The sequence below is a fragment of the Molothrus aeneus genome, chromosome 3 (genome assembly GCF_037042795.1).
Source record: "Molothrus aeneus isolate 106 chromosome 3, BPBGC_Maene_1.0, whole genome shotgun sequence".
Lineage (NCBI taxonomy): Eukaryota > Metazoa > Chordata > Aves > Passeriformes > Icteridae > Molothrus > Molothrus aeneus.
In genome coordinates this window covers 20,916,496-20,977,049 of record NC_089648.1, presented here as the reverse complement: position 1 = coordinate 20,977,049, position 60,554 = coordinate 20,916,496, and the positions used below count along the sequence as shown (strand labels likewise).

At 39.6% G+C, this 60,554-nt stretch overlaps 1 long non-coding RNA gene across 1 annotated transcript; it reads right to left on the bottom strand.

The window, feature by feature from the left end:
• Window positions 1-11,866: 11,866 nt before the first annotated feature.
• LOC136555240 (uncharacterized) lies at window positions 11,867-54,059 on the bottom strand. Its single transcript, XR_010783444.1, has 3 exons — window positions 53,961-54,059; window positions 49,911-49,979; window positions 11,867-12,269 (listed from the first exon to the last, which is right to left on the bottom strand). It is a non-coding gene; the product is annotated as an uncharacterized lncRNA (long non-coding RNA).
• Window positions 54,060-60,554: the final 6,495 nt, after the last annotated feature.

The following is a 60,554-nucleotide window of genomic DNA, read 5'->3' as shown; positions in this document are numbered from 1 at the left end:
AAGCCCTCCTACTCCACACCTCCTTTGGAAAGTCTAGAATTTCTTTTCAATTTGCTTGCTGCTTCCAGATTGTGACTGTGGTCACAAGGGTTTTCAGGATGAAGAAGAGATGAGAATGTTGACTCCATGATCAGAAGGCTTGATTTATTATTTTATGATATACGTTACATTAGGACTATACTAAAAAGCAATAGAAAGGAAAAGGTTTCTTCAGCAGCTAGCTAAGCTAAGAATAGAAAAGAATGAATAACAAAGATCTGTGTCTCAGACAGAGCAAGAGCCAGCTCTGCCATGAGTGGTCAAGAAATCCAAACACCCACAGGAGACCAATCATGGGTCTACCTGTTGCATTCCACAGCAGCAGATAACCATTGTTTACTTTGGTTACTGAAACTGCAGCTTCTCACAAGGAAAAATCCTAAGAAAGGATTTTTCATGAAAGATGTCTGCGACACCAGATAGCATTGCAAATATCATTATTTTTGCTGTGTGCTTCCAACATCCATCTTGCTAACTTAAGCCTAAGGTCTTATGAATTGCTGCACCACGAATTGCCTTCCTTTAGTATTTAATAATAGTTTACTCTTTAGAATGTTAAGAATTATCAGATGGGCTCCCTTACCTAGATGATGCATGGTGTTTCCCAGCTGGCACTTCAATAGTCTCTCACTTTGACCCTAACAGATTTGTGACAGGATAAATTCTATCATCCCTACTTTAAGGACTTCTCTTATTAACAACTGAAGCATTAGGACTGCAAGAATAAGCATAAAAAACTCAGTAAAGTGTTTATGAAATGCAAATCCAAGTATTCTCCTTATTTTTTTTGCAGTTGGAGAGAGTGCAGTGGAGAGAATTCCTCCTAAGAATGTGTTATTAGTTATTGCATCCTAATCTAACCAAGACCACCTTCTGGAATGCAGGGGCTCTGAATCCTGCAGGTTGAGCAGCCAAGATTTTTCCAGGAATTTAGTATAAGACATAAAGTTATTTCTTTTCTATCCATAATATGTATATGGACACCACTTTTTTGTAGCCTTTTGCCAAAATATGAGTCTTAAATCAGGTTTTGTATTAGTTTTCCTCTACAGAAAAGGCCTTGTGATCCTTTGAAAACTGCAGCTTAGGCTACTAACTTTATGGTCTGCTGGTACCACTGACTGTGGGTTCATCACAACATCAGTGTAGGAATAAATGTAGGATCACAGTTCAGACTGCACTTGTCAGACCTGCCAGACTTCCATGTTTCAGTAAAAATTAAAAGAGGATGCCTATCTGTTTAAGGATTGTGCTCTGGAATGGAGGAAGCATCAAAACAGTTTGTAAATCACCTCCTTTTACTGTTGCTCTAAAACCACTATGAGGCAATACATTCAACTAATGATAGTTTGGGAAGGTATTAAATTGCTGTCGTTTTCCTTTGTGAGACTCCCAAGAACTTATAGAACAAGACAAAATGGTTTAGATGACTTTCACATATGTATTCTGTCCCTTACAGATGAATATATTTATCTGAAATGGGCTCAACGTAATTTGCATTTGCTCAAGAGAAAATGGAAGGGATGTGGAAAGATCCCCTTAGGAAGCCTAATGATAATTTTTCAGCTAATCTGGTTGAACTGAAAGGAAAAAAGTGAAAAACCCACCTGCCTACTACAGTGAGTGAAAAAACTGCCATTCAGAAGGATTCAGCTGCACATCAGGAAGATGTGCTAAGCAGCTCTGATTAGTATTTGCCTATTTTCAGATGAACACTGGATATCTTGAAATCCCAAAACTGACATAAGTGATGACAATCACACACTTTGTTATCCATCATCCATTTATTCCTTTGCCTAATGTTTTCCTCTCTGTACAGGAAAAAAAAATACAAACCATGCAATTTATATGACAAATCTGTGCCCCATAAGTAATATTCATAAAAGTACACGTGAATCTATAACCTGAGACTATTTACATGGTATATAGAATGGCAGTTTTCAAACAAACTAGTGCTTGTCTGTGAATGCTTTGAAACAAACAAAAAAAACCCAAAACACTAAACTTTTAGATTTGTAGCACTTCACTCAGAGCTCTGTCTGTGAGTGCCAGTTCAGACAATTTAATGTACAGTGTGTCTGTCTGCTTTGGTAGAAAACTCAGTGCTATATCAAGAGGTGATTTTTTCCCCCTCTGTAGTCAGTCAGAGTGTCAAAGACACCTGGGTGTATGATAGGTGGGCATCACTGCTAGAAGTACTCTAATAGGCATGATTTTGACCTTGGCATGTCTAAAATAACCCTAACCCAGAAAACAGAATAAGTGGGAAATAAGAATTTGTCTTAGTGTGCTACTGGGACAATTGATATTGGCAAGGTAGATGTGGCAGAACAGGTCTGACAGCAGTGCTTCCAATTTTTGCTTCTGTCAAATATGGCCAATGATAACAATGTAAACTTGCACCTTTATCCATCTGTTGGGCTTTACATAACACCTTTTGGTTTAGCTTTTTTCTTTCTGTTCAGTAGAAAGTGTGAGTCCTGATTTACTTGTTTACAAAACTTACACTTAAATCTTGGCTTGGGTAATCTGTTGATGAGAAATCCAAACTAAGAGAAACAGAGATGAATGTTCTGTGAAAAATAGAGCTTGTGCACCTGGATGAACTGCAGAGCCACAGGAAGTACTCTTGAATAAACAATTTCTTTTATGTTTCCTGTAAGTTATTTGTAGCTCTTGCCATCAGAAAGTTTGTACTGTTGATGAATGTTCAGCTTACCATGTTCTGCAGTACTTCTTGACATGAGTTTTTATCATTCTGACATGAGATATTATCTCCTGAGAAGTGAAAAGTTTAGAAGAAACTGGGTGCAGGCCATCTTGGAGATAAGCCACCCAAGAGAAATCAAAATTTGACCTAATTTTCCCTCTACTTAAAGAAACTTGTCTGAAAAAGGAAAAGAAATCACTGTCCCAGGGTCTATATTTTACCTTCCAGATTTTGCTGAAATATTCCCATACTGTGCAAAGGCAGCAGATAAAGCCTTGAAAAAGACTTGAATCTAAACCCTTGCATTGTGAAAATTTTAATCCACTTCTCCTGGGGCTTTAAAGATTACAACAACTCAGATAGAGGCATACAAAGTGTCAAACACATGAAATGAATCAAGCCAGGCCTAAGCTAGTAGGAATGTCTGAAGGTAGAGCTGAAACTTAGATCTTTCACCCTTCTTTTGTAGACAACAAAAGCTGTGAATGGAAAAAAAATCCTTAAAGGTAGCACTTGTTTCAGGCAGCTTGGGCAGACAGAATTAGATGGTGACTGAAAACTTCCTCATGCCTTGTTCTGTGCTACTTTGCAGGGATTCTAAAATCATTTGTGTTGGACACACAGGACTAGTTACCAAGCAATTCACTGCCTGGAGGGTAACTTTATAGATTAAACTGATAGCTGGTTCAAAATAGCCATGGCAGATCAAGAGTATCCTAGGAAGGTTATTTGCCTTGTTGGGGGCTCTGGCTCCATAGCCTTTATTTTACACTGCAGATAAAAGTCCAGGTAAACTCAAAATTATTAATTACATGTATCCCTTTATGCATTTCTATGTTTGAGCAAAACTCCTAAAAACTTTACTAACAAGAATAAATATTGTTCCACAAAAAAGCAAAGTGTTCATTCTGAACTGTGCAGCACATCTAAGTGTACTTAAGGCAAAAGTGGTAATCAAAGGGATTACATGTTTAACTTGAGATCACATTCCTAGGTAACGTCTTGCAAGTGTATCAGGCATTTCAAGATTTTTCTTTATTTATTGTTTCACCATGCTCTGTACTTTAAAATAGATGCAAGATTTTTTAAGAATAGGGCAGTAGGACTTTCAAGTCATTTCTGAAGTATTTCCATGTTACACAAAGACAAAGGTGCAGGTGCACCTGAGATACACAGCAGACAGATCTAGCAATTTAGACAAAGGCAGCAGCAGTCTTGCAGTCTTTTGAAACATGTTGTATTCCATGTATTTCTTAAACTGACCAGGTCACAAATAACACCCTGACAACAACAAAAACGAAAGGCAGAAATGAGCTTGTAGGGATAGCTGAAAAACTCTCAGTATTAATGTGTGCAAAGACCAACCTATCCATTTTAGTGAACTTGAAAGGATTTTAGGAACATGAGCTCAGCAGGGATGTTTGGTAAGTGCTGAGACTCTGTGATTCTACACATTAAATATTATTATTGTCCCTAAATTCCTTCCCATTCTTCTGAGTGGTCTCCTTTGAGCTTAGCATGTTTTGCAGCTGGAAGAAAACAGGCTGCTGAAAGGTTTGTATGTGAAGCAGCAGCCTTCCAGTGCAATATAATGATGTGAGGCAGAGCAAAGGAAAGGGAGTGAAACTCTACTTACAAGAAGCAGCAGGAGATTATAAATAAATCACAGGAGAGTGCTCTTTCAGAAGAGGTGAAACTTGCTGATGCTCTCAGAGATAAGGTTAAACTTGAGAACAGAAAAGTGTGACATCCTCTTGGATACAATTCTGGGGAAATCAGCCTGAATTAAACAGCTCATACTGCTGGCTCCTTGCTTGACAACCTCAGTCTCATTTTCCAAAAATATGATGCCTTTGGCTTTGATACCTTGCAGGTGCCTGGATTCATGGAAAATCACACTGCTGCTGTTCAGTCCATAACTTATCAATTTTTCCCATTTTGTCTTTAAATAATGCCCATTGCAGTTTAAGAAAGAAGGCTGGAGTTTAGCCAGGGAAGAGGTGACCTGGGACACAGAAATGAGGGTGCAGCTCTCACCTTCACTACAGCTTTGCCATCCTTAATGGCTTCCTAGTTGTTAAATAAGCTGCTGTTTTCCTTGAATTCCTTGTGACTTTTATCCCTGCTGTGACTTCCAGCCTCTTGAGGGAGGTAATGTTGGCTGGACATTTGGGCTGCTGGGAACCCAAGATGGCTATAGCATCAAGAATGCTACTTTATGGAACTCTAACTTTACTTTCCTCACTCTAAAGAGGTATCACTTTGTGGTGCTTCATCTTTCAGCTGAAGTGAGTGAGGTTTACCCCATGCTGATCCAAGTAATATGTATTTATGGGAAGCTTTAATACAAAGAAAAATAGTTACAAACCATTCTTTTACAATACTGCAGCTCATTTTATTGCAAGGCCTGTTGGAGGCAGTGTGTGTAAATTCCTCATGGTACTGTGAAAACACAAATATAAGCTAGTCTAAGTCTTTGAAATGTATCTGGTTTATGTTACCCTTAAAAAAACCTCTCCACTAGGCTGTTTGATTTAAGAACAACAGAAATAAATCAGGGTTTTTCCTGGTACTAGCTGGAAAATCATCTCACTGAATGTGTTTTTTTCACAGCTGGGAATCTGCTGGCCACTTGTATTTTTCATTGTGCAGACTGCTGGTAGTCAAATAATAATCACTGGGATACCTACATTAATTATTTACAAAAATACTTTTAAAAATCTACTTTAAATATATATATAAAAGAATTCTGTTTTCAATGAAATTGAACTAAAAGTAGACAGCTAGACCTGAGAGGTCTCCATGAGCTACTGGAAAGCACTTGATTTATAGTCAGAGCTTGGAAAGCCAGATGAATTCTGTAGAATGTTTATATAAAAGCATTACTCTCCATAACTTCCTCTAACTGGACTGTCCTTTCATTTTTATCTTTTTCCATCAACTCATTTAGACTGACTCATTGCACCTAAAAATAGTTTAGATTTACTTTATCTTTTTATACTCAGAATAACACCACAAAATGGATCATGCCAACATGCAGTTATCTGAGGAAACCAAATCTGTTATTTCAGCTCATTCCTTTTGGAGTATGGAAATCACTGAACCACATATTAAGTTGGTATAAATTTAAATAACCATGAAAGTCAAGGGAGGTATGTACAAGGATCTGATCCCCACTTAAAAATGTAACAGAGATTACTGTCTAGGCCCTGGAGAATGTCTCACCTTTAGATATCCTTTTAGAAACAGCATGACTGCAGTGCTTTTAATGGAATCATCCCAGATCTCAGTTAGTGTTACTTCAAATAAATCCAGGCTTCTTGAATTTTTATTCTTTTGCAATTTTTTCCATGTAGCAGGAGGTACAGGTAGCTTTACACCACAGGAGCCAAAGGAGGAACTCTCTGAATAGCAAGTTCTTACCCTGTCTGGGACAAATCACAAAACAGAAAGAAACTCAAATGTAGTTCATTATTCTGTGCCCTGCAATGTGGTTTTTTACCAAAACAAAAACCCAAATCAACCAAAAAAAAAAAAAAAAAAAAAAAAAAAAAAAAAAAAAAAAAAAAAAGAGAGGCAAAAGTGGGACTATACTTGCACACCAGAGAGCTGGTATGAACTTGAACAGTAAGGCTGGTACACAATTGTTTACACATTTTCAGACAGCACAAACCCCAAAAAATATTAAAAAGCACTTAATCCAAGGGAGAACAGCATAGATATAATTTACCTGTTTTTTATCTATCAGAAAACAGGTTTTTGCCTCAAGCTGTAAATCATTAAGGTCTCTAACTTTCAACCAGTGCATCACAGATTGGCTTTCTGGTTGATAAAAATCATCCTAATATGCCCCAGCACTGTTTTCTTTCAAGAGAGCCTACAGAGAGCCAGCTGTCTGAGCTGCTTGTGTTGCTATGTAAGATTTGTGCACAAGTGTTTCTCTGGGAGTTTTGTTTTGGTTCTGTCATTTAATATTCATGACAATCACCATTAACCTGCCAGCTGAACTGCCTTAGCATCCTGCCTCCAGACAAAGCCAAAAGTTTACTCAGCCCACACAGCTGCTGGCAGCCTCCATTTCCACATTACTGGCTATTTTGGCTTGCATTTCTTATATTTAAACTAACAGGATAAATAAAAAAACAAACCAGAAGAACTACTTAGGGAAAAGATAAAGCAAGAGCATGTTCAGTACTCCTAGTTAGTGATGACATGGTTAAGCAATTATTCTGATTATTCCAGCCAATACACCAAGGTTTTGGGAAAGCTGACAATTCAGATGTGTCCATTAATAATAAAATGTGATGGGGTAAAAGGGGAGGGGAGAAATCCTTGCTTTTAAGCAGCATGGAATAAACTGTACCACCTTAAAATTACTCACAGCCCACTGCATATCTGTCAAAACAATATATAAATATTGGGAGTAGTAAATCATTTCAGTGTCACTAAGAAGAAATATATTCATGCTAAAAGCAAATTCTGTAATTATGTTATTATTCTAATGTACATATTTTTGCATAAAGAATGTCAGAATAATCCAATGATGATTAACACTCTAGACAATTCAATTACACAGTTTGGAGAAGTCCAAGGGTTGCTAAGTTTCCCAATCAGGCAGAACAACATAAACAGTAGGACTTCATCCTGCCAGTGTGGGACAAACTGAAAAGCTCTTGGAGAATCAAGAAAACAAAAGAGTGACATGAGGAGGAGGGAGAAATCAGTGATAAAAAGAGAGTAAGAGGAGAGAAGGACCCCCACAATCAAGGGAGAGAGAGGTAATGGAAATTTTGATGTTGACAGCCACAGCAGAGTAAGAGAAGTCCAGAGCCAGCCTCACTGTGTGGCTGGTTCCTGCTAGAACCAGCAGGAATTATTTCAGACCAGTGAAGTGGGGAAAGAAGAAACACATGCTATAGAGTGAGCTGTTGGGAATGAAGTATTATTTTATATTGTACATAGTGATTAGGAGAAATAGATATTGGATTATATTTCTCCCCTTAAGTTCCTGTGATTTTTTTTGTTCAGCTGCAGTTGGATAGACAGAAGGAGGGAGGGAGAGGCTTACTTGCTGCCTGAAGGAGGAAAAATGTTTTTCCTTATTTTACTCTACACCCTGCAAGAGAGAATCAGGGATGGATTTGCTAAAAAACAGCAGTTGAAGGAATTAAAAGTTCACTCTTCAATCAAGAGTACAACATCATCTTTGCTAGGGAAGCATACATTTCTTTTCTAGAGGGAGCCAGTCCCCCAGGGGTGCTAACAGCAACAATGTTCTTCCTGAGTTAGCTTTCAAAAATAAAGGTTTCTATAAAAGGTCCTACGTAAAACTTCTGATACCAGACTTCTGAAACTTGCCACAACTTTATGAATGTTTCTTCCCCACCAACAAAGCATTTAGGAAACATGAGGAATGTGAAATCCAAATATCTAACATGATGAACAGCTGTCCACACATAAAATGAAATTAGCAGAACATGGAACAGTAAAGAAGAATAGAGCAAGGCTCTCTTCATTTGTATCTAATGGGCATCCCAATATTGTGAACTAAATCACAATTCAGCTGCCCTTCCTGGCTGGAACCAGCTCAGCCCTCACAGGGACAGCCCCAGTAGCTGTCACCAGCCTCTTCCCATGCAATAACCAGCACTGCTCAGTCTTGTTTCAGCCTCCTGCTGCCTCTGTAGAACCAGCTCTGCTGCCTTCAGGCTACTTTAAGGCTCTGCCAGCAGAAAGCCCATCAGGACTCAAAGCCTGAAAAAACAGGAAGAGCCAATTTCTAGCACATCTTGTCATAGTGCACATCCTTTCCCAAGCATGATTCTGTGAGCTGTGTAATGATGATGAGGTTTTCCTTTGAGGAGAGGAAAGAGCTCTTATTCCAAGTATGACCATTATGAGGCATATACATATCATCCTGTTCTTGCAGAAAACAATGATTTTATATTTTTAGTAAAAGTTATCAATTAAATGTCTTAACATCAGGAGGTGCAAAAGAAAGAAGCATCTTCTACCACATACCAAATAGCAAATCAATACATGAAAAAAAAAATTATTTCTCAGACTTCTTTCTGGAAGCCACTTTCTCTTCTTCAAACCCAGCCCTAACTATGGCTTTATGACAATGTGGCATAGCTGTTTCATTTCCAAAAAGCCAGTGTGTTCTCATTAGACTGCTTCTGATCTGCCTATGGCCACAAGCTACACTTAACATTGTTTATTTTCTGTAATTTGTGAGATTGTGTTTCACCCTCAAGTACATTTCATATAAGTATTGCTCTACCCACTGTTGATTCAAAGCAGCTAAAGGAAGTAGGAACAGGACAGCTCAGTAATAGGCAACAGGCCTGGAGAGAAAGTTTAGAGAAGACTGCAGTTCAGAGAGGAGCTGTTTCTGTGTAAGTAAAAATCACCTACAGGCAATTTTCCTTGTTTCTGGGAGCCTATTAACTTTGATATTTATGAAACTCATAAGCTGCCCCTTTGGAAGCAATCATAGCAAATGCTCCTCCAGATGGTTATGAAACATTTATTTTTTCTTTAGAAGTAATGAAAAAAAATTAAGAAATGTATTCTTGTAAATATACCATCAAGGCAGCTAAAAGAGCATTGACAGTTTGCTTCACATTTTAGTCCACATTTTTCAGGAAGTTCCTACCAGGAAACTTTATTAAATGCAATAGTAAATTTAATTTAGAAAGAGTGCTGTTTTCACTGCATTTTTTCCCCCAAATGTTTTCCTAGATGGATGCTTTCATAGCAGGACTTTTTGTTTGCTTGCTTTGTTTCTATGCAACTTGAAATCATAAACCAATTTTCAACTAGTGTACATCAACAGAAACACAGAGCTCCAACTGAGCTATGCTGAATTTCACTATTTTGGAATCCAGTTCCCCCTCTTTTTCCCAGACCACAGCAACCTCCTATATATTATCAGCTTTCATGTTTTCTATGCTGCTCAAAAATCTACATATTTTACCTTATTTAAAGCACCAAAAAAGTACCTCTCTGATTATGAACACAAATACACATCCACTTTTCTTCCATAATTCTAGACTTAAATGGACACTTGCTTCTGGTTTAAAAAAAACACTTTGGCACTTCAGAGCTCTGTACTTCACTGTACATCTGTGTACATTATTATCCCTTTCCTTCATTTCTCCTTTTGAAGAATATTAAGACATCCACACTACTGGGAGTTTTGACAAGTATTGCAAGATACAGATGAGGTAACTACTTATGAACCTGAAGCAATTGCTAAATCTAGCTAAAAGCTATAGAAACAAGCCATGTATTTTGATGGTGCATATTCTTGGTTTTGCAGGGGAAAAAAACCAAACATCCCCCCCCCCCAAATTCAAAGTAAATATAATTTTCTAATTTCATGCTAATTTACATAATTAAATAGCTCTCCAGGGGTTTCACTGCCAGTCTAAGATAACAACCATGCATTTTTGCTCTTGCACAGAATAACTACTTCTGATTATTGTTTTTATGCATAGTCAGGATTAGGCAAACATCTCTCTCAATACAACCCTGGAAAAGCTAAAATCCAGAAGGACTAAGGGCTTTTAAATATTCAGTATACAAAATGCAGATTTGTCTGCCCCAGACTTTAGGAACATGGTAATAAGCACCTCCCCTGCTTAATGCTTAGTTTAGACTGTTAAACAACACTTCTGATATTCCTTAAATTTCACTGTCTGAGATAAGAGAGACCAAAATGTCTTTTCCTGCCTGTTTTCCTGAATGGCCTCAGAGAAATCCAGCAGAAATGGGAGTGGAATGAAACCAGTTTGTAGTCCTAGAGAAGAAAATGTGTTTGAAATATAGCTGAAGATGCAGACAAATAGGTATTTGCCTCCCAAGCACCAACCACAAGACAAACAAATAAAAAAACCATCTGAGCCACGTGGATGCAAACACAAAAGTGTGTGTATGTACCTTTAGCAAAACTATGTGGCCCAGTCAGGAATGTTACAAAAGTAGGTAAGAAAACACCCCAAACCAGTGAAACACTTTGTAGAATGATCCTGAATTACCACAAAAAGAGAAATAGAGCAAGGATTTTCTGAGTGCAGCCCCGATTGAAGAGAGAGGCTTGGGCTACTGCCAAAAGAGCTGTTTCCTATTGTCTTTTTTCCTGCGACATTCAGGAAAACAGGACCTCAGCTTAATCCTCCTTTGATTACAAAGAATGTACACAAAGATAGATCACTTTGTGTAAACATTTCTGACATAAATAAACTAGAGGAGATCAAATATTGGCCGACCACTAAAGTCACAAGTTATGTAACTCCTTTCATATATACTGAGAAAAAATACACAGGGGAAAAAAAATCCATCAAAATCCTGAAATATATCAGACTTTTAGCATTCAGAATTTGTAATCTAAGTTGGTTTTTAACTTAAAGAATTGAACATATAATGTGAATATAAGGAAACATACACTTCACAATATACAGGTGAAACTTTCTGAAAATTGTGTGGAGCTTTGAGGAATGCAAAAAATGATCTAGTTATCACATTACCTTGAAACTTTGAGCTCTCTATTACATTCCAACCTAACCCCAAATTCCCATATTAGCCTTGCTAGATCACTGAAACACAAATTCCCTGCACTCACCTTCATGGTCCTTCTGAAAGCACTGTCTGAGGCACCTCCCTGTGTTCCCATCCCTGAGAGCTCTGTGCTGGGCAGCAGAGCAGAACCCTTTGGTTCTCAGCCTGAGCTTCTCAGCCTCCACAGAGCTTCTCAAGAGTTTTGCTGCATTCGTGTATTTTTGATGCCTCAAACAAACAAGGGCTGATAATTTCCATTGCCTTTCCAACACAGCAGCTGAGCAACACAAAGAGCCTGATCCTGCACCCTTGACTCACACAGGTAACCAAAATTCCCTCCTAATGCCCACTTTTTCAGAGCAGGATTTCATTGGAAGTTCTGAAGGTATCTCCCAATTCTGTTTCAGAACAGAGAAAGCAGAGAGTGCAGACTCTTCCAGAAAGGGGAAATCCAGTTCTTGTTTATATGAAGGTGGTCCCAGCTAAACTGATCTGGGCCAGAACCCCCTGGCATGAAAAAAGAACATTTACCTGGAGAATTTCTTCTATCCAGCCTAACAGAGAACTTGCTTACATATGGTAACTGTTGAGAAAGGCATTATAAATTCTAACTTGTTTTTTCAAATAGTCTTCAGTTATTGGCACCAGGTTTAGTAGAGTGGCACAGAGCACAGCTGAGAAGAAGGGGGTGGGGAAAAAGTGCTCTTGTAATGGAAGAAAACCGCATTTCTCATCTGTCACTGTTGCTGGCACCTCACCATCCCTTGTGCAGGAGAGCTGAGCAAGAGGGACGTCCAGACTGCCCTGTTTGTCTCTCCCAGCTGCAGGTTCGTCCCACTGGAAGGTGCTCCTTGTGCAGGAAAGCGGAGCAAGAGGGACATCCAGCGGCTGCTCCATGTGTGCACTTCTGAACAGACCCGGAGACCAACTCCGCCACCTTCTGAGGCAGTCCGTGACCCTGCGTGCACAAGAAAACATCTGTGAACCAACTACCAGACATACAGAAACAGAGGAAAAAAATATTCCAGTGGCTGAAGCGCTACTTTAATCTCTGCTGTGCATTTTTCATGCAACCTACAGACTTTCTCACTGTGTTCCCAAAGTCCCATCCCTGGTTCTCCCTTTTTCTTCATTATTTTGTTTCTGAACTCCAGATGTGAATTGGGATAGGTCTATTAACTTGCATGAAGCTACAATGTTCTGTGCCAACCCAGGATCTCATTCCAGTGCTTTGCCCATTCAGACATGTATTTTTTACTCTATTCAAATATTTTCTTTAACCTTAACTCTATTTTTACTACTTATTTTTATCAGCATAGTAAGTAGAGCTCCCAGTTAATACTGATAAAAATTCCAGAGAATTGGTTGTAAATCCTAGTATTAAGTGGTTTGATCTTCATGTAAGAGCAAGGAGAAACAAATTATTAACTTTACTAGTAGAAATACAGTATTTGTCATTAAAAATTCCATGTCTTCCCTGCCATATCTAAACTATTTCTTGTCCATAAAAATATAGCTTATTTGGAAATCTAAACCACCACAAAAGGGCTTATAAACTCAAAAATCTGAAGACAAGATGAAGAAAAAAAAGGGAAACAGTTACATTTTTTTAGTAAATTTTAGCAATATTAATTTAGAAGTAATTTATTTGGAAAAATCAACTTTGTCACTGCTACATGTTAAGTCATTATTTTTTTAAAAAGCTTGACCCTTACAAACTTGAAAGATGTATATGAAAAAAGTAGGAAATGGATTAGGTCTTCCATATTTAGAGAAGAATTAAAGGCAGGCAATTGCTGACTTCAATGACAATAATGTAGGATGTGGAGTTAGGAATACAGTTAAGGGATGTGTTTAAAGAGCTTTTAAAGAGAAAAGTGCATCAGTCAATGGGGTAAAACCAGATAATATGACAGAATGAACCAAAATTATCAGGATATGCTGCTTATGAAAAAAACTGACATACCAAATAATTATTAGTAATTAATAGCAGAGAGAAGTCAATGCTGAAACCAGGACTGGTGATCTCTTTCTGTCTCCTTTTCTCTCTTTAATTAATCTCTTCCTTCCTGTCTTCCCTTTCACCCCAGCCCTTTATCCCAAACCCACACCATGTGCTTATACAGTAGGTCAGGGACCAACAGACCAATTTCCCTGCCAAGTCTGCAATTCACTAATAAAGCTTTCTGGTTGTTTGCAGACCCTCTCACTTTTGTCATTCCTTTTGCCCATGAGCATTTATGAATCTTGGGTGCTTCCTTACTCTTAAGGGTGGGGCACCACACTTAAGTGTATTGAAGAAGAGTGTATTGAAGTCTGTGGTATATTCAGGGTCCCCTGGATGGAGGGAGGAATAATGAATCTGACTCCATGTTCTTAGAAGGCTAATTTCTTATTTTATGCTACTATATTATATTAAAGAATGCTATACTATGCTATACTAAAGAATAGAGAAAGGTTACAGACAGAAGGGTAAAAGATAGTAAAGAAAAACTCATGACTCTCTCCAGAGCCTTGACACAGCCTGACAGTGATTGGTCATTAAGTAAAAACAATTCACATGTTGGATAAACAATCTCCAACCACATTCCAAAGCAGCAAAACAGAGGAGAAGCAAATGAGATAATATTATTTTCCTTTTTCTCTGAGGCTTCTCAGCTTCCCAGGAGAGAAATCCCGGGCAAGGGCATTTTTCAGAAAATATGAGGTGACAGAAGTCCAAGCAACTCTTCAGTGGCCCAAACCCTGGATGTCCCAGGCCAAGCGAGCCAGCCCTGCAGGCAGCAGCTCTCTGCTGGGGCACAGGCACAGAAGGATGTGCTTTGTCTGGGCAGTCACAGCCATGGCATTCATGCCATTTCCTCCACAGCAAATCCATCATGGATGATTTTATAGCAACACTTTGCAACACACTGAGCTCCAGCCCATTTACATCAATCTGCCACCCCTTCAATCAGCTTTGATCAGTGCTAAATTTGCTGCCCAGTTGTTACACTCAAATGAACCAAAGTTGTCTATCTGCTGAGTGCTGAACTGCCTCTGAAAAGAGAGACAAAGCCAGAGACACCTCATCTGTCTTTACTCATGAAAATCATTAAGTCGTCCCTAATTGCTGTACTCTGGAGATATAAAGTCCCTCAGATTACTGCTCTGTTGCAGAAAAAACTGGCTGGAAACAATACTTATGAACTTCTTTATTTCTATACTTACTCCTTTGGACGAGTGCAGAAAAAAGCATGTGTATTTTCTTCTATAAGAAGAGTTATTAATTATCAGGAGGGTACTTGAATTTTCATCTGTACGTCACTACAGCTGAATGGATACCAGACAGTAATGAAATTATTATTACCTTCTAGTTATTGCAAAAGATTTTTTTAATTTAAAGGTTAAATCAACAACTGATTAATAATCAATTATTTAGTCACTTGGGTCTAAACAAACTGAAAAACATATTCTTATATGCTTAACTGGAAAGTAAATATTTTTCCCTAGTTTTTTTTTTGCTTTCCAGTAAGAATTTACCGAAAAACTTCAAAATGGTGATCTATATTTGGCATGAGGTCACCCTGATTTTGTACAAGAATTTAAAAAAATACAACTGCTGAGATAGGATTCTCTGAAAGAACTTGGGTCCTATTCTATTGGGAAATGTACTGCTGGTTTTTACACCAGATAATCTTTGCACTGAGGACCTTGTTTCAATCAAACACTGTGATAAAGGAGCTGTTATTGTCACTCCATTCTCCATACAGAAAATGGCAGGAAAAAAGCTACATCCAAAGTTTCATCAACACTTTACAGCTGAAACAGAGCAATAACTCAGATCCCTTGACCTAATGTTTTGTACTTTTCCAACAAATTTTCCTCCATTTGACTTCAAGAAACAACAAAATGATTGCTGAGACAGCCAGCTAAACCGGAAATTGAATTATTTTAGCAATATTTTGGTTGAGTCCCATTCATCCTCCTAGGGCTGCTGAGAGGATAGCTTGGATAGTTAGGAGCATAGGGTTTAGTAGTGTCCTAGTATTTGTTTATCACAAATAAACCTGAAACTGAATTATTTTAGCCAAGTTCAAATCAGCTTTGTTACAAACCTCCTCTGTTAAGAACTTATCATAGAATCATAAAATGGTTTGGGATGGGACCTTTGAGATCATCTAATGTCAAATCCCCTGTCCCAGGCAGGGATGCTGCCCTGCTTGCTCGCAGCCCCATCCAACCTGGCCTTGAACACTTCCAGGGATGGAGCATCCACAGCTTCTCTGGGCAACCTGTCCCAGTGCCTCACTAAAGAACTTTATCCTAATATCTATTCTAAGTCCCTTCTGTGTCAGTATAAAACTGTTCATCCTTGCTCGAGTAAAAAGTTGCTCTCCCTGTTTTGTACTGGCTCCCTCTAAGCTCCTGAGGGCACAATGAGATTTCCCTGGAGCCTTCCCTTCTCCAGGCTGAACAGCCATGTCTCTCTCAGCACGGGAAAGGTGCTCCAGCCCTCTGAGCATCTTTGCTCTCCTCTAGACTTTCTTCCTAAATGCTTTTATTACTTTCAGCAACAATTCCAGAGAGCAGCACGGCCCTTCAGGGGCGGCATTAAGGCGTGAGCAGCGCTGAGGGCAGGGCTGAGGGCAATGCCTGCCTCGGAGCGAAGGCTGCGAGCACTCGGTGACCGCGAGAAGGCGGCAGAACACAACCCAGCAGGGAAACAAGCACAGCCTCCGGCAGGGAAACACAACCGGCAGAACACAATCCAGCAGGGAAACAAGCACAACCTGCGGCAGGGAAACACAACCGGCAGAACACAACCCAGCAGGGAAACAAGCACAACCTGCGGCAGGGAAACACAACCGGCAGAACACAACCCAGCAGGGAAACAAGCACAACCTGCGGCAGGGAAACACAACCGGCAGAACACAACCCAGCAGGGAAACAAGCACAGCCTCCGGCAGGGAAACACAACCGGCAGAACACAACCCAGCAGGGAAACAAGCACAACTTCCGGCAGGGAAACACAACCTGCGGCAGGGAAACACAAGCCGGCAGAACACAACCTTCCTCAGGGAAACGCTGCCTGCCTGCCTGCCGGGACACCCTGCGTGCCATCCGGTGTGGGAACCCGGCAAACTCCACGTAAAGGGCTTCCTGAAGGCAAGTGAGGAGCAGAGAACATCGACCTTTCTTGATACAAAATACTAGGCCCAGAAGGATTGCTGGTTTACTGGGACATCCACATAAACACAGCCACCTTGGCTGTGAGGGTGAGGGCCAGGCAGAGCTGGATTTGCTGCTTTGCCAGCCTGGGGCTTACAGAGGAGTCCTGGAGGCTCCTGATGCTGCTGCGTGGCACAGACTCTAAAAACTCCCTCCTGGTCCTCTTCTCAGGCCAAAGCAGATGGGAAAACTGCCCACCTGAGAACTGAATAAAATCTGGAGAAAGGCTTCTGACAATTGACCAGTTAACAGCTCATACTCAGAACTGAAGGCATCGATGAGTTTTTATAATAGAATTACAATAGAAGGGCATAATTACTGTTCTTTATTCTTTAATATCATTAGCTTCTCATTGTGTCACATGGCACAACCCTGATCCCCCTTAGGTTCTGAATCACGTCACTGAAGATGCAGGTTCCTCTTGATTTCTGACTCTGAGGCTGTTTCTTGAGATCCCAGGTGAAGGGAGCTTCACACATCCCAGGGGTTGGGCAGGTATCCATCTGCATTGCATAGGGACAGCACTGTGTGCTCCAGCAGCAACAGCACAGGAACAACTTGGGACTGGGAAAACAGAAGTGATATGGGTGAGTGTGGTCTCAGGTATGCAGTGAAAGATGCCTGCAGGTACACAGCAGGACTTGGTTGGATTCACATACCACGAAACATGATACACAAAACACAAAAATAAGCAAATCAAGCTGCCAAAAGGAATGGTTAAAATGCAGATTACTTGAGCAGTGGCCTGAAGCCAGGACAGCAATTTAACTATTGCACACCCTGATGGAAAGCAGGCTGTGATTGTATTCCACTGCTACCATCACCTATATCTATTTTTCTGTGTAAGAAATGAGGAGGTGCACACTTCATTGTGAGAACTCTTAGTAGAAACCATTGGATAAAGAGCAAAATGTTACTGTACTACACCTGGAAAAAGGAAGGTGAGGAACCTCTATACCAGAGGGAACTAAAGTTCAGGGAAAGTTGTGATTTACCCAGGCAAGGAGTTACAGGCTGTGCAGTGAAGAACATAGTCCAGGATGGCTGATTTACAGCACAAAAAAGCAGATTTGAGACCAGTGCCTGGAAGGGACACACATCTGTACAGCACCACAGGCCACTGGTACTGTCTCCTGTAGCAGCAGTGCCCAGGGAACAAGGGACATGAGATAACTGCACCAAAGATCAACAGTACCATACAGAAAAATTCAGGTTGGTTAGGGGTTATTTTCTTCTCTACCAGTGAATAAAGTCACATCCATTCCATTCCAGCTCAGCCTGCTCTTCCAGAATTTAGAAGCAAGGTGATTTCTGTTCAGTCTGCTACAGAAAAAAGAGATCTGAATGGGGATCCATAGGCACTCTGAGCTAAGTTTCTGTTCTGAGCAAAATAACCACATGTAACCCAGAAATTCCCAGAAGAGTTGGTTATATCCTCTTTCCTGCTGTTTTGCACAAAAACAATGTGTATTTTCACAAACTTCTCAGTAACAGTGCTGGCTTTAACAACTTGGTCCCTCTAATTTATTCTCACCTTACATCACAACCTAACCTGTGCCAGGACAGCTGCTGGTACAGGCACACGTTGAACAGTATCGAGGAAAATTAACCTCTCCTACCCCTTCTCCTTCCCCCAGAAAAGGTTTTTAGAAAGAATTAATTAGCATCCCCATCTAACTCACTGTGCAGTCCCACCAGCTGTTACACTGGCACAAGTGATTATTAGGTGATGGTGGCAGCAGGCAGGAATGAGTGACACGCAGAGGACACTACTGTGAGAAAGAAAGAAGGGCTTGTGAAACCACATTCTCATGGAGGCTGAGCCTGATCATTAATCACTGAGGAAACACATTTGACTTTGGCACCAGTCAAACTACTCAGCTGTGAACATTTTAACCTGAGTGCCTTGCCAAAACTCAGGTGGTTTTTCCAGTTAAAAGATACTGGTATAGAGCTGAACTCCAAAATAGTGCAGCTTTAATTAGGTTCACAAATAATAATTAGTTTTAACTGTTAGTTTTAATAGCTGGCATTAATTTTTAATTTCAAAGCATTCCACTTCCACCTTGTTCACTGGGCTTTTCAGCCCATCACTCACAGCACAGCTGCAAAGGTTCCTGGATCAGCCTTTGCCACAGCAGAGGAATGGGAAGGAGTGGGACTCTTCCCACTACCCTTCCAGAGTAGTGGCTCTGCTGCTGAAAGCACAGGGACTTTCCATCCATCCTCCTGACTGCTCTCAGGAGGTGTCTGACACTGTTTCCAGGCTGTGCTCCACACCACAGCTTCAGCTGTGCCAGCTCCAGGTACTCAGCCTCCTTGACCACTTGCACTCAAGCTGAAGGGTGAGAAATCTCCCACAGAGAGAAGGCAGAAACAACAACTGACTTTACTCTTTGCTTGTTTTTTTTTTTTTTTTCCTCCCAATTTATTTATCAGCTCTAGTTTCAAGATAAAACTAACAAGCCTTTTACAGGGTCAGATCTTTCCCAGCTGTGCGAGGATCAAACAAATCAGACAGCTGAATGTGCCCCCAGCGGGTAAAGCAGGATGCTGCTCTGGGAGCTCTTGCTCAGCTTTTCTTTACTCTTACCCAAGATAAGCTTCCTACTCACTCTGTGGTTTTTCTGTTTAAGTTCTCAATCCCAGCTCCTTCTGCATACGTGCTTCCCCATCAAGATGACTTAATATTGCCCATCAGTACAATTTGTTCAAATATTCAAGTAGCCTCTGCTAATTATTCCCAGAACTGATGACATGCTTAAGTATCTTTTACAACACAGTAGCATTTCTTTAACATACAATTACAAGAAATAAAGGGCATCAGTAAAACCTCCTGATCTCAGGAAAGCACTTCACTAGGTGCTAGTTAATGATGGAATATTTAAACACACAAACACATCTCTTTAGCCCAGCTGGTTCTTCCCCTTGCATACAGTCACACATGAAACAGCTTAAAATGGTCATAGGAAAGGAGATTTTATACAAATAATTGTAAAAAAATAAAAGACTTAGGGAGAATCAGCAGTTCTAGTTTTCCCCTTGCATGTTGTACATTTTGATCTCAAAAAGATATAAGCTCCATGTCTATCAAGAGGGCATAAAACATTTATGATCCTATATTGCATAATACCTGTACATTTGAAGGTAAATAGTTACAGATATTTTACAAAGACGTTCTCTCTCTTCACCGTTTTGTCAGTTCATATTTCCAATCAGGCTTTAAAGCCTTCATTTAGCTGTAGAAAACACAGCAGCTGCTAGAATGAAGCAATATTCAATACATGGTTGTAAGGTAATTCCAAAGATGTGCACCGTAAGAGTTACAAAATGTTCTCAGTACCACATAAATTAATCCTTTATCACTTGAAAAGACTGAAAAATACATTTATTTAGACTGATTTCTGTTAAAAAAAAAAATCAATCTTCAGGATGGCATTAGACAAGTGAAATTATACTGAATCCTCATGTACCACAGTGCTTCTGCTTGCTCTGCTCAGTGTTTATTTTCATTTCTGAGTGCATCAGACTGGCATTCCACTTGTAGGTGTAGTAAGAGAAAACCAAACTCGAAGTGCCTTTGTACAATGTACAACTTGCAAGCCTGGATGCCTACATAAAGCCAACTAAAGGTCAGAGCAGAGGAGCTGTAATTAAAGTTGTCATTTAGAAGAAACTCAGGCCTCACTCCAGAAATGTATCAATGAAATTGCTTAGCTTTCAATTGCTTGAGTCCTGTACAAAAGGTCAGCAGTACTTTCCTAGACAGGATCCTAGATTTGCATTGGGATTCCAAGTAGTTTGCAGCAGATTCACTTCCATTTCTAGCAGGACTGTTTCTCCCTTTACTTCACTCCTTGCAGCAGTACTCAGCCATGGATGGCTGAGTATGGCTGAGTAATACCCATGCAGCCCCCTGCCCATATCACAGCTGCACCTGCAGCCATATTAGGCAGTTTTAAAGCTTTGTACTAAATGATTTGTGAGAATTATAGTTGTTGCCTCAATTAAAAGGTAGTACCTCCAGCAGATGGGCCTTCATTTCCATCAGTATTGGTAAAATGGATTCTTGTCTGCTCTGGCTCAAATTATAGGGAATTCTCCAGTTTTAAAGTTTTGCCAGTCTTGTCAAGAAGGTGTGGTAACAAAGGCCAAACACCTGAGCTGGCCTGATGTACTTTTTCAGCCCTAAAGGTTGTTTTTCCATGTGGCAGTGAGGCTGTTGTTCCAGGAGGATGAGGGAAGTGTGCAGTGTCGCACACACACGGGATCAGCGCGGTGTGACCACGTGTGCGGTGCCTGCTCGGGGACAGCGTGTCACTTCCCACAACTGCCAGCACAGCACCTTCCCACCAGCATGAAATTGTCTCTGCTGGAGGGGGAAAAAAAAGAAAGATAAGATACCCTGATTATCATATTGTGTTCCTCATCCTGTCAAGTGACCCACCAGGCTGTGGCGAAGCACGTGAGGCTGCCTCCATCCCACCACGTTATATCATTTGGTGGTAACAGAAGTGGGCGTGTTTGCCAAATGACTGAGCAGATGTGGCATTTAAAAATGTGTCAACTTTGCCCCTGGACAATCTTAGAGAAAAAGCAAACAAAACTAACCCAGACCCTTCCATCATCCTGATTGCAATCTTTGGTGATTATTTTTCTCTGAATTTTTGTCTGCAATGTGATTTTTCCCTCTCTGTCTTTGTCCAATCTCAGCTGTGGGAATTTCCCCATCTCCAGTGCCAGTGATGGGAAAGCAAGAGCAAAACTGCTGTTCTGGGTCACATGAGCTGTCACAGAGACCCTGACCCCAAGCCCAACTGGGGTTTTTAGTGTGAATCTGGGGAGGCAACACATGTTTAAGATACAGCCCTTGCATATGATCACAAAAGTCTGAAGCGAGCACATTCTCCACCCCATGACCAAAGCACTGGGCATGACTGTGCATCCTACTTCTGCCTAGTAAATACCTGCTCATTTCACTTTTATCTCAAATATTCATGGGAGAAAGCAGCCTAAATTTTCACTGAGCGTGTGATTTAAATGAACTATGCAATTTCCTGTCCAAGTCCATCAAGTTATATTGCAACACCATTTCTGTTTAAGTGATTTGCAGCCCTCTTCATCTCTAGTAATTTAGGTTTCCACAGAACAGATGGCAAACTAATAGAGGAATGCACAGTCACAAATACATGGAGCATTCACTGCCTGTACACAGTGACTCAGTAAATGATTCACCCACTTTCATAAAACAGTTGTGACCTTTCATCTGACTACTTCCTCAAACAAAATACAGAGGAATATTAATAACATATGGAAACCAGGAACCAACAAACTGGGGGAATAATAATAGCTTATCTCATGATTTTTTTGCTATGGATCTAATCCTTACTCCAGGCTCTGCATTTCTCAAACATTTCTGTCATCTCCTGCTACCCTTTGACTACTTCACCAGATCCACTAAAGCAGAGGTTGCTCTTTGTTATGAAAGAAGTAAAGGCAGAGAATACCTAAAGGCCTCACAAAGGGATAAGTTTTTTGAAAAATACTATAAAAATAAACAATTTCATAGAAATAATATACCAATTTGCAGATAATCTTGTTCTATATTTTAACAGTAACAACACATATATGCACACCTTTCCTTTCTGCCCCTTACAGTGTAAAGCTGGTAACAAGCAACCCTGAGCACCAAGATTGAACTTTATCAACAAACACAACTTATACTGAGAATTAGAGTAGGCAAAGTTAATGTGTTACAGCATTGCATCACAGATGTTTTTGCCACCACATATGAAAAATCTCAGGCATAAAATTAAACACAAGCAAAATCCTTTCAGGAAGCTACTGGCAATATCTCATTCCATTAGGCATTTTGAAATAATTCATTAATATCAGAGAAAAAGCCCTTATCTGGTCTCTAGAAACACAAGATGATACACACCAAGAGGAAAATGTATTTTAAATTTTATGCAAAGCTTTGGCAAAAAGATTAAAGTGGCATCATTCTCCAAACCCCAAACTGGCAGAGTTGAGAGAGAGGAGAAATATCAGAGTCCTGCTGGATTCTGCCTGGACATCCCACATGTGAAAGAAATATGTGGTAAATCTGAGAAGCAAAGGCTAAATATATTTTCAAGGGACACCATCCTGCAAATATTCTGTAAACAATGGAAAAATTGTGCATTTTTCTCACAGTATGTAAGACTTTGTTACCTGGTGCCTCACTGATTTTTTAAATATTTTTTTCTCCTAAATCAGATCAGTTATTTCTTAGTAGCTTCCTCTGGTCAGGGAGCACAGTGTTCTTGGGACCATTCAATAGATAGTTCTAGGGACCACATAATTGATGCCCCAAGCTCCAGAAGAGGTGGTTCCTTGCTGGTTGCTGCCAGGTTGTGCTAGGAGTTCCTCTCTGGGAGAGACAGAGGAGCCCACGGAGTGTTAGGAAACCTGCAGGGAGTGGCAGAAGTGTGGAAAAGGTTGACTACTGATCAGCTGAAGTCACCACAGGATGGTTTACAGTGGTTAATGATCCAAATTTCCAAGGAAGTAGCTAGAAGCCTGTCTTGCAGGCCTCTGAGAGGTCACTTCAGAGCCACAGTGCAGCATCTCCCTTTTCCCATGGGAATGTGGTGGCAGTTTGCACCACCCAGTGCCACAACACAGTGGGTCAAAACAAGTCAGCCAGGGAACCAATAGTGGGTATTGGATTTGTATTGAAAAAAGTCTTCTGAACCCCATAAGGGATTTTGTCTCTTTATTCTTGGCACTGTACCATAAGTAACAAAGAGCTCCCATCCCAAACAACACACCACATCCACTGCTGACAAGATGCCACAGGAGGATGAAACACAGGAACAAGATGGGCATGGATAAGCACAAAAATAGCTTGAAGAAAAGCAGAAGTGCAGAGGTTCCCCTTTTCCTAACTGTTGATTTATATCTTCTGGCAGTGTGGCACAAATGCAGATGACTGAAAGAGAAGGTGCTCACCCTTAATGAGAAATTTGCCTTTGCCTCACTAGGGACTCTGTTTCCCCATAGCTTTATCCACACAAGATTAGCACAGTTCAAGCAGCTCAGATGGTCAAACCCTGATGCAGATTCTGAAAGACCAAGAATGTTTGGCAGTTATTGGAATGCTGCAACATTTCACCACACTGCATCTTCTAAGGCAGGTAGAAGATGCAATGTGGTGAAATACTCAGGCCTGCAGTGAAGTTTAACCACACTATCAAACACAGCTGTACCAGTCACATGCTGGGGATTTCCCAGCTGCAGACTCCCAAACACACGAGTTTCAAACAATTAAGTCACTATGTAATCAGCAAGCACGTGACAATTTCATTTTCTCTTTCAAAACATCCAAACAAGTCTGGATTCAGAAAGACTCAGAAAGACTCAACCACTCAGCCACTGGGGGACTCTTAGGACTTTTTCTGCATTTATCATGTCCAACTTAACACTGCTCCTGCAGTAGGACTGTACTGGTTTATCACAGAAACTCCTTCCATGATCTTCATTCAGAAGGAAGTGTCCTTATGTACTGACAGGACCCTAAAGATTCCCTTAGCAACGTGATCTGGACAAATGACATCAAGGTCACAGGCTAAATGTGTGACACTCAGGCATCATTGAGATTTTTGTCTCTATCACTGGAGAACACGAGATTAAGTATGTGTAAGATGATCACTTTAACAGAGTATAAAATAGATAAGAATTAGAAAAATAAAAGCCTGCATTTAAAAGCCCTTGTACATCCTAATTCTGCTTGGTTTTTTTTTCCTCTCCTCTCTTAGTTAGAAACCAGACTGAAAGCCCATGAAAGAATTTTGCCAACTGTCTTTCCCTCTGCTCATTATCTATTATTATTCTGGATAGGAAAACATACTGAAAAAAGTCATTATTTACTTCTAGTTTCCTCCTAGTCTGTGCTTATTGGCAGGTTTAATCAGGAATATCCCTAAAATAATTATTACTAAAATGATATTTAAGAGGTTTAATTGCAATGTATGTGCATTAAGGAACAGTTTTTTCCTGGGAGTACAGGAGACAGGAGAACCTACAGTGATTATTATATTTCAGGAAGGAAAGAGGAAGTCAGAGGGGAGAACTGTGCTAAGGGCCCTGCCCTGGGAAAGCATTTGATTTAAAATACAAAAGTAAGGAGGCATGCCCAAGCCACATTTTTGCTTTATCACCTCTGAACAGCTATTGTTTCAGAATGCTGACTAAATTTGAATTCTCACTGTAAAACATGCAGTGTGCTTTACTCCTGGGAGCAGCCTTTAGCATCACTTACAAACCAGCTGGATGCTATAGCTCCCTCAACACCCTTTATATCATCCCTTTTAATTTACAACATGCTATTCTAAAAGAAGAAAAATATACACTGGTGTGGACCAAAATGCTGACACATCCTCCAGCCATGTGGGACTCTGAACCACAGAGTCAAAATGCACTAAACTAAAATGAGGGTCTGCTGTACAAGACTATTAGGGGAAAAAAAGAATTAGTTTTGCCTTCTGCTGATAGAATCACAGATTATACATTCATGGTATTCTACTGTGGGAGATATGCTGGTGAAAATTTTGCATAGAGAACAATGTTGTGATGAAATGTATCTGAAATCTCACTTTTGCAGCATCACTTCTGGAACAGATGACATTATCCTCAGAGTAAATATGATCATATGGATAACAAACAAGCGCATGACTTGGGAAGACCTCTTAAACAGGGATTTTATGGAAATCCATTCCCTGTGGTAAGCTTACCTCTCAGAAAAACTCAAAAAGGGGACAGTGCAAGTGTTTACCTCTGTTGATTGGAGATAAGCTGGAGTAGGCAGGAGGATGTTACAGCAGCAACACCTGAGGAAGCTGGCAAGAAAGCAAACTCAGTATGTGCTCAGGCTCTGACAAACTTGAACTAGCATGGCAGAGGGTTAAAATATGACCTTTTTGGTCCTTTACATACTGAAATTGGAAGAGGTAATGAACCAGAGATCATGAAATTACCACCAATGCAAGAGAATGATGCCATTATTATTAGTGAACACTGCACAATGATGTAAAATGTGATTTAAATGCTAAAATGTGATTTAAGTGCTAAAAACCCCAACAAACCACACTAACAATGTATAATGAGCAGATGAGATGAGGGAGACACTGTTGTATAAAGACATGAGAGTGATATACGTGCTGCAGTTGTCAGTAGCCTGCAAGTTCAGAATCCTATCACAGTAATTAAAATTATGGCTGCAATTGAATTGAAAGTCAGAAGTGAGAAGTTTTTTAAATAAATCTTAGGAAGGTCATGAATTTGTAATTCCACAGTCAAGGGAAGGATAATTTTGCCTAAAAATGCTGGTTTCTTTCACAATTCAAGTGCAAGCAGAAGTTCATAATAATCCCTATGAGTTAGAAGTTACAATGGGAAAAATATCAGTAAGTTAGAGACATCAGCAGAAAGTCCACAGCTGACATCACCAATGTAACATGAAGAATTAAAAACCCCTCAAACTTATCAAGACTACAATACTCTAGCAGCTATAGAAAACCTTTGCCAGATGGAATTGATAAAACTTTTAATAGTGATGCAGAATAGAAGAGACAGACATATTTAGAAATATTTTTATTCCATATTTGGACAGCTGTTCTTCTGTCACATGATGAATTTAAACTATTTTCCAGTCCCCTGGTAACCAAGCAGGATGTTATCCAACATGCATTAGAAATCAACATTTTAAAGTCAGCCAATTAATCTACCTCACACCTAAAAACTAAGACAGAGAAGACTTGAGAGCTAATCATGTTTATTTTACTAAATTGAGGCATTCCAGGGAAATCCCATTTGACTGAAAAAGTGCTAATGTTGTGCCAATAACAACAGAGGCCAGCAGGATGACTCAGAGCTAATGGACAGTGAGTCTGACCTTCCTTCCAGGTAATAAAGCTGTTACAAATTTAATGAAGAATGGAAGTGATGGAATATAATTAATATCATCCCAGTGAACCCAGTTTTGTGGCAAACAGATCTTGTAAAACAAGTCATTGCATTGTTTGATGAGACAAGTATTTGGATGATGAAAGTAATTGTATATTTGCAATGTATCTGTGGAGAGCACTTGACTTAATAGTGTATGACTTTCTCATTATGACCATTGGCACAACACTATCAGTAAAATGTATTAAATGAACTGAAAACTGAAAGATCTAACAAAGTAATAATGAATGGAGACTTGCAACATAAACTTCAGGGCTTTCATGAGAAGAAAATAAATATATGCATCCATGATAACAAGGTTTGTGAGATCAATAAGACTGAGGATGAAAGATGAAGATCTTAATGCAGAATAATTTGAAGCACTTCATAAACTAAGCCAGTTCTAATTAAACATGTCTTAATACAGCAAACTGCAAGGGGAATAGAAATAAAAGTTCCGCAACTTCCAAGTCTTCTCCCTGGAAAACACATGGTATGAAAAGTACCAAGAATTACAGGTGACAAACAGCCGACATCGTAGCTAAAAAATCCAAACCAAAAACCAGTCTTAATACATTCCTTGTATGTATAAACAAAAAGCAATACTAGCTTTTTCACTGGTGAAATGTGCTGTGAATCACCACAGCAAGTTGCACAGTTGAGAAAGAATGCTTTCAAAATAGAATTTAAACATAAAAAAATCAGACAAAATTATTTGAAGATTAAAATCTCTTAACAGTGACATATTTGAAGAAAAGACTCATATGTTAACATTATTAACTAGCTTGACTTAATAGAACAGAAAATGCTGGTTCCTAATGGTTACTTAGTGTAAACACAAAGTTCATGTAGAAACATGGCCTGTTAAACAAGAAGTTATTTATAGCTGAAATTACCATGGGAAATCTCAATGGCCTCTTCAGTTCAAGGCTGGATACGTTTTTGAGTGTTGTAGGTCAGGGTGTATTTGCCTGCTTAGCACCACAGTTGAACATAAAATAATCTTTACAGAGGTAACTGGTAATAATGACCTGTGACACAGAGAGCAAACTGACCTAGTGGTTTTTTCTAGCTTTTTTTTCCCCATGCAGATACTGTAAATATATTTTCCTCTCTTTATCTGAAGAATTGAGCTGACATAAACACACCACTGATTTTGGAATATTCTTTGTAGAGATCTGCCACAATTCACTAAAGATTATCAGGTCCTCAGGCTCCTTTCAGAATAGGCATTCCCTGGAAAGGTAAGGGTTTTGTTAAAAGGGTTCAGGTGGAGGGAAGTGGAAATCCTAAGCCTGATCCCATTGACATTAATATGTGATTTGCAATCAATTTGCAGCAGCAAGATCTGGAGCAGAGTGTTCACAACCCTATGAAAATGGTTCTAATTTTGGGATTCTTAATTCCACAGTTTCTTCAGGAGCAACTGCTTGGCTCTGTGCATGGTCTAATAATAACAGTCAGATCTTCCTCCTTTCCAGAAATAACCATGTCATAGGCTGCTGCTTCCTTCTTTTAGGTATTTACAGATATCATGAAGCCTATATAAAGCCTCTCCATGATTTGTTCATATACAGTAGCCTTCCTTTTGATATATTTTTAGATCAATTGCAGTTAAACAAGACTTCCTCAACCTACTGAACTTTGCCCTGAGATGATGATCAAGGGAAATGCAAACATTGTGCTGTTTAAAGGATGACAGCCAACATTTTCCACAGCACTCATGTAAAGGGTAGGGTACTATAAAGGACGAAGAGTTTAGCATGACTCCAAATTCATGCTCACAAACTCTGCACCTTTCTTTGAGAAGCCTCCAGAACAAGACAGGTGTGAATTTATCAATGTGCAAGAAGCAGCAGCTTACATGATCTCTCATGTAAGATGTACACATACAAGGCAATGCATGATATTTCAGTTTTCTAATAAACAGTGCCACTTTGAAGAAAACAAAAGCTTCAAGCCTCTTTGCAAATAATGCTATCAAATGGGAGAATTGTAATAAATAAGATGACTCATCAAGGAAAAACTGTGGCTGTGCTCTCCTTTCCTTCTTTGCTATAAGGTTTGATAAAGCTGAAAACACCTGGAGAGGCGATTTTCCTATGCTAGGTTGTTGTGTGCTTTCAAGCATATCACCTTAGAATCTCAGGAATGGCAAAACTACCCTTTTCTGAATTTTCCAATGCAGAGGATATAAACACACCCATGTTCTGGTTACTCCAGTACAGAAACCTCTCTATCAGATTCTGCCATTTCCCCCAGACTAAGAGGTGTGGGTAAGTACAGCCCTACCTGTAAGATTTTTCATGGTTTGTAAAGCTTGACTGCTAAAGCAACAGGCTGGACAAGAGTAAAAGAAAATTGTGCAGATATCAGGACTTTTTTGTTGGTTAAAGTACAAACTAAATCAGTCCCAATTACAGTACTGAGCATGGTTGCATGAAGATTTCCCTTCACAAGGTGTAAAGTACACCAAGAAAAGTTCATTGTGGTTTTGAAAAACAATTTTCAGCTCCCTTGTGTGCTGTGAAAACGCTCCTGTTCTGATTCTGTGCTGATCCCATGCAGCCAATGCATGCCTTTTACTGTGCACAGCACTGGTGTAGGGAGAGGACCTGTTGGCATGTCCTAATCAGTAATTCTTTATGAGTAAATATTGTTTTTAAATACAGATTAGTCACACAACAAACAATCAGAATATTGATGAGAAAAGACTTGGGACAACTGTGGTTTGCAATGATTATACCTGAGATGAGAATCCACTGTGAAATAGAATTTACACATGCACTTGTTGCTACATATCAGTAAGAAAAAAATGCTACCATTTCATCAGACTCCACTAAATAAAATCTTTACAATGTTGAGAAAACATGACAGTGTTAATTTGTGTGCTTTCTAAGTGGAAATTGTTGAGATATTGCTATGGATTGAGTGAGAGCTTTAGACAATCCCTGCCTTAGGTTCAGATTTTTGGCAGCAGCTTTACAGATCCAGAATGCCCGCGTAGACAACAGAGAAAGCCAAATCCCACACATCAGTACGAGACATAATCAAGTTGTGTCTGTTTGTGGGAACAAGACATCCTTGTAGAACTGATTGTTTTGCAACTCTTGTCCTGCTGGCAGAAGTAGAGATACATGCAGGTGGAACATTCTGCAGCTGGAAGTCCAAAGACACTGTGAATGGAGACAAGACACAAATGGGCTTTGAGACAGTGAGTGATGCACAGTGTGAAATGAGACGGAAAATGATGACCCAGAGACAGCAGGACAGGGACCTAAACAGTCCGATGGAAGGCATGGGAGCCTGAAAAGGGTAGAAGCACATCACTACATCATGTGAAACTAAAGTCAGGAAGAGCTGACTCAAACTGGCAAAAAGTGAAAGATATACATAGAGGTAAAAGCACAGTGATGCACAGGTTACGTGTTGGTGCAGATTTAACAAGAATCTGAAGCTAAGTTGAGGCTCATAGTCTGAATTTGGAAGGTGAAATGCTGGCACAGACAACCTTTTCAGCTGTTAAATCTGTGTTAGGTGAAATTCACTCCCTTACAATTGAAATGAATGCCTACTGTGAATGCCCGATGCCACCACAAATTGTCTTTAAGGATCCTGCAGAGCCCTGTTACATGTGGTCTGGATCTTAAAAGAAATAATTTGAACAGGGTAATGTCCCATGAAAGTCCAGCAATTAACAGAAGAAAAAAACCCTCTGGGAGTTTCTTCAGGGAAAATGGCAATTTCCCAATTGTTCTCTATTCTGAGTGCCCCTTCAGAACCTTTGCAAATGGATAGGGCAGTTTTTCTAGTCACTCACAAGGAATACATCCCATCCCATCCCACATCAGCCTGCTGGACACCAGTAACATGCCTAGCATGAGTTAGGATCATGGAATCAAGCCTATACAGACTAACTAGGCTGTTCCTACCCACAAACCTAAAACCATTTACTGGCCTCCAGACTAGCATTTTATGTTCTTTCCTGACTCAGGCTACCTTTCAGCCCTGGATCCCACTGAGTCTCAATCCACCCCTCTGTGCTGTGGGTCTCTGTTGAGCCTTCCCTCCCACATCACAGTACCATGCTTTAAGAAAAATGAAGAATGCATCCTTTGTGGCAGCACTGAGTGAACACCACTTGTAAGGAAAATATCCCAAATCTCATTAAAAAGAGATAAAGCCATCTGGATCCTAAGACAGTCAGCTTGAAAAAAAACCCACAAAACTATTCTGAAAACAATTTACGAAGAGAAAGAGATAGGAAAACAACTTTGCTGCCAACAAATGTTGTAGCCCTTGTCATCTATTACCACATGAACAAAGCACTCAATGACTGCCTCCAGTACCATTGCCAATTATTATGACAACATACACTATAACCATATTATGTTTACAATATAATACATGTGAGTATTCAATAGAGCCTGGCAGCACTTCAGTCACTGCCTCTTTTATGCTTTAAAAATCAATTTTTTAAACTGAGTTTGCTGTATAACATGTTCCCTAATTACACAGTTTACTGTATAGAGAACAAGAAAGGATATTGAAAGTGATTTCAGGCAAACCTCTGAACATTTAGTGAGATAAACCCTTTTTATTCATACACATTGTACCACTAACAGCCAACATAATGCCTTTATTCTATAAACATGCCCCATCTCATTCCCATTGACATCAGAGACAAATTTTCCAAAAGCTTCAGCTTCAATTGAAACTCAAGAAAAAAATGTTCAGGGCCTAGTTTTAAAGGGGTTCCTTCTTCACCTTTTATACTACAATTAAGGTAAACAGGATCATTTAAACATCTGCTTCATTTGTGAATGACATCAGAAAAACAGTTTGCCAAATAATTTGATTTATATTTCCCAAATCACGAGCCAAACATAAGCAGGAGGTTGCCTTGAGAAATATGAACTGAAGATGTGCTCAGACTCAAATATCCAGTTACTAAAAGGCCCCACTATCAGTCCACAGCCAATAACTTGGTCAAATTTCTGTGTGGGCTACGTATTTTACATATAAATCAGGACACAGGGGCACAGATACTTAAAATAACAATGTACATGCTAGCTTAAGTACATCAGGCCCAAGCAACAACACACCCAAACAATTATAATGATTCTCAGGCAAGCCTGAGTTCAGAATGAACATGGTTCACCAGCCAAGCTTTGGAGCAGGCTGTCCAAGGGGGTTGCATATGCTTCACCCTTGGCAGTACTCCAGACCTGACTAGATAAAGCTCAGAGTGCATATGGATGCCATAACCTGAACTTCTGTCACTAACATTGGCTTGTTCAGCTACTGAAAGGTGCTTAAAAACACATGCCAGCCCTGGCAGCTCCAAATCACAGCCCTGGTTACACAGGGGGCAGACTGGAAGTGAGTAACAATTGCAGAGATGCTTTCTTAAATGTGATGCTTGCCTTGGAAATCTTTGTGCTGGCACAGTGGGCTGAGTGGAGCTGTTTTGCAAATACCTGAAGAACATCTAGAACCTCTCAGAAGCTTCTCTGATTACTGTAAGGCAATCCATTTTTATGCTTCAGTGTGATTTATAACATCTAAGATCCATGCATATAGTTAAGAGGAAAATTTGGAATATATGCACTTAATATTTCTACACTGTGGTTAAAGAGAAAGCCTTTCAAACAATTCCAATACCAGGCTAGAGAGAAACTGTAAGGGTAATTCCTCAAGTAGCTGGCATGAGACACATTTAATATTTTCCCTTGTGATCTTGGCAGAGAAACTAGCTTTGTGATAAGCTCTTAGCACAAAGAAAGACTGTATTCCACACCAAGGGGGAGCAGAGAACTCTGCATTTAACAGAAACAGAAAGAAATTAGATGAAGTGCATGGTCACCCATATAGAGTAAGAATTCCTGTGACAACCTGGAAATTACAAACGAGGAGAAAGAAGAGGCTGTAATTAGTGCATCAGAGGATGACTGTGAGCAATCACTGTGATGTGGCACAAAGAACAGTGGGATATTCTGGGTGAGACGTTGCCAGGAAAGGCAGTGTCAGGATACAAAGTGCTAATCAGAATGAAACAATGCAAGATCTGGCCACTCATATTCAAGAAAAATGAAGTCAAAATAATGCAATTACAGAGAAGTTTGACACAGTAATAAAAATAAGATAAACACTAAGGATGTAGATAAATCAACTCTTATGAAAGAAGTCACTATTAACTATTAAGAAGTCACTATTAACTATTAAGAAGTCACTATTAACTAACTATTAACAAGCTGAAAAAATTCAATACTTTGAATATTTCTTTTACAATATCCTTTATGTGGAAATGATTACAATTTAAAATGAACAACATTATGTACTGCTTTGTTTCTCTAGAAATCAGTTTTTGCATATTTTTCTTCTGGATATTGTTTTTTTCAATCTTCTATTCCAGAACTATGGATAGCAACAAGTTTGAAATTCATTTCAACATGAATCCTCACAAAGACAGACAAACTAATATTTTTCTCTGAGACTGGTAGGAAATTTTAGAAAAAATACCAGCTACCGAGGAGAAACAGAAATGACAGATTTTTCCCTGAAGTATGTGCAACTATGAATTTGTATGGCTGGAGTCAAGAATCCTGTTGTCATTCTACAGGCAAGATCACTCAAAAAACCCCAAATCCAACAATTTCACCCACTAACATCACAGACTTTGTTTTCAAGACTGGCACTAAATGTACACTGATTGTTAAAGTCAGACAATGTTAAGCATTACACAGCATTTTGTCTGCTCAATTAATCCTCACAGCTCTCCTGGCAGGTATTTTAAAGACCTGCCTAAGACCACAAAAGAAAATCGGCTGGGATAAAAACACAGCAATGTCCATCTCAGCTTGTTCACCATTAGACCATGCTTCTCTTGTAAGAAGGGATCCTGGCAAATTCCAGGGTTTATGGGAAAGAGGCTCTATTTAAACATTTAAAACTTTGAAGCACTTACTGGAATAGAAAAAAGGAAATGGGAAGAGAAAAGATGAGAAATCCAAGTTAATCCAAGAAACGCAATGGCAATTGATCACAATGCAGTCTGGAAAGAAAATGTACTCAATACAGAGGGGAAGAAATCAAATAAAACAGATACAGCTCCAGTGACTGAGGCACAGATGCTCAGATTGCAGCCAGGGGCGACTAATTTTTGCTCACCCCTGCTGTATGATGAAAACTAGAAAGCTAAACATTAAGAAATGCTATCTAATACCAATATAAATCTTTCTTACAACTGTGTAAGAGTGGCAAAATGCAAGTCTGAAATTGCAATTAGAACTGCTCTTCAGGTCTTAGGAAGTGCCTTACTCACCAAACACTGCTTAGTCATTGCAAGGAGTGTTTCAGTCCATCTGTGCTCCTGGGAAATGATGTTAGCATGAAAATTCTGTTTACATTTAATGTACTTTCTAGTACTGATATTTTGATGACAAATTGATATTTTTGGTGACAATTTCAATTTATTCCATCTATTAGGAATGTAACATCGTTAATGATAATAATGCTAACACTTACAAATCTAGAATGAAAGTACCACACAGGCAAGTATCCTAAGTACTAAGCAAATACTATTTGCATCTAGGAAATAAATTATTATTTTTTATAATATTGTTTTGTACCTCAGGAGTAACTGAAGCCAGGTCAGTATGGTTCTGTTCATACCTAAAGGACAGCAATTCTACTTTGCTATGAAAATAAGAATATTTCATATATTTTATTACAAAATTTGAGCTTGAGTTTGGGGTTTTTTGGTGGTTTGGTTTGGCTTTTTTTTTTTTTAAGACAGGTAGGGAGTTCCCACTCTGCATTTTGGAAAGCTGAAGTATCATAACCAAGAGCCCAAAAATCAAGCTCCCTTATTCATATTTTACAGTATCTTACTGCCAGCACTTTCACAGTACTTTATTACTTAGACAAAAGCAAGAATGCAAAGTCTCCTTCAAAGGGCTTAGAAAAAGATTCAGAGGTGTTAGAAAGTCTTCCAAGGGCTTAGAAAAAGGTTCAGGAAAAAATCTTGAGAATCTTTTTGAATCTTGAATTCTTGAAAAACTTTTTGAGTTTCCTCATTCTGCCTTCTAATTCTAAGATTGTTCAGCCTCTCATAGGAATATCTTTGAGGGAATTACTTGAATACAGATCCTCCTCTGTGTCCTAAACTTGCCTTCTGGAATTCATATAGCTGGTATAATCTTTAAAAAAGTACTCATTAAGTTACATCTGTATTTATCCAGCCCTGAAGAAGAATGATATTCCAATTTCTTTCCTTTTCTCCTCAGATGGGTCAATGTGACGTAGAGGGGACTTGACCCCCTGCCTTTCACAGGCAAGGGAGTCACTCCAAGGATTAAGAACACACACATAAATGTACATCTGATCTTTAAACACCAAGGTCAAATCAAACTCTCTTCTCTTTCAGATACTATTAACTTTGAGAATATGAGACAATTTTCTTTCCAACTTAAGTTTCATTGAGTTTTAATTCTAATTTATTTTTGATATAAAGGATTCTCTTCTTGAGTTCCATTTTTTAATAAAAGTTTTCTTAACATTTCCCCAAGAATTTAAACTCTCCTTTCTTCCCAAGGTTTAGATGACATTATAAAAGGAATGCTGTTTCTTTAAAGCTGACACAGCGAGAAGGAGCAGGCTGTCTTGGACTGCAGACCATTTCATTTCTCATAAGCATGCTATCATTAGCTACCTTTAGGAGAATGAACTGTATTGATAGGTTCAAATCAAACCTGTGACCTGGTGGCAGTATTAGCTGTTTGTTACAGAGCATCATCTTATCATTAATCTTTCATTAGGCAGCAGGATCCGAGAAGCAGCAGCAGTCACACCACGCTTACTCTCTCGAGTGATGCCACCACAGAGCTCTCCCTTATTGGATCACAGCAATTACTGCCCTTACAACAAAGATCCTGAAAGCCTTATCCAATTTCCTCCCAGGGATGGCAAGCTTACAAATAATCATGTGCTGTTTCTTGGGTGAGGACATCACAAAATTACACCAGAATGCAGTAAACCCAAGTCATTTGCAATTAAACATGTGACCCTTGTCTCTGAGATGATACATCTTCATTTACAGCATATGAAGTCTTTTACAGAAATCCCAAATACATCAAATTAAGGTGTCTTAAAATTAAGTTCCAGTCAAAGAATAGGTAGGTAAGTGCCAAATGACATTTCTGCCTGGGAGAAATGAAGCAGAACCACTGGTATCTGGATTGCTGGCATCTCAGTGCTGTGATTTAAAGAGTCAGGAAAGAACTGCAGGCAAGCAGCAGGAGAAAGATGTGTCTGTTCCCAAGGACCTAAGCACTGCTGGAACTGAGCCCAAAAGGGAATATCAGTTCTTATTTTCAGCTCAACAGCACATCGTAACAAGGTTGGGAGAGGCAAAAGTTGGAAATTGTGCACCTCTAACAATACATGCAAATATCAAAAAGATTAACATTTTAGTGCCTCTGAGTGAAGATCCTTTACATACTGCAATTGGCCTATAAATCCTTAGATCCTGTACTTCCTCAGGTTTACAACTATAAGGGTTGTGTGTCTAAGCTATTTTCTGCAGCCATACAAAAGCAGCATTAAAATCTGAACACAAGACCCATTAACCTCAGCAACCATTAAAATAAAAAGGCCTAGCAAAGGGCAAAATAACTCCCTATTTGAAGAGAACTTAAAGACCCATAATGCAGTTTAAAAATTATTCTGGCTAAATCACATTGATTTGATCAGGGATAGGGAAAAGCAGCATGCACAGCACATCGGGACATAATGCAACCACCTCACTTTTGCCTCAGGAAAGGTGGTGATCCCCGTCGTATCCCACAGATGTTTCAGCTCCTACAAACACCACCCATGGCCACTCCCCTGGCAAGCCCAAGAACTGTCCATCATCAGTATGGCTGTGAAAGGACTGGCAGCCTACACAGAGTATCAAAATTAAGATTAACATCTTTTCCCACATGAAAAAGACACATCCAAGACAGGCAGATTCAGGTAAAATACACGACAGGTAGGTGTGGCCAATGCTGTAAGTTGTGGGTTCATCTCATCATGGGCAGTACAAAATGTCAGTGTCTCACTTACTACACAAACTCCAGTGGTTCAGAGTTAGAAATTTGTTCTTGAAAGGTAATTTGAGCTTTAGGAAACTGAAGTGCCTCCTTTTTTATTATGCTGTTGACTTGGGCACTTAGTTTTTACCTCCTCTTGTATTCAACAGGGAACATCTATCATTGCTCTCTCAAGTCCCTCCAGCCAAGCACACAATTTGCAGAACCAAAATAATACTGCCCTAATTCATATGATATACTCCATAAGATTTTGCATGATAAAAATCAGTCCCTAGTCTTGTACACCTGGGTTGTGATAACAGCAAAAACTGGCAAAGTGAGCTGACACAGATTTTTGTACGAGGCAGATTCATTGTACAAATCTGGACTTGGTATTTATCATCAAAAAATCAGCCTTCACTAACCTCCAAGTATTTCATTGTGTTGAAGCTTTCCAGTGAGGAACATGAACCTTGGAAAGATTTGAACTGTAATGGGCTGGTTTAGCTCATGCACTCCTGTTCTCAGGAGCTACCAGACAAATTTTGGTAAGATGCAAGTACTATGTATAAAAAAAAAAAAGAAAGAAAGCACTGCTGAAAAACTTCTCAAATGTCTCAAATGTGAACAAGCCATTCCTATGGAAAAATTGAGACTCCTACAAGAGGAGGAAAATACATAAGCACTTCCAAGAGAAAATGAAAAAAGACAAGATATGATTATATATCTTTAGCTGCACATAACACGTACTAATTTTTTTAAATACTGAAGTTTAGTTTTTTTCTAATAGAAAACTATGCATCTTTTATAGACTTCCTGTGCATTTACATTACAGAATTTAACATTTTAGCAACAACATTTGATTTCAACAAATCTTCCAAATTCTAGCAATACAATTGTCAGGCTAACATGCCTTAGGCAAAACTGCAAGCCAACAGATAAGACTTCCTGGGTGACATCCCTATGTCTTGACAAAATGCAGTAATCATAATGTTAATAAGCCTGAAAGCCTAATTTATATTGAAACACGTGAGTATGAAAAATTTTAAGCAGTGCAGCTATCTTAGAAGTTAGCCAGAGGTTACTTCAGCCCTAACTGAAAAGTGAGCAGCATCCATGGGGCAAACAGTAACAGCCGTGTCACACAAGTGTTTTGGTTGGGGAACTGAATATTCCAACTGAAACTGCAGAAATCCTTTAGGCAGCTATGTAAACAGAATTCAGGGATACAGAGGTTAACAACCTTGAAAAGAATCTTTGCTCACCACAAATGGCTTCTTTCCAAGACACCTCTGTATCACAGCTTTCCACTGCACCTTCCCCCAATACTGAATTTCTAACACAATTCCTAAAGCACAGACAGGGTCACTGGATGCTTCTAATCCAAGTTTTTATGAATGTTGTTTAGTGAATGTTGATCTTTAAACCCAGAAGCTCCCTGTACAAGGAGGCCTTGAAAATAAAGACATAATAGCTGCACTTTTGTAAATGAAATAACTGCTCTCAGGCTCTTGCTTGTTTGGCTGGAAAACAAAATTGAAGGAAGCAGCTCATCTGCTTCACAACAAGATGACAAGAATTCCTTTTATACTAAGAAACATTTTACATTTCAAATATCACGTTTTCTGACATCCAAAAAATCCTACCAGAATCCTCATTTCACCAATCCTAATTTCATCCATTTCTCCAACTGTTACTTCTCTTCTTTCATTATTCCTTACCCCCAAATCACAAGTCTGTCTTTCTATTTATGAGGTAGCTTCTAACTTTCTTTGCTTGACCATCCTGAAATGCTCCAAGGAGCTAAAGTACATAAAATTAAATGAACTTAACAGAAACTAGATCTGTCATATATAAAGACACTCAGTTGAAAAATTCAAAATTATACTAAGGATATTCCTTGGAGTTTTGGAATAAACAGTGTGGCTTTATTAAAATATTAAGACACTGCAGTCAGAAATGCTCCTGTCTTGAATGTTAGACCTTACTTTGCTCAGAGAGTATCACTGATATCATTCTGTTGAATTAATAAATGTAGCTGAATACATTTACTGCATTTTGTCAGAAACCTGGCAGCAAGTTCACTGCAAAAAGGAAATCCTTTGGAAAGCCTGTGTAATGATATCCTTCTCAATATATAATCAGGGCAGGAAACAGAAAGTGTGACAAAAACCCACTGGATTTTAGCTCAGAAAAGGACATGATTTATGCTTATATATGGATGACAGATTATTACATGAAGGATACTGTAACTTATTTGTCATTTCATAGAGTGAATTTAATCTCACAAAACCTCAAATAGTAGTCTAATAAAAATTTTGTATTTGATTCTGTTCAGAACTCTTATTTACAGAGTTTGGTCCTGCCTTCTTCATGTTTATCAGAGAACAAACCCTTTCCAATTCTTTTCAGAAAATTCCAAACTCTCAAAGGCTCAAACCAGAAATGAAACAAGGAGGAAAAATTAACTTGTCTGAGAGAACTTCCATTAACTCACAATTCTCATCAGATCAAGACAGAAATTGGGTTCCCAGACTTACCCAGCCTGGCCACTGTCTTTTAAAGTCTTATATGGGTGATGCAATACTTAAGTGTTGTAAAGGATTAAATTTTTAAGGACTGACAGAGCAGAGCTCTTTAAGCAAGTAAGCCTGATGAAGTAAGCAACTAAATATGAGATGTGACTTCCATGAAGAAAGTCACTCTAGGAGAAGTTTAGCAGAGGTTTCTACAGCCTACTTTCAGACATACAGGATTAGAGGAGGAATAACTCACAGAAGGCAAAAATATATTTAATGTATTATGCAATTAGGTAAAGCAGGGTATAAAAACCTATTTAGTGCATTCACCTATGAAAACCTAAAGACAGTCCTGTCAAGACCAGTAGCAACTTTATATGATATTAACAGAGCAAGGCCTGATTTAAAATTCCCACATTGCATCTAATAGGGTGAAATACTGTGCTGCAGCCAGAGTAACTGAGGGTAACAGGACCTGATCAATTCATAGACAGAACATTTTTCCACAGGCATACATTACTAAACTGTATGATTGAACAGAGTAAATAATTCACCAGTACTAAAGGATGACAAAGCAGATATTTAGACTTTAGACATCAGCATTCATTTGGAATCTGGACTGTCTAGTTTAGAACACATGGTATAAGGATGATTGGTAGTGAGAGGAATTACTGTGAACAAGTTTACACATATCTCATTCCAAAAGCAGACTTTCTGCTTCGTGAAACTTCAACTTTAGTGCCAAAACCCACCAAAACAATTCACAACCTTCAATCTGAATAATTATATTGATGCTAGTCTTGCTACAAAATCATGCAATTTCTTCAACGCCAGAAATACATAGTCTCCATGTTTGTATATGTTAGTTAGCACACATTTCCCAGACATCCACATCAGCAATTACAGTGTCATCCTCTTAAAAGATTTGCAAGCATGGATGAGCACTGCTCACATACAGTGAGCAAATCATACAGATCATGAAAGTAAATGTATTTTGTGGGGGTTTTGGATTTTACCAAGAGCTTCTGGCACAGCATAACTCCATTCCATGCTGTCATTCCAGATCACAGATTTGAGAAAAACAAAACATGCTCTCATTTACATTTCAGTCTGTGGTACACCATACCTGGGATGGAATTTCTCCATAAGCAACATTCAGTCAGTAGAGCATTATTTACTAATCAAGAGTTTGGGAATGCATTAAGCAATTCCTATACAATCAACAGTGTACTTTCCAAGGATTGTGGAATGTATATTCTTCAGAGATGAAGAATTGCCTACCACAGTGAGTCACACAAAATCCCAATACTTGCTCTCTTTCCAAAAAGCCTTACTAGTACACAAGACCGAAAACTAAATATTTACTGTAAATGGCTGTTGTTTTTGTAACATGCTCTGCCATTCTATAAATCAATCATTTACAAAAATGTTTCATTTGCATGTGACAATATGGGGCAACGCCCACTACAAGGAAATAAATCCATTATCTATGCCAGGTAGTTTTTAATAACTTCCCTGTATTCTTTTTCTTCATGATAGAACTTTTGATTAGAAAGTCATATAGAAAATATTAAACTGGAAAATATATCTAATTTACAACCAATAGGAAATATCAAACCCATTGGAATACCAGTAAGTTATAGACAAAAAAGATATTTTTATATGTATTCATATGTGTGCATAAAATAAATTACTTATTACTAAACTCTATGATTGGTACTCATTTAGAGCACCAGCTTGGTGAAGAATGGATATCAATATAGTTGTTTTTAAAAAAAACAAATAACTTTTCAAGCAAAATACAGTGATTTTGACATTAGTTTGTGAAAACCTGGCAGAAAAGATAAGTTTTAGATTAGCATAGGCACACAAGGTGCGTTACTGGATGGTTACCCTGAGCAGTTCTGTATATATTCTGAGATGTATTTGACTGGGTAGCTATACTTTATAACTATGAATAATGTATAACACATTGTGTTAAGACAAATATTTAAATCCTGAACTTATATCATCAGTGGAACAGAACTGCCTGTTTTCATGTGAAAAATTTAAAAAATGTCAGCTAAAAGAGATGGCCATTTGAACAGTAACTAAAAGGAGAAGTGCAGAACTCTAGAAGAAAGATTTATCTGGGCAGGATTAATATTTGAAGAAAATGTCTGTTCAGCATTCAGAGCAATAAAAGAAGTGGCACTGTACATCCAGCACAGGCAACAAAAAGAATCCATAAATCCTATATTCTCAGGGCATAGTTATACTTATGCCAACAGGACCTCCCAGTGCATGGAGCCAAGAGGTAAAATAAGATTCTTGAGGATAGCCATGGATATAGATACTCAGCAATGAAGGGAAGAGAGAGAACATGGGAAACTGCACTCCATTAGCTCCCAGAAGAGCATTCACATGAAGCCAAATTGCTGTGTGCATTTGACTTTTTTTGAGCCGTTGATTGGTATATTTAGATTAAATGATACTTAGACTAGAAAACTTCAGATCACTTAGAATTCTAACAAGCCTCTTTTTTCTACTATAAATAGTGATGTTCAAATTCTTACCTGTTGAGAATGAAGTGTGAAGAGTGAAGAGTATAACTAAATCCCTTATGAATTTAAGTCAAACACTAAAGATTAATTCAATATGGCCCATTTCTGTTTTACATCCTGTACTGCTTGGTATGTCACTTCCCTACTGAAAAACATCTACAGAACTATCTCTGGTTGATCCACACATGACTAAATCTGGGTATGTGCAAAAAGAATTCTGTAATTAGAATGCCCAGAATTACACAAGATGCATGCATCATAAGGTCCTTCTAAAGTTACTTTACCACCTCTTGTGTACATCATCGTTTAGATTTTTAAAAGCATAGATTGCAACTGACTTACTCTGGTTTCATGCAAGATGTGTTCATACTGGCATACCACTATTTTTTCATAAGAAAATGCTTTTATACTCCTTTAGCCTGAGTGGCTTTTATCCTACACCAACAGAAACAATAAAATCAAAGAGAAACAGAAGTTTCTCCAAGAGCTGTCCTCATAAAGGAAAGAATTATGTTAACTCACAGTAATTATAAATGCAGTCATAACACTGCCTGCAATATAATCTAGACATGCCTGTTCTAGCTTTGGAATAATTTCCTGGGACACTTGCAGAGATCTAGGTGGGGCAGCACAGAGCTCAGAGATGACTGGCAAAATGGTCTATTCTGGGCAGTCGGAAGCTCAATGGAATTGAAAGCTTTATAACAACAGTACTTTACAACAAAAATACAATTTGAATCCTTACACAAGATTAACAAATCAAATGTACAACTACACTTCCTCTTAGTCTTCAACATGCTTGGATGATCAGAGCCCTCACTTCCCTAGGTTTTGCCTTTATTAAGGAATTAATACTTTCATTCTTCAAAAGGCCCATACATGGATGAGACTGGAATTTCCAATCAACCATTATTATATGATCCAAGATACACAATCTCCTTCAGCCTCCTTTGAAATTCAGTATTAGATTTGATTTTGTTGTACTCTTAGCTCAAGTTGCAAGTTAAATATTGACATTACTTTAAGTCCTATCTATGCATTAAAAAAAACCCAACAGTATAGCTTGATATGACACTGGAAAATTAAAGGACAGGTAAAGGTCAATTTACTCAACTTGTCAGTTGCTCACACCACAAATTCCTGCTTACAACACTCATATACTATTAGAGTTTCACAAATATTCACAATTCCTAGCACCTCTCCAGAATAAACAATTATCTAATAATTCTAAGAATCCACTAATAATAACTAAGACAGCAGCAAAATCCACTGTAATAAAAAGAACCAGGAAATGTGCACCCGAGTCCACCCTGCCCCACAAAAAATGAGTGGATTTCTTGTACAGACACATTATCTCACCACCACTTTGCATTGTGGTGACTCTTTGGGCCAACAGGAGGACATGAGTTACACTACAGAAAAAAACCCCAGTACCACACTCTGGAGTCACAGTGGTTTTCCTTACTGTGATTTCTCTCAACACCTACAGACTGCTCACACCAACTCAGATCCGCTGCTCTTCCATGCCAGCAGTGGTAGAACAACGTAAGGGAAGTGGCCTGTGCCTCCCTCAGTGAGGGTCAGGGCCATGTACAACCATCAGCACAACTCAGGGCAGCCCTCCAAATTCCCCAGTGTTACTCCTGATGCAGTCCTTATAAATTATTCCAGGAGAGCTGGCCATAAAGCCATTCCAGGCTGTCTGCACATAAAAGCATTCTGACTGCTCAAATGACTCCTGTGCTCAGGCCATGTACAAGGGCCAGGAATGCAGAGGTGCTGTAGTGGCTATGAAAAAAGGAGGAACAGTGCATAGGGAGGAAGACAAAACCTTTTTGCTCTCTTGCCTCATGTGCAGATATCAGGGGACAGAGCAGACAAAAAACCACTCCTAAATGTAGAATCGGTACAGGATTATGCTTCCATGTTAATAAAACAAACAAAAAACCCAAAACATTTTCCCCTCAATTATGGTTATTAGCTATTTCTTTTTTTCCTCAGGTAGGAAATGAGACTTTAAGCAAGAAAACCACTGATACTTAAGGTAAAAGAAGATCCATCAGAAAATTTTCCTTCTAGAAACTTAATCTGTGAGTAGAGACATCAATACAATATTCTAAGACATGCTTTTTTATCTAATTGCCTCTTATAAAGAATTGAAGTGACATTACTGTGCAGAACAAAAATGCACTCTACAATCTACTTTAATATATTTTTTTTCCTAGGCTTAAAGACAACAGCAACATTCATCAAAGAGATAGTAAGTAATTCTGCTACAGAAAAAGTACTCATCTTCCCTAAGAGATACAATAATTCCTTTTACTGACTTATCTGTATACTATTCTGACCTGTTTTCTATTCCATCATGTGGAATTACTGAGGGATGCACATAGTGAAATGTAAGAAAAGGCAGAAGACACCTCACAGAGTGAGGTAAAGGAAAAAAATGGTTTTCTGATCATGTTCATAATTCTTCTTTATATGACTTTCAAAACATACTTTATCTATCCTGAGAATCACAGGCTATTTAGGAGGTACAAACCTTACCAAACCTGCACCAACCCTCAAAGTGACAGTGCTTTGCAATGATACAAGTGGGTGACCAAGTAATTAGTTTGCAGGACCACAAAAACAGGTGACTTCCCGACTATACTGTGCATATTGTTAATAAATTTTAAGGTAATTTAGGTAATGTATTAGTAAGGTAACCTAAAAACATGTGACAAGCTGACACTTTATCTCCTCAGTAAGACAGTACTGTCCAGCAAATACTTGTTAGACATTTTCAGCTTTGTCCAGTGTTCTATGACATTTATATACAAGAAGTGATAGGCATTTTGGTCCTAAAATAAGAAGTAATATGTAGCATGGGTACTTCCCCCAGATTTCACAGCTAAGAAAGGAACACTACAGGCTACTGCTTTGCTTTGCTACAGTTCACCATTTCCAGTAGGTTTTGAGGGTGTTCTTTGAACAGGCAGTGTTCTCTCACAGCAGTGCTGTAGGGTATTCGTGATAGGTAGGAGGAAGCAGGAGAAGCTAAATGAGTGTTACTTTCTGCAAAAACCGAGTCACAGCTACAAACCTTTATGCAATAAGGGCCCCGCCCTATGTGCCTTCCCGCTCACAGGCTGCAGCAGCCTTCAGCAGGCTGCAAGTCGAAAGTCGTGTTGAGAAACCAAACAATGAAATCAGCAACTTTTGTAACAGGTCACATGAACCTGTGACCATGACTTTGAGAAAGTTCTAAGTTTAGCAAACGTTGCATCTACTATTCTAAAAATGTGACAAGGAGGTCTTGTTTACAGGGTTTATTTATAACACTGTGTAGGATTGGAAGGTTCAGCCTGAAAATAAAAATGAAGTATTACTGGGGAGTGACTAATAGTGACAATGGCCACTAATGGTTCTCCATTATTATGTGTGGGCTTATAGTAGGAACAGCAGGGAATTAATCAACATAGGCTTGTTATGTCATACAGTGACCAACTAACCCAAGTCAATGGAGAGATTTGTGCTGCTTTCAATAGCACTTGGATAAAACAAGCCACAGTGCAAAAACAACCCAACCCCAAAACAATTGACATCAAACCTTTGGGTGCGTGCTAAATGAGTATGACTGAAGTTCCCAAACTGACACATCGTCTGTGAACAGCCAGATACCCAGACTTGTGAGCACTCACAAATAGAGTTAATTGCCACTAAATCTGGCAGCTGTTTCAGCTTTATGTAGGTCAGAGTTTATAGAGCCAGGCTTTGCAAACAGTGCTAGAAACTCTTGTCACTGTTAGAGACCTGTTAATCAATCTGCTAACACCTGTGGTCTATTCACCCAACAAACTGACGATGTTTAACACACTCTTGCCTTTCTGCAAAGGGTTAACACCACCAAATAAAGGGAAAAATGTATGAACAAACCTAAACAAGAAGCAGCCTGAAGCCTTTGCTAAATGAACACACCCTCTGTGCAGCTGAACTGCACTGACAAAGCTATACAAGCACCTTAATGCCAACTGCAGTTTGAACTACTATATCTCTAGTTCAAGCTGTAATTACATTTTTATGGTCAGTTCATATTCTTACCAAATTTAGCTAAATGGAATAAGGTGAGACTATTGTACATGTTTAGAAAATGATGGAGGCAAAGAACCAGCACTCGCCAGTTTCAAAAATGTTTACATTTATACGAGGCAACACGAGCTTTTATATTGTCTGTATATTCCAACTGTGCCTCAAAGGCCCAAACCAGACACACTGTCATGACATATGGCTACCATGAACTTACTTTTAACTTTGGGATCTCTCCATGTGCACAATGAGATGGAATAGGCATCCACAGCACACTTCAGAAAAGGACTGATTGGATTTCCAGTGTCAGGTGTAATAAGGGCTCTTCACAGACCACAAAGCTTTTGAGAAAAGCTATCTGAAGATATTCAAAAAGGGTACAGGTGGCTTTCAACATGTTCTCTGTATATTGTTTCATAGAATGAAAACAAAAGGAGACCTGAAGAAGGGGTAGAAAGTATTTCTTCCTCCGTGTGACTTCTCTCCTTTTATTTACTTCAATTCTGAGAGAAATGCTCTTTGATAAATCTAAGTTCAGCAAAACCAGGCAAAGACCACACGAGTCATCTTCCCAATCCTATAAACACCAAAACTCCTGTGACTGAATGATTCAAGAGTTAATGATACAACACATTAAAGGGGCAGTTTACAGGAATGAATTTTCCAAATTGTAGGTTTTACTAAGAATATCATCATAATAAAATATTAGTAAGAAAATGCTAGAGAACACAGAAACTGCCAAGCTCATCCTTGAGAAACATTGCCCCTGTGTGTGTATGTGTGTGAAATAAAAAAAGTGAAAACAACTGCAAATAACATTCCTTGCTACTGTTGTTAGAAATTATATAAATCTACACTTATGGCGTTTAACACATCCCAATACTACTATGTCCCACCTCTGCCCTGGCCTTGTGTAGAACATTCACAAGGGGAGAAGAGACTGAAACTGGGGACACAGGTTATCTCCACTTGGAGGGTTTGCAGGAAGAAATTACTGGGACAGTCAAAGTTTTATAACATGAAGGTACTCCTGAATCAATGCAACTAAGTGTGGAACACTTCCACAACACTAATGTGTTTTTCAATCCTAGAATCACTAGGATCCTAGAATCACACATCACCAGCTACTTTCTGACAGCCTCTTGTGTGTTCAAGGAGAATGGATATGGAAATCAAGATTTAACCAAGCCTTCAACAATTACTGAAAATAATTTTAAAAGAGTCCTTATTTGTGTTAAAGATCTAAATCAAACATGATTTATTTTCTTTTATACAGAGGGTCATTCTATTCTGTATCTAGATTTTCATTGCAGCACTTAATTCTGTACAAGACTGCAGATTCTTGTCCACTTAGAAATAGCAAAATAACACTTAGAACACACATTTCCTCAATGCACAATCAGGAATACTGATTTAAAAATGCGTCACCTCATTTTATGGTTCAAATGTACTATAAAAATGTTCCCAAGAAACATCTGGTTTGTATTCACACCAGTTTGGTTTAAATACATATGTCAACAGATAATCCTCATATTCCAAATCAAGTGAAAACAGACCTTTTCAACAAATTCAGCCTCACCCAAATCATTCTGAAATAAGTGATAATTTCTACTTTATTTGGTGGACAAAATCATCCCCCAGTGCTAAAACTCTCAATGAACTTCAAAATCTTACCTTGAATAATCAATTCTTACCTCATCCTGTTATCACTGATCTCAGAGACACAGGAATATATGCTAAGGGATCATTAAGTAAACAAGCCTGTGCCTTTTTAGATTTGTAATTCTATTTTTCAGAGAACTGACAACAAGCATAAAAATTAATCATAACAACCCTTATTACAGATGCACTCTTACTTTCAACAGCTGAAAACTGTTTCTTCTCAGTGCAAAATGACTTAGCATTTAAACACAACAGCAATCATGAAACAACAAAACCCTGCAGCACTTCTCAAGAAGCAAAAGAAAAAAACCTGGCTTTCTTCATCTGCATTTTCAAGCCCTTACAAAGATTGCAGTAAAGACAACATAACTACCCAGGATGTACGAAGAGTACTACACTGTAACCACAGCAATTAAAGGAAATCTGAATCAGAGAAGTTAAAGCAAAATCAGAGTTAAAGTCATCTGTTTAGTGTACTAGAAAAGTTTAAAAAATCAGTTTTTTCCAGATTACAAAGGGCCTTTAGGACATAAGCTACCATGACAAGTTATTTTAATTAATCTTTCTAAAATAGGCATATAGATTATATGAAAATTAAATCAAAGCAAGATTTTGTAGAGTTTTGAGTAACATTCAAGCAGTATGCAACTCAATCCTTAAAAATAATTGATTTGTCTTACAAAAATGAAAATTTAAAAGCCTAAAAAAATCAACTTATAATTAGGCATGTGGCAGCATCGAAATGCTTTTTCAAAAGTAATTTAGTGATGTTACTGGGATGGGGGAGGAACCAAGCTTTTGCAGGAAATCTCTCAGTTCCAGAAAGTATGCCAAATTAGACAGAGGCTAATTAGAAAGCCTTAGAACACCCTGTTTTTACAACAACTCAGACAAAACAATCAATCTGTGTGAAGAAAGAAAACCAAGAAGGAGCAAACTGTGCCACCCAAAAACCTCCACACCCAGTCGTGCATCATTTCAGTTAGCAAGAAATGTCACTGAGCTCCACAGGGACAGGGTCATGCCCCACTTGCAAAACAACTTTACCTTACCTTCATTGCTTCTAAATGTAGGGCAGAAAGAAGATACCATCTCAGAACCATTCAATCAAAAAAATATTTTAAGATCTAAACATATAGAAAAGTCAACAAAATTAAAGATTAAATTCTCATAGGGCAACTTCTGATAACATTTAAATTTATTGCCATGACACATGTTCATGCATTGGTTTTGCCTCTGCTGTGCTTTCAACTGAATGAGCAACAGATTTAGGATTTCTGCTAAGCACTGTGTTCACTAGAGAAATGTTCCACAGTGCACAGTGCCCCATTGTTTATTGAAGTTTCAAAATGGTAGTCAGGATCTACTGAGTTCATTTTCAACATCTCACATTTGATTAGGCATTCCAAGGCAAAAGACAAATTCCCAAGAATTTACTAACCTAAACAGTTACAAAAATAGGAGCCTTTGGGGAAAACAATGAGGTTTTTGCTTGTTTTAAACTTCTTTACACAACTGTGCCTGCTTGCAAAATGTATTTCTCATTGTGATTTACCGTATACCACAGATGTTTCTTTGTGAACTTAATAAAGTTATCCACGTTTTTTAAATAACAGTTGAACACCAGAGTTCCAGTCCACTGACAGTCCTAGATAAAGGCAAGTAAGACTCCAGAGCAAAGGGAAAAAAAAAAAAAAGACCCAGTGGATACAGAGGAAGCAACAAGACGTTTTGGAAGAAACAAACAGAAGAGAACAAAAGTTTCAAAGAGCCTGAGCTGCATCAAGGAGATTTACGTGAAACATTTTGACTTTACCCTCTTGGAAACTTTGATCTAAGGGTGGAGAGTGAGGTGGGTGAGGACAGGAAGAATTAGAAGGGAGAACAGAGGGCTTAATCTATTTCTGAATTTTGAAAGTCATATTTAATGTAAGTTTTCAAGTTGCACTGTTGGTATGCAGCAGGGGCAATAACAAAAAGTTCATAAATTCTCATGACAAACATTACCAGGTAACAATCCTGCGCTGACCTTGAACACGGGCTAGGTCAAGTGGCAAAATGTCAATTAGAAATTAACAGACTTTTGAAATCGTTTCATATTACATAAAAAGCTATGATGGCCTTATTATATGAATTAAACTGATTAATTCACAGTAAACCATCAGAAAAATCTTCAGAGGTCAATGCGTTAAACTCTTACCAAGATTTAAGAGAGAAATAAAAAGGCACCTCTTTTGCTAAGATATCCAAATTTTCCATCATGTAACAAATGCCACAAACAGAATAAATACATTTGTGAGACTATTAGACCACAGTAGAATCCATGAAAGCTACCTTGTTTCAGTTCATTATGATGCTGCAGTGGCTGTTCTGCAGAAAGTAGTCAATGGTCAAAATAAACAGGTGACACCTTTAATGTACAATTTCTAATTCTCTCAGGTACTTACATGATTAACAGCCTTAACATTATGCTTACCACGTTGCCCTGGTGGGCATGATACACCTCCTTGTCTTTGTCAGAAAGCACTGAACAACTTACCCGAAACAGCCCGTGGCAGACTGTACATATCCTAAATTTCTTGCTCACATCTTTACTCTTCTTTTCTACCTGAAAAGAGAAGTCATCATCATCACTGACAGTTCTGCTTTCCTCAGAGAAAGGAAGTTATCATCCAAGGAATGACATAAAATAATTCCTTTATTTCTCAAAAAGCCATGAATTCTTTACTTTGGTGCTGCTAGAAACACAGGAGACTCCCATGAACAAAAGGACAGGATACTGACTTAGTGCCTATGCCTGATCAAGGGCTGCTTATAAGTAACAGAAGAACTGCACACACTTTTAAAAATCTGTTTTTAAACATGAATGTTCTCATTTACCTTCACCATCCAGATTATCCCTGCTTCTACAAAAACTTCTACAAATCTTCTACAAAAACCTCTGTCATGTCCCTTCTTGACTCCCATTTCCCTCATTAGCTCCAGAGCAGAGTGTAATAAATAGCTCTAAGGGTAACTGCCATTCCCCACCTTGCATAACGTAAGCACCTAATGAGAAAATGGGATCTCAAATACATTTCAAATGCATCACGTTTTCTCCAGAATGAAAAAGCCAGACTGCAAGAACTGACTTGACATTCAGCCCTGGATCATACCACAAGGAAATCCTTGGGATTGTGAAGGAGAGTAGCATGTTCAAGTCACAGAAGAAACTCCCAAATAATTTTTTTGAGAACTCCCACAAACCAGGAGTGCAACACTGCCAAATCTCCTCTACAGCCACAGGAAAGGTACAATTATCATTCAGCAACAAAACAGCAACTCCTCCAGGCAGAGGTAAATCACAAACATCATACTGAGAAACAGAAATCACTCCTCCTTTCCCTCTGCCCTCAGGCTTATAATTAAAGGAAACTCAAGAGAGATCCTCTTTATTTTTATTCCTTGAAAACAAAGAGCCCTGTTGAGTCAGGGAATCCAGCTTCCACCAGAAACGTCTTCTAGTCTGCCCTGAAAAATGGTTTCCAGACATAGAAGGCAACAGAAAAATATGGTGCCTTTTTAAAAATAACATCAATAGATCTGTTAAATGCATGTGGGCCTTCATAAGCCTCATAAGAATTCAGCCCTGATTATGCTGAAAAGCTAGATGTTTTCAGATAAAAGGGAGACTGACACTTAGAAGTGAAGAGGGGCCATCATGGAACTTGAACAGTTGTTAATTATTACCTGTAAGAAAGCAAAAGGCTGACAGGAAGACAAAATTAGGTGCCAAATTAATGTTTCTGCTGAAACCACAGTTTTTAAGTGTCCACCTGGGTTAAAAAAGTTAAGCTCTGAGCTTATGTTTTGGAGGTGCTCTATTAGTCCACTTGGACTGCTTTGTGAAAACATTCTGCAGCTGCTAAGAGGCCATTTCTGTCCTTCAGCCTGTGGGAGCCATCCCATGCCTGGTAGCTGCTTGGGTTCATCCCAATAACTTCCATCAGGACACTCAGTACAGCGAGCAAACACCTCCCATTCTGGGATGAGAATGAGCAGAATCCACAGCTCTGCAGTCGAGGGCATTTATTATGCAAGCCTCACTCACAGACTGATACTGCCCAGACTTCCTGGAAGGTTGTTTCTGATAGGAGGCACCACCTCAAAGCCATGAAGGGCACATGGAAAATTCCAGGAAAGCTTCACTTCAAAGCACAGGACTTTCTTTTTCCTAGGTTAAGATGATTAATTAAACATTTTGCAAGGAGGTTCTAGCATAGGCTAGTACTCTACTGCAGAGATGTACACTCAGTACAGGTTTTCTCTGCAAGTTACAGTAAGCTTGAAATTTTATTCTGGTGGCTCATTCAGAAGCCTGTTTTATTGTCAGCATACAGTCATCCAGGTGACTAAACAGTGAAGTAAGCATTGCAAATTCCCTCCTCAGAGGAGATGCAGTGTAATCTCCAGACAGCACATCCAGGGCTGCTCTGCTGCACTTCAAGCAGTTATCTGTGCAACTACACATTTATGGGTACACAGTTCTGTTTAACAGGTGTGTCCCTAGCAGCATGTAACCAGGAACACCTCAGTGGAAAACTAGCAGCTATTACATTTCTAGAAGCTAATGAGTAATCCAGGTTTTGGAAGGAGAACATTGTTTTAAGAACAGCACAAATTTACTGATATGGTTTTCCAGAATTTCTTTTTTAAGGCAGCTGAAGGAGAAAGGTGTGTGTTCCTGAAAGCTTGTCCACTTCTCTCTTCCTCTGTATGACTCAATCTAATAAAAGACACAGCCACTCTCTAATAACCACACCATCCTCCTTTGGAATGCTCTGGGACAGCACAATTCTGCTCAGGTTTGCACTGCACCAGACATCCCTACTCTGCACAACAAAGCCCTCAAATGCCACATTCAGCCTTCACAGACAGATGCCACAGTATCACAGAGAAGGGCTGAAAAAGAAGGACTGCTAACTTTGAACAGTGCACTGGCACACAAAAAGGGCTGAAACTCCACTTCCTTCAATTTTCCAGTCAAGACTTTGGCTAAGCCTACTCAAAACCACGTAGGAATAATCCCAAATTAACTATTTGGTTAAACTCTGGAATGAAAATATCCCTGGTTTAAATTTAGTTCAGATTAGTTTAGTCTATATTTAGTTCAACAGTTATCTTTAAAATTAAAAAAAACCCCCAAACTTAAGGGTGAGAGCACACTGATGCAGACACATCTGCTCTATGGGGACAGAAATTGGCACACTCAGTTCTGCCTTCTGGAAATTTCAATCAACTTTACAGCTCCTCTACAAGGACCTTTATTCAGTGCTTTATTTGGTGCTTATTGTGCAACTCTCAGTGAACTTTTTCTAGATCTTTCACTTGCTCACAGTGACTAGTGTACCAGAAGTTACTTGTTGATGATATAGTTCCTTGTTTCACATGGTCCACCACATTTTCTTTGAACATGAACAGTCTGGGAAGACGCCATCTCAAATTAGAGACTTATTTGCTGTCTGGTCTGTCTAGAGAAAGCAACAGCTTTGGGAGACAGACAGACAGTCAGTCACTGACTTTTACGAACAATTTCACAAAAAAACCCCAACCAAACCAACCAACCACAAACCATGATGCCCCCTCACCCCCATTCAGAAGGGATCAAAGAGGACTCAGCAGCTTTTTAATATCCAGTAGTGAAATACAAAGAGTTACAATAAAGGGTATGTAAGCCTTGCCTACCAAGTACTACTATTAAAAGCTTACACATGTCGCCCAGTTCCCTTTCACATTATCTGATTTTTAGAAAACAGACGAGGCCAGCTCCAGCAGGGGACTGTAAACAATGCCAGGCTTCAGCCTTTCACAGAGCCCATGACCACAAAGGATGTCAACCTCCTCAGGCTGCTCTTGAGAGGCCGACTTGGCCAGTGGCACAGAAATGAGCCAGCATCCTTTTAACATTCTAGAGAGAAGCTGCTGCTGTCATTGCCGTAGTTGAGAGAGCCACCGTAATATCAATGGCATCCTTGACACGGCACTTATGTAATAATTAATTGTGGGGAATGTCGCGTTCCAGCAGGCGCAGGAACCATCCCCCGGGGGAAGGCATTGCTTTTGTGTACAGGGAGAGCCGGGCAGGGACAGGAGCAGCCGGCGGTGCTGTCCGCCCTCGCACGGAGCTATCCTTTCACTGAGCACCCCGCGAGGGGAGCGCAGCCAGCGGCCCCCTCACTCGTGCCGAATCCCCGGCACGAATCAAAGAACGCCCTCGCTGTTTCAAGGGCCATCGGTCGCGGGGCGCTGCCGGCGGCCATGCCCCGAGGCGGGCGCACCCCGAGGCCGGGCTGGGTCTCCCGCTCTCAGTGCCGCCATCCTGAGGCGACCACCGAGCCCCGCACGTGACGTGACGTGACGTGACGTGACGTGACGTGACGTGACGTGACGTGACGCCGCACGCCCAGCGGCGCCGCATGACGTCACCGCGCCCGGCTTCCCACCGGCGGCGCCTATAAATAGCCGCGCAGGCGCGCGCCCGCGTCGTGACGTCACGGCGGACGCGGCCCCGCCCCGGCCGGCGGGCACAGCGCTGCCCGCGCTCGCTCACCTTCTATTTATGTCGCGCCTTTGTTCCCGGGCCCGCCCCGCCACCCGGCACAGAGCGCGGCACCGAGCGAGGGAGGGATGGCGCGGTGACGTCACCGCTTCCCGGAACGGTGACGCGGCCTCTGGAATGCGCGCGGGGCTGCGCTGCCTTAAAGGGGCAGCGCTGGGCGGCTCCGCCCGGGGGGCGGCGCTGACGGACGGGCGCAGCTGCGGTGCCGGGGGGGCCCGCACGCCCCGCACCACCCGCGCTGTCCCGCAGCAGGGAAAGGCACCAGCCGTGCCCAGCGCCCCGGGGTGTGCCGGCCGTGTGATGCTCCCGCGGGTGCTCCGCAGCCCTTCCCTCCATCACCGCTCCCGCCGCTGCGCTTCCCCCGGAGCGCGGGATCGTGGCGGGCACGGGGAGAGGGGAAACGCCGGGTCCTGCCCCGGGACAGCGGCAGCAGCGGCGCACGAACAGCGTCTGGCCGCCTCCGTGGGGCAAACCGCAAACACACATCGCTAATAAAGCGATGCTGGTTTACAGAGAAAGAATGCCTTGGTGTATTTCCTGTACGTTCCCACGCGAAACGCGAGAGAACCTAATACTACCAAGTGAGGGCTTTCTGGTGATGTGTTGGCATGAACTTTTTTACATAATAAAACACAATTTTATTATTATCCTCCTCAGCCAGGAGCCGAGGGCTTCAAACTACAGGTGCTGTCCATAATAGGTTTTCTCTGGGTCAGGGATGTTCTCTGAAATAAAGCCCCTCACTCATTATAAGGTCGAGATGATGCTGTACCATCATATTTAGATCATGGCTCGTAGGGAAATCTGGGGGGTACTTAGTCACCTATGGCATGACCTTATATTCCCACTCAATTTAGTAACAACAGTTGGTTTCTTTTAGGACATGTGAGATTTAATTTATTAACAGTTTCTAGGATAAGTGGAGGGAACTCAGAAAAGGCATGAGATGAGAAGTCAGCAGACGAAGGGGAAGTGCTCAGAGGGATGGAGCTCCCAGAGAAATGTAAGTCTTGTCTCCCTCTCAAATAGAACATTAATGGAAATACAATCGCTTAACAATAAGAGGTTTTTATTCCGTTGCCCGAGATGATTTATTTTTTCCTGACTAAAATTATATGGTTATGGTTTTCAATTCAGCTGTTGCCTTTTGCTTACTTTTTATTGTATAGCGCAGTGGAATCTGTCTGAATGCTTAAACTCTTGTGTTCTGACAATGATGTTTCAGCCATCTGGGGAAAAAAAAGTTTCCCTTTGCATTCAGATGGTATATCCTATTCATCAGGTTGGCACGTTGGAATATTGATATATGTTTGAGCATGTAAAATCCTGGTAGGCAAATACCAGAGTGTTGTAGTGGAACTTGCATGTTCCAGAAAGAAAGAAGTGCTGCAGCTTAGCCCTGAGACTGCCAGTGTGTCACAGATCTTTGTCCCCTTGTCTTTAAACTCTGGAACAAATTCTGCTCTTGTTGGCCATTTGTCTGCTTTAAGCTGGGACAAGATACATTACAAGAACTTTTAGCTTGTTGGAGGACTTCTGGCTTTTTGCATTATGATCCAAACGTGAGCTGAAAGTGTGGGGTTTTTTCGGTTGCTTTTTTTTCCTAGCTGATCATTAGCATTAACTAAACCAAGAAAGAGGTAAAAATAATAAAATATCAGAGGAGGTTGGCTCTGAAATGCAATCTAATTAAGATGTCAATTTAAATAAATCACTTACTGCCATTGAAACTAAATAATGAATGTGAAAAGCTGTTTATGTGTGAAAGAGATCTGAAGTTTTCTTGAAAAAGTAATTGTTTAAAAATTCAGTATTTTTCATTCTTGCTCTTATAAATAATCAGGCAGGCTATTCTCTTACCAATTTTATGTTTCAGTGAATCTAAGTTTGATTGTCACTTAAGCTTCCTTTTGAGTAATTATTATCACAGTTTCATGTCACTCATTAAATGAAAGTTGTTTTTTCCCCTAAATCCCCTAACCTACTTCTGTCATGCCAACAGGAGCATTCAGAAACTGGCACTGAGGTGCAGCTCTGATAAAAGTTCTCTGTTTCCCTGTGACTCATTTGACATTAACATAATTATGCTACAGGAGTCAAAGTGATTTTCCAACTATGAGTAATGCACAGCACCAGACCGAATGTTTACAGGACACCAAGGCATATCAGCCAGCTGAAGTAACCAGCTGCTGATAACAGCTGAAGTAAGTTGTGGAATTAAAAAGCCTTATAGCACAATTACCCTCCTTTGGCACTCGGTGTCCTGCAGGCTGGGAGGTGTCTGTGCCCCGCGGGGAAGGATCCAGAAGCGGGGCTGTACCGAGGAGAGGAGCGAGCCCGTGGGCAGTTCACACAACAAGTTCTTCATAGTTTTCTTCCCACTTGCATATTTATGGCAGAGTCGTGCTCAAAGGGGAGCAGTGATCTTTTCAAGAAGAGGCTGTATTTACCAGAGTTCATTTCAAAACACAAGTGACACACATCCTCTCAGCCAGGAAAACAAGATCAAAATGAAACAACAACAACCAAAAAATGAAATCATCTCACAAGTGCTTTGAACCATGTGTATGGGAATAGCAGAAAAGAAGAAAACCAATAAGGATAAAGCAAAATTGAGTGCTGTTGCCACAATGAGGTATCTTTTCTCTGTAATTAAAGTATCTGTGCAAGTTAATGATAAAAAGTACAAAGAATAATTACGATGAATATGTTCTGGATAAATAGCAGAAACAGTAACTACAGAATTTATGTTAGCTATATGAAAAAAAACCCCTAAAAATAAACCAAAATCTTAGGGGTCAAGACATGCTTTAAGTGTTTCCTGAAATTTTTAAGAATTACTGACTTCTCAGGATTTTTAAAAGTAATTTGAGAAATAGGTTAATTTTTTTGGACTTGGTTTGTTTGTTTACGCACAAGTAGATTCTTGATTGAAACCGGGTCACTTTGTATTTATAAGCTTGTCAACTTTGGCTGCATATCCTTCTGATGAGGCCTAATTCAGAATGTGCTGAGCACCCAGGGCATCACTGGTTCAGTCTGTCCCACAAGGATTAGCTGTGAAGGTGGAAAGCTAATTTTGAAATACCAACTCAAACCCACTACAGTTTGCTAGAGTACTAGAGTGGAAAATAACCTGTTAACAACTTCCTTATAAAATACCACAGCAATACAAGCAGGGGAGAGGGTCAAATGCAGAAAACAGTGCTGATAGTAGAACTGTTAGCAGAAAGAATGTATTCCAGGAGACATATCTGAAGAATTCAGAAGAAAATTGCACGTCACACTGCATTCTTTATTTCACAAGAAAATCTGCTGAGGTCAGATGCTTGGCATGCTCTGATTATCGTCACTGACTCTCAGAGCTGGATGAGGACCAGAAATGGGGAAAAAAATTTTTCATGGCTGAGGAAAGCTGGAGGAGGAAAGGTTTGCCACAGTACCTTGTACTTAAAACATTCCCCATTTGCCAGGAGAGTCAGGACTTGGAGGTTTTCTGTTTTCTCTGCTATGGTTTTCATACTGTGTGACAATGGGCAAACTCTAAATCTGTTTCCTTCAGTTTGACCACCTCTTACTTACTGAGGGATGGCTTGGTGGAGATGGCTTGGCATTCCAACTGCCACTACAATGACCAGCATGAAAGAATTTAACAGTGTTGATAAAATCAGGCAGCAGAACCCAAACAAAACATAAACAGACCAATCCATGCCATATCAACAGAAGTAAATTCTCACAGCAAAATTTAGCAGTCTTGAATTTAATCTGATTTGCTATAAGCTCACCCAGGACTGCAGTTTTATAACTACAAGCATCCACCTCCGTAGCATGCAGTGCCACTGCATTTACATCTGTTTTTTAATTACCAATATTCCTAACTACCAAAGCTCAGCCCTCAGCTCAGGTGGCTAAAATGTATTCCAGTATTACCAGAGCAGGTTCCTGTACTTCAGGTGTTATTCTCTAGAGTAAGAGAACAGGAGATGTTTGTAACACAGTTCTGCTCAGATCCATACCTACCGGAGTCTCCTAATAAAGCAGCCTTGAAAGCTGCACCTCTGCAACACTCTGCATTTCTGCCTCTTCCTTTCCCACTTGGCTCCAGAAGAATTGTCTTCTTTTAATGATGTTCAGAGCAGCTGTACCCATGCCCCACATTTTTTCTTCTTGGGGGAACTACCATGTATTTGTAACATTTATTTCACATTCTGCATTGAACATACAACCTGTGCAAATTCCAAGTATTTAACCTTTGTTCCTTGTCAAAGCTTTGCAAATTAACTTAAAATAGCAGAGTGAAATAGGCACCAAGGGGCATTTTCTGGAAGTAACTGATAACATCTTGCAAGTACTGCTTGCCCTTACTGGTTGGTTGGCTTTTGTTGTTAGCTTGTTGTTCAAGCTGAGCTCCCAAAATAAAACTTTCACAGACAATTATTCAGTACAGAAAGTTGTTATGGTTGTAGAGAGCATGTAAAAGTAAACAGGTCTATCAAGACCTGGCTTATTTTCTAAAATATAAGAAATTAGCTGATAGTAATTTTTTGTGAGTTTTCAGGGTATATATATATATTGTAACAAGGCCTAATATTTCTGTAATGAGAATAACTATTTGGGTGATAACTGGTAATATGTTACTCTGAAGCAGCAGCAGAAAACAGTTGGAAGTACATACCCATGCCAACAGCAATCAAAATAATTTCATCCCATTCTTACCTGGCTCTCAGTAACCCTCTCCCCAAGGGTTTATTCTATCATGTCATGTGTCAGGTGCCTTGTGTGACTCAGTATTTTCAGAAATATTGTATATTGTAATAGTTATACTTAGAAATGTTAAATATATTAGTATATGTCTCTGTTAAAATGTATGTTATATACAGATTTATTTTTATAATTTGTTTAGAACAGCTTCTCTTGGAAAAATGAATTTATTGAGGCATAAATTTTAACACTGAAAAACCAGACCTTAGATTTTGTGCTATAATAAAACCCCTCCTATATTTTGTGCTATAATAAAGCCCCGACACCCATGCACAGACTTAAATTTAAGCTTATGAGTGGTACCGAACTCACTGTGATTGCATGCACAATTAAAATTGAACATATGTGAAACCCTTTCAGGTCAGGATTTCCAAATTCTTTCACTTGTTTAGAGTAAAGAAAAAACCCAAACCAGTAAGCACTCATTCACGTAATAAAATTGCAGTGGTATTTATGTCAAGGGACTTACTGTCATTTGATAGGAAAAGTAGCTTATAAAACAAGTTTTTACTCAACAAAATTAAACTCTCCAACACTGTGATTACCTGCCTGAGTGGCTGTCTTTTCTAGTGGGAAAGAGAAATTGATTATTTAACACTTTGAGTATCAGCTGAGATGAATATGATTATTTTAGAATAAGGTGGCATGTTTCTAAGAAGAGATGAATTTTTTTTAATGTGTACATTTCATTCTTCTGTCAACATGAGTTGAATGTTTTCAGAAAAACTGAACAGCATTTTATTTTGGTATGGAAATATGCATTTTGTTTACAAGTGGTACTGAGCTTTGCTAAATCACTCATTACAATGTTCACACGGTAGCTCTGTCACATTACAACTTCAAAATAGATGCTTGTGAAAGTATTGAGACTTTCTGCTCTCTGAACATTTCCCCACCTCTTTATAAAAGAGAATTGTCCATGATCATGGTGTACTTGGATCATCACAGTAGAAAACAAATTGGTTTCTCACACCTTGTTAATAATTGCTGTTCTTAACTGTATAGTGGAAACTAACTGGAGAGGCTCAGGGGCCAAGAGAGTTCCCATAAAACCTCAGCCACCCAAAATCCAGTCACAGCAATACCTGATTCTACATCCCCTATCTACATGACTTGATTCTCAGCTGGAAGACTTCAGCCCCTCCAAGTGGCTCCCAAATCAGCCAGCAAGGTGTGCAGGGAGCAGCTCAGCCTCCCCAGCAGGAGGTGGGGAGCCACTTTTCCCTCCTGTTGTAGGGAGGCATCTCTGTCCTCTTGGGAGACACAAACCTGAGATCTCTGCTTGTGCCTTGGCCACTTCAGTTTAGCAAGGCATCACTCCTCTCTTGTAAGTGCTTGCAAGAAGGAAGGTTTGAGGTGGTGCTGCTTCCTTTAAGCATCCAGTAGGGATATGTAAAAGCCAGGTACAATTCCAATAGCTGCCTGACAAGGTTTAATCTCTTAATTCCATTGATCTGGGAGGTTACCTGAGCTATCAGGCTCAAAATGGGGACAGGAGCACACTCTATGTTCCTTGCTGAGGCCATACAGAAACTAGAGAGAGGGCTGTTGATTCAGGAGGAGATTCTTCTCGCTCCCAGGGCTGCACCAAGATTTTACACAAGCATTTTTTAGGAGCAGAAACATAGCCCTGTTCTCAATCCTTTAAAGCAAGTGCCTGAAAAGGCACCTGGTCTTTAAAAGGCATGAGTACACCATGCACTTGCTGGCTCCCTGTGCATAGGATAGGCACCACCAGGAAACACACACTTTGGAGGATGTAGGGAAAGATGGAATATCAGGAACCCAGTGGACATGGTCCTGAGGAAGGCTCCTAACTGGGTA